The 51,581-nt window shown below is 41.7% G+C and overlaps 1 protein-coding gene across 1 annotated transcript; it reads right to left on the bottom strand.

Annotated features, from left to right (window-relative positions):
• Window positions 1-7,204: 7,204 nt before the first annotated feature.
• Window positions 7,205-27,516, bottom strand: LOC308154240 (inverted formin-2-like; the record flags this gene model as incomplete). The annotated part of the gene is made up of 23 exons (XM_080527408.1): window positions 7,205-7,257; window positions 10,115-10,384; window positions 10,728-10,883; window positions 11,384-11,486; window positions 14,191-14,355; window positions 14,864-14,987; window positions 15,130-15,200; window positions 15,317-15,424; window positions 15,609-15,679; window positions 16,141-16,241; window positions 16,697-16,782; window positions 16,948-17,050; window positions 17,963-18,024; window positions 18,317-18,456; window positions 18,933-19,434; window positions 19,513-19,595; window positions 20,742-20,874; window positions 21,605-21,746; window positions 21,878-21,911; window positions 25,739-25,898; window positions 26,159-26,274; window positions 26,866-27,127; window positions 27,391-27,516. 23 exons carry the CDS (start codon window positions 27,514-27,516, stop codon window positions 7,205-7,207), a joined length of 3,171 nt encoding a protein of 1,056 aa, XP_080383534.1.
• Between the last annotated feature and the right edge of the window lie 24,065 nt (window positions 27,517-51,581).

Below are 51,581 nucleotides of genomic sequence, written 5' to 3'. Positions count from 1 at the left end.
GGTACTCACATGTTTATTTCTTTTGTTTGCATTGGAAAAACAGCAAAACCAGAGGGAAAAAAGGCAAATCTGGTATCATTCCACACAGAACTCCAAAAATGGACTGGACAAAATGATTGTTGTTATAATATACAACAATATAATAGTGTTGTTATTATAATTGGATTTCAATCATGTAATGCTCCTTTAATTATTTGTATTTAAACTCAACTGGGGCAAGTTACAGGTGCTGGCAATAGAAATCACACTTGCAAGCAATTAAAATGGAAGAAAGTTGACTCAACCTTTGTGTTGTGTGTCTGTGTGTGCCACACTGAGCATGGAGAAAAGAAAGAAGAGCAAAGAAGTGTCTAAGGATTTGAGAAACAAAATTGTGGAAAATGTTGGACAATCTCAAGTCCATCTCCAGAGATGTTCCTGTGTCCACTGTGCGCCACGTCATCAAGACGTTTACAGCCCATGTCACTGTAGCTAACCTCCCTGGACGTGAACGGAAGAGAAACATTTATAAAAAGATTGCAACAAAGGATTGTTGGAATGGTGGATAAAAAACTCAACTTCCAAACAAATTCAAGCTGACCTGCAGACACAGGGTACAACAGTGTCAGCTCTCACTATCCGTCACAATCTGAATTAAATGGGACGCTATGGTAGGAGACCCAGGAGGGCCCCACTGTTGACACATGCTAAAACTTACCTGGGGAAGCCAAAATCATCCTGGGAGAACCCAGACAAACAAAAGAACAAAAGCAAACAAAAGAAGAAAACATGTGAATACCAAAGCATTTGTAATTGCAACAATTGGAGCATTATCTGACAGAAGTGCAATATTCCAAGTCCAATATTTTTGGCCATGACTGTACCGTCCTTGCTATGCCCCCGCAGCCTAATGTGCTTACTCATGGTCATGCACCATAACCCGTCTAACTTGAGGTCACCCGCCAGAGGGAGTATTTCCTTACCAAAGTCAATGTCAAGCAGCGCAGCGTTGGCCCCTTCCACCAGGATCTTTTTGGGGGGTCCATGAATAGCCTCGTACATGAAATAGACACCGTCTCGCACCATAGGCCTTATCCGCTCAGCATACTCCTGCAAGGTGACAGAGTATGCGTGGGTGAGATATCAGGGATACTGTATGGATGTAATGATTGACTGTAATGACTCCTCTGGTGCCCCAGCGCTGAACCTTCTTCCATTGGACATCAGACAGGCATGCTCAGTGAAAGTGTTCAAAACCAAGTTGAAGACCCACCTGTTTTCTGTTGTCTATATGGCTTGTGTATTTGTGCTTTGAAATTATGTGTTTTTAAATTGAAATAGTTGTTTTAAATTGTTTTAAATTTGTTGCTTACCTATTGTATTTGTGCTGTGAAATTATGTGTGTTTTTAAATTGAAATAGTTGTTTTAAATTGTTTTAAATTTGTTGCTTACCTATTGTATTTGTGCTGTGAAATTATGTGTGTTTTTAAATTGAAATAGTTGTTTTAAATTGTTTTAAATTGTTTGCTTACCTATTGTAAAGCACTTTGACGTAAAGCGCTATACAAAGAAAGTTATTATTATTATTATTATTATTATTGTTATTAACCTAGACCGAACCCCATAACAGAGGGGGGCTTTGAGGTCATTTGAAGGTCACCATAAAGGGTGACGATGAAGAGTTTGCACATCTTAGGCACTGGACAATGAACAAGGGGTTGCCTCACAGCGAAACCATTGACACGCTGAGCACACACACACACACACACTTCATTTTACTGACCTTTAACTTTTTAAACTGACCATCAACATCTACCTCCAGGGTAGGGAACATGGATTGGTACTGCTGGGCAAGATTCTTGAACCTGCAACCAAACCACTCAGTGAAATACGACTGTACATGACCTCCAATCACACGTTATTGCCCACAGCCCCATTTGGTGTTCTGCTTGTCCTGCTTCTGTAACTATGGTGAATCTCACCTGGCAGAGAACTCTTTAAAGTCAGCTAGTAGCTCACAAATGCGCAGACCTGTACGTGATGCTTTACTTGAGTAGGTGGCAGTGGCGGCTGGCCAATAGAGGGCGCTGGGGCGCCGCCCCCACCTTCACTTCCTAGTTGCGACTTGTAAAAAGTTTTTTTTAAATAAACATTGTTTATTCACAAAATGCGGCTGATATTCTGTCAGCGCCTATCAGCATTCATTAAAAATCCTCCAATACAATAAACATTTTATCTGTGTGTGTGTGTAAAATTCACTGTTAAAATGCATAGGGGAGGAGTCGGGGCGCCGGCCGAATGCAAGTCTACGGCAGGCCAAATACTTTTCGCTTACACGTGAGCTGTAGCAGCGCTCCAATTGGCTGTCTCCTATTTCCCGGCGAAGAAGAGCAAATATAGATGCTAGATTACATCATATCCGGATGGAGGGGGAGGGATCTCCGCCATAGCCAATTGATCGTCCAGATGGAGGAGGGGGAGGCAAAAGACAATTCGGTTCTATATAGAGAGAAAGGATTAGATTACATTCCATCAAAAATCAAAGGTTAGATATCATTCCTAAGAAAGTGATCACTGTTTATGCATTGGTAGTATAATAACTGCACTTCGTGAATTTCGTCTTTAGCTGGGATGTTTTCATCTGCTTCTGTAGACTCTGTCTGGTCAATTCTTTAGCTAATTATTTTGTTGTCTTTTGGATATGAAGCCATGTTGTAATGTGTAATACTGATCGTGCAAAATGACTGCTACCATGATCTTACCTTAACTTTAATCAACATTTTGACTGGTTTGGTTCTCTAAACATAAAGTATATAACACGTAGTATGTACAGGGAACAGGGAACAGGGAACAGGGAACAGGGAACAGGGAACAGGGAACGGGGAACAGGGAACAGGGAACAGGGAACAGGGGGAACAGGGGGAACAGGGAACAGGGAACAGGGAACAGGGAACGCATACGAGACTCAGATAACTTTGACCCCAACACCGTCAGAGAAGCAGGAGCCTTCGCTATGCTACTGGAGAATCAGGATTTTAAGTTCTTTCTGGAACTTTTTCACCACATCATGCCACATGTGGACCTCTATGCCAAGCTGCAGAAGAAGAAGATAGATTCAGTCCATATCCAGCAGTGCATCCAGCAGTTCCAGCAGGACATACAAAAGATCAGGTATGGGTATTCCTAATATGATTATTTTTATTATGATTATTATTAACGTGTGTGTGCATTTTGTTGTCTCAGTACCTGTACTCTGTGCAATGACAAAGTTGAATCTAATCTATTATTATTATTCACTTTCTGTCTTATCTCTGTTTTATTCTTATTTTTAATTCTTTGTCCTCGCAGGAATTCTCTCCATGCCATGGTTGAGCAAAGCAGCGCTGGGTCTCAGCCAAAAAAGAGACGTCGGGCACTCAGTCTAGAGGACCATGAAAGGATTGCAGCAGAGGTGAGATGTTGTAGAATCAGTCACAGTCCATGTTACACCGGAGGCCTTCGTTTCAATAAAATGAAGGCACACAATTTTGAGAAATGTGACTAAAAATAATTTTGATCCTGAGGCATCATTTACAATAAGGAGCTATTAAAAACAGAAAAGTACTATATTTGACATTTTGGAGAGGGAACTGTGCTCAGTATAGTTTTAACATTAAAGGTCCCATATATTATTTTATATATTAATTCACTTCCTGGTCATTGCTATGTTGCAAATACCCTGCGTTATTAAAATATGGAGAAATATGAATTAGGAAATTATGGAAATACTGTAATAGGTACAGATTTCTGATTTTCACAGTGTTGGCATAAGCCCTCTGAGTACAAAAACAATAAACTGTTTTCAAAGGATATGGGACCTTTAACCTTTCAACGCTAGAATGCTAGAACTCCCAAAACACTAGCATGAAAAAAGAACAGGGTACATATTATTATTTATTAATATTATTTTTTAATTCTTCTTCTCTCTGTAGGTCTGTGATACCATACTTGGACACGCCAAGGAGCGCTTCTCCTTCACAAACCACCTGGTCAGTGCCACCTTGCTGCAGGGGGACAGGTTTGAAGAGTACAAGGGGGCCTTTCCGGAGGATGCACTGAACAGCACCTTGAAGGCCTACCCAATGCTCAGTGGAAGCCAGCTGAAGACCGAGCTCAATCTCCTCTACAGCAAGGAGGAATTCAGAGTCGTGGTGCTGTGGACCTCTTCCAGCTTTTTATGGAGAACAATCTTGGAGAAGTGTTTTCAGAGACTGTCACTCTCCTAAAGATCCTCATAACCACACCCATGACCACGGCGGAGGCAGAGAGGTGCTTCTCGACCTTGAAAAGGATCAAAACCTTTCTCCGGAACACCATGACAGAGGACAGGCTGAATGCATTGGCCATGATGTCAATGGAGAAGACACTGGTGATTGAAATGACAGACTTTAACCAGAAAGTCATTGAGAGATTTGCAGGCCTGAAGGAACGAACAGCAAAATTCATGTTCAAGTAGTGTAACTGGGGAGGGACACAGGGTTTGAAAGTAACAAAGAACACATTTATTATCACAATTGCATTGTGTTCCATGTCTTTCTCCATTGAATAAATAATGCCTAGTTGAATGGCTAAACAAGACAACTGTCTGGACAGTACAATCCATTTGAGCTGCTAGAATTATTCACCTTACCGCTGCACAGATAGACAAATGGTTTAAGTCCATTCTGTTAACATTAGGTCTACTCTGCTAACAAAGACTATTCCAGTTGATTTGTCAGTTGTTGTACATTATATTTTGGTTGTGTTTGCAGTTTGCCATTTAATACAAGTTATATATATATATTCTCATGCTAAAATTCAGATTTTAAAGTTGATATTCTTCCCCGTGGAGCATGCCCCCATAACCTGTGCCCCACCCAAAATGTTTATCACCAGCCGCCACTGACCCTAACCATTACATAAAAGCTGAAAATCTATACTATAACCCCCTAGTAATATTGGTTGATTTAAATCCAAACTTTTGTCTAGAAGAAGAAAATGCTTCACTGTCATATTACTTACACAGTGCATTGTTATATTAGCAGACATTTTAACATAACTCAGTTTTAGTTTCTCGAAATTCCTCTTTGATTACATTATCCGCTAGACATGGGTTATCTGAATGGGCATTGTGCTCAAAATTGTAGTATTGGTGACATGAGGACACCGGGTTTTGGTCATGAGGGCAAACACTGATGCTTACTGCCCAATACTCTCAATCAATATAATTGAAGTAAAATCAGACAGGTTTTCTCAACTATTGGACACTTTTTTGGGGGGGGGGGGGGGGGGGGGGGGGGGGGGTCGGGGACGACGACATACTTTGTAAGCAGAATTCTCTTTTGGATGTGTTTGGAGCTTCTTTGTAAGAAACTGGTTGAAAAATATCAATGCAACAAATTGTGATTATTGTCTGAATGCATTCAGTAAAACAGTATCTGGTTGGTTCAGGATGTTTAGTTCCATTCCCATAATCCCATTCCAGTCAATTTAGAAATGTTTACAAATGTTTACTGCAGGCCTATGCATAAAATGTTTTGCATAAAATCTGTAGGCTAGCCTATCTAATTCAGTTCGGAATCCTGTCCATAAATCAGACCCATAGACATGTTCCCCCTCCAATAAATCACCAGTGCACTGTAACCATGGTTACTCGGTTAGGTGCCTGTTGCTCCACCTTGCTACGTGCTGGCATTTATTGGAACAATTAGAGGGGGGGGGGGTTACTATAATAGAACTTGCATACTGTTACGCACATCGACAGAGGACCGGAGCACACAATGGCGCGCAGTTGCACTGCGTGGTGCAGCTGTAAAGTCTCTAGGCTATAAACAAAAGTAAAAGAGATGGATGCAAAAGTTGACTTCGGTCAAATAGACTATTCTTTAACTTGCAACACAGGCCTAGTGTACTCCATAAAGCAACATTGCCCATGCAGCGCTGTTATCTTCCCAATGCTCAGTGCAAACGCGGACAATAGCCTACTGCGAAGGTCAAAACAGAGTAGGCTACATCAACAGTGTATTCGCATATAATATGTAAGCCACGGTCGTTTTTCTTTAGTTACCTGGCATCTGCAAATGATGTACGACTCAGTCGCCAGCAAGTCGACCACCTTTCCCTTTCCTTCATCGCCCCATTGCGTGCCGAGTACAACTGTCACCTTGTTCCCATAGTCGTTTCGGGCTCGCTTCACTCCTGCGCCGGTGTTATAATTCTTATGATCTTTCGCCGCCCAACCTGACATGTTTGTATTGTACAAGGCAAGCACAGCAGGAACGACTACCCGTATGGAATGGGGGAAAAATCTCCTCAAGACACTGAGAAGCACTAGTGCTGTTTCTTCAAATAAGGGTTTACTGTCTGCTGATGTCAGAGGAGACACACGCACAGTTGACAACACTGTTTGTACAATCGCGGTAATGCCAAGTCAGGTGGTCAAGACAAGAGTACCATGCGAGACAGATCTAATGAAAATGTAATTAATTTCAGAAACATAACTATTCTGAACGTTCGTTCTGTGCACACAGAATAAAGAGCTGTGTTCATTTTAGAGACAGAAATGTGAATACTATAATAACATATTAAAAAATAAACAATTAACAAAACAGTTACAACCATGATTAACTTTAAGATTAAGTCTACCCATAAAGTAAAGATTCTAAAATGATGTTCTCTCTCTCTCTCTGCAAAGGTGAGGATGTATAGTGTGCAGCAGATGTATAGAATGTAGCATGCCATTTTATTTCATTTCCATGATTACACAACTTCCTTTCCATCACTTGATTATCATTCTATATCCAATATTACACATTGTGCTTGGTATGAATGTAAATATAAGAAACAATAATCAATACTGTTTTAAAAGGGACTATACAAGAAAATATTACACTGTGTCTCCAGAACCTTGTTCATGGTTAATTGGTCACATGAATAGGCTATTCATTAGACAATTTGTCTGAAAAAAAACAACCTTTTTGCAACATGTTCACAAACAAACAAGTAAACAAACAAGTAAACATTAGCATCATAACTTTTTTCTAAGGAAATATTATTTACATCTGTCCCCATCCAATCAAGATATCCTAAAAGTTAAAAGAAAAGTTTAACATTGTGTCCAATAAAGTGAAGGTCCATCTTTTTATGTATCATGGCATTATCACAATTATCACAAGATTGTTTTCTGGCTGTGTTGGGGTACAGAGCTTAGGCCGAAGTTTGTTTCTTTTTGCCTTTGGTCTTGTCCTTCCTGCGTCCACCTATGAAATAAACACAGAAGACAAGACAGAATAAGAAACAGTACAGTTTCCCACACAACACCTCAGCTATACCATTATATTTACCACCCATAATACACAAGGTGACATTTGTGAAATTTGTAGGAAGCACCCCCCCAAGACTAAATGCAAGGACACATACAGTTGCAAATCTAAATTATTCAACCCCCATTGCATGGCTTATTGGCAAAATGTAAATTCTTTCAGCTGTTTGCAAATAACAAAGTATTAATATTACCATGGTTTTTTATCCAAATCCAACACGAAATGCTACTTTTAATCACTACTGGAGTCTCAAAATTATTCGCAGCAGGCACTGAGGTTTCAGTTTGCACAGTAAGGCACATACTATACACTGAAGGGCTCCATGCCCGGACTCCAAGACGTACACCACTACTGACCCAAAAACAAAAGAAAAGTCGGCTTTTTGGGCCTATGGATCAGCGTTATGTCTGGAGGAAGAAGAATGAAGCATATGCTGAAAAGAACACCCTGCCTACACAGTGAATTATGGCGGTGGCTCAGTGATGCTCTGGGCCTGCTTTGCTGCCTCTGTCACTGTAAACCTGCAGCATGTGGAGGGCACGATGGATTCAGTCAAGTAAGTGAGGATGCTGAAGCTTGGGCGTCATTGGACCTTCCAATAGGACAATGATCCTATTGGATCCACCAAGAGTCCACCAAGTCCACCAAGACGTTTCAGAAGAAGAAATGGAAGAGTCTAGAGTGGCCGTCACAGGCGCCTGACTTGAACCCCATAGAAAATCTCTATTGGGATTTGATGAAGGCAGTTGCAAAATGCAAACCCAAGAATATTACTGAACTGGAGGCTATTGCCCATGAGGAATGGGCTAAGATTCCTCAGGAATGCTGGTTCTGAAGCTGGTGTCTGGCTATGCTTCACGTTTGCAGCAGATCATAACAGCAAAAGGGTGCTCTACTAAGTACTGAAGATGCTTGTCATGAAGGGGTTGAATCATTTTGAGACTGCAGTAGTCATTAAAAGTAGTATTTTGTGTTATATTTGGATAAAAACCCTTGTAATATTAGTTTCATTGAACTTCTTAAACAGTTCTTGTGTAATTTATTTATTGTAAACAGCAGAAAATGTTTATATTTTGCCAATAAACCTAATGTGCAATGGAGGTTGAATAATTTTGATCGCAACGGTAGGTAGGTGAAGCTCGTTGCTGTGATTTGTTTTAGTGAAGCTGTGTACAAAATAAAGAACAGTGATGTTAGGGGAAAGATACTGTAGGACTTCAACATACTAAGGAGTCATACAGATTTACAGTACACTGGCAACAAACTCTCTCTATCAATACACTTCTCAATGTTATTCTCATTAATTGAACATTTTGCCCACTTAAATAACCTACAAAAAAACATTTCATTAAACATTAATCAGACCAAGAGACCAGAAATGACCCACAAAACCACTACCTGTGTAGATCAGTGATTTAGTACATCAATATGCACTCTGTGTGTGTATGTGTCCCCTAATTAATAGACAGTCACATGGGATGCAAGAGCCCCTTTAATTTGACTAGCAAAAGGCCAACTCTCTCTGTAGCCGAGTCAGTCCATGTAATGGTTGTTGGTAGGGAGCACAGGCAGAGTTCGGCAGAGGTCCCATGGTGTTCATTGGGTAGGCATGTGTTTTTCCAGTCGTAAGGAGTATCACATCTCCCTCCATAAGGTCAGGTCGCTGTTCTGGGGGATCCAATGATGGCAAACCTACGAATCTCAGTCACCACGGCAAGCTGACAGACAATACATAACCACCAAAAAAAGAAAAGAAAAAAGGAAAGCACCCCTAAAGCACCAACACAAAGCCAGACTGGCGGCAACACAAACATACAGTACCGGCCACATAAGACATTGTGGAGAGCTGAAGCAGGAACAGTTTCAGCAACAGAACAGCTTTTTTGGAAAGTGTTTGGGAAGGAAGGATTTGCAATACTGACAGGAAATATAGTTGACAGGAATCTAGTACACACTGCAGTATACTGTAAGGACCTGGTTAGATCTATGCAGATGAATTAGTGCATGATTCAGGAGTCAGCTGGTTGGCTAAAAAGTGGACGACCTACCTCACTGTAACACACACTCCTTTTTAGGTTTAGAGTGGTCTTTTCTGTCCCTCGTGTCTGTTTTTAGGGAGTTAAAGAGAAAAAACAAACTGCTTGATTTGGATAATTACCTTGAGGAAAACTGTTGTTTGCTGCACCTTTTCAGTACCTCTGGCTACTTGTTTTTCACATGTTGAAATGTGAGAAATGTGAGAGTAGCTGTTCCTAGTCTCTAGATTTGTAGTTCAAAGTATTGTTAACCCGCACATTTGCAAGTTCCTACGAGGTTAATCAATCAGAAATAAGGAACTTCACAAAAACTATTTGAATTAGTGTAAATTTGAGTGCCATCAACACAAATTCAGCTGCTGAAAAACTATTTGAATTTCGAAGGTATCAGCACACCGAACTCATAACAGCTCACAGGGACAAAATAAATAGTTGGATCACTGTTAACACATACACGCATAATAATTGCCCTTTTATGATTTTTACAGCCCTAGAAACAAGGAAATCTGAATAGGGAATTCTCCCATGGTCTTGGAAAATTGAATTTGTTCGGAAAACATTACCTTCACTACTTTTCTTTGTCTTACTCCTTTGCTGCGTCTTTTCTTTGGACTTTGTGTCTCCGTCAACTGTGGCCAAGGTAGGTGCTGACACTGGACACCCATCCACCACCGTTCCATCAGCCCCTCTCTGATCCATCACCTTTGTTTCTGTGTTTCCTTCCCTAGTAGCATCCCCAGTAGAGGATAGATCGTTACGGTTCACATCCTTAACCTCAACCCCGGATTCAGTAGCCATGCCCTCATCTCTCTCTGAAGATCCCTCCTTGAGCAGGGGATCCAATCCAGGATTGAGGGGGGCGATGGTCTCTGATGAATCCAGTTTGAGTCCTGTTGGAAGGCCTGATGTGGACTCCCCCGTGTGTGGCAGTCTGTCCTGCGATCCTTGCTGAATGGTTGATGCCACCTTGTCCACTTCTATGCCATCTTGGGTATCTACAGCTGATGATCGCTCAAGCTTGGCATGTTCTAGGGTAGAGGAGAGGGAAACAATGAACTACAGATGTTGTTATATATGGGGCCTATATGTTCTATATGTAGAAAATATACACTCTCAGAAAGAGATTCTACTGAACTAAAAAGTGGGGTAGTGGTGGTCTAGTGGATAGTGAGTTGGACTTGTGATCGGAAGGTTGTGAGTTCAAATCCCGCCTGAAACACCACCACCACTAGTGTGCCCTTGAGTAAGGCACTTAGCCCTCAGTTACTCCAGGGGGAATGTCCCTGTAATTCGTAATTGTAAGTCGCTTTGGATTAAAAGCGTCTGCTAAATGGCAAAATTAAAATTTATTAAAATTAAAAAGGGGCTCACCAGGCTGGGTGCTATCCCTTTTCTTGTCATTAGAGGGCAGGCTGCCCCTGTCTGCCTGGGCCCTGGTGGTCTTCCTCAGTGCATAGCCCTTCTTGATGTCAGCCAACAGGTGGTCTATGATGCAGCCCTCCTCCTGGACTGGGGGGGCTTTACGAACTTGAGGGGTGAGAGACAGAGGGTACATTTTAATGTAGTTAACTCCTGATACATATACTGATATTATATGCAATAGGTTTTCGGACTTCTAATGAGTGAACCACAATTATGCAGAAATCAGGAGTTAGTCAAACGAAAGTGCAATGCACTTCAAAGTGTTGTACCTTTACAGTGTGCATTTACAGTGTCATCCTTCCCTCATAACCTTTACTTCATTATTAAATTAAATATACAGGTCTATAAAGGTCTTATCAATCAGGGTAGACCAAAGGGGAGGAGGAACACCACTTCACTATTGAGACAGAGCAAGGTAGAATTCCTTTCAGAAGCAAGGCCTCGTCTGTCTGATGTTGGTAACGGGTAGGGTTATTCCCGACCATATCATTTACTTGACCAGGAAAAGCTCCAGGCCCTAGTAATAGAATACAGACTAATGGGAAGCAGACTATGATGACATGGGCGGATGAGAGTCATTAAGTATTTGGCATGGTTACACGCACTTATTTTTCCGTTCTCCCCCCTCGGTCTCTTGGCGTCATCCTCCTCTTGCTGTTTCTTCCTCTTCTCTGCCTTGATGGCCTGCTCTCTCCAGGTCTGGTTGTCCTGGGGTGAAAAAGGGAGGATAGAAAAGAGGAGAGGAGAAACAAGGTGCAACAGGTTTCCATAATGAACATGTGAAACCATATCATTGTGCCTCAGTTCAGCATTCATACATTTTATCACTAAAACTAATTCTGGAATGCGTTTTTTTCAAACCGCTAACTGCTAGATTTTGGGGGATAATTACGCTACGACATACGAAATGTTAAAGAGGTTTCCTTTGTAGTATGAAATGTTAATGGTGTACGCTACACTTCCAAAGGAACTTGATAACAGTAGGTACTGTATTTTAGTAGGGATTCTTAAGGGGAAAAACTAGTTTTAGAAGAGCATGGGAGGTGGGTGATTTCGTTTATACAATAGGAGCAAAGTGTCATCAGGCAGGAGTGAATGATTGGAACTGTATAGGCCCATCTGTTACAACTGAAATCAGTCTTGCTCTGCTCTCTCAACTGTCCCAGACACACAAACACACCACACGTGAAAGGAGCTCGCTGTGTCGATTGTGTAACTACACAATACAATTGTGAATTTGAATAGCCGTACAAGATAAAATTGTCACAAGCTGCTTAAAAGTTGCAAGTGTCTTCTTTATAGATTCACATTTACATTTTTGGCATTTAGCAGACGCCTTATTTCAAAGCGACTTACAATCAATACATTTGACTAAGCAAGTGAATCATCAATCCACCATTCGTAGCAGGAAGAGTAATCTAGCTCAGGCCCGGGGCCATTGGCAGTCTCCGTGATAGAAGGAAAAACGTATTTATTTTTTTGGACACTGGAGAGACAGAGAAACAGTACAAGGGGGGCAGTAAAAGTCGTAGGGGACACAGTAAAGGAGAAAAGCGGGTGTCTCAGGAGACGCAGTGCTGGGGGGTAGTAGATGTCTCAGGAGACGCAGTGCTGGGGGGTAGTAGATGTCTCAGGAGGAGCATCACTGAGTGAAGGTGTAACCTGAAGAGATGGGTCTTCAGTCTCCGACGGAAGATGGGTATGAATTGCAGAATGTAAACAAACTGGAGATCATACTACAGACGGGATTAGAAAGCCCAGCTGTGGAAATGTAAATAGGCTTGTTCTGACTTGAAGCACCGGGCTTTGAGCTCTGGCTGTCATTGGCACGCACTGGCATCGCTGTGGAAACCTGATATTGCCTAAACGACTACCGCCCGGTGGCACTCACACCAATCATCATGAAGTGCTTCGAGAAACTAGTCCGGGCGCACATACTCACACGCCTCCCGCCCAACCTGGATCCATACCAGTTCGCCTACAGAGCCCACAGGTCCACAGAGGACGCCATCGCGACGACTCTCCACGCCACTCTATCCCACCTGGAGAGGGGAAACAGCTACGCGAGACTGCTCTTCGTGGACTTCAGCTCCGCCTTCAACACCATCCTTCCAGACAGGCTAGTGACCAAACTACTAGACCTGGGTCTATCACACTCTATATGTGCGTGGATCAAGGACTTCCTGACCGACCGCCCCCAGAGGGTGCGGGTGGGCCCCCACACCTCCACAGCCCTCAGACTCAGCACTGGGTCCCCCCAGGGCTGCGTGCTAAGCCCCATCCTCTACAACCTCTACACCTACGACTTCACCCCCGTCCACCCCAGCAACTCCATCGTAAAGTTTGCAGACGACACCACCGTGGTGGGATGCATCTCGGGGGGGGACGAGGCGGCGTACAGGGATGAGGTAGAGCAACTGAGCAAGCTGTGCAATGTTAACAACCTGCTGCTGAACAAGTCAAAGACCCAGGAAATCATCGTAGACTTCAGGAGGAAAAAGTCAGAGATCCAGCCCCTGCTCATCGACGGAGAGAGCGTGGAGAGAGTCTCAACCCTCCGATTCCTGGGGATGCACATGCGGGATGACCTGACCTGGAAGGACAACACAAAAGGCACCATCAAGAGGGCACAACAGCGGCTATACACCCTGAGAGTCCTCAGGAAGGAACACAGCAAGCAGGAGATACTGGTGACCTTCTACCGCGGCGCAGTGGAGAGCATCCTCACCTACGGCATCTGCAACTGGTTCTCCAGCTGCACAACAGCGGAGAGAAATGCGCTACAGAGAGTCGTGAGAACAGCACAGAAGATCACCGGCGCCCCCCTCCCCTCTCTGGAAGAGCTGTACAACACACGCTGTCTCAGGAAGGCCTCCAAGATCTCCAGGGACCCGACCCACCCTGGGTACGAACACTTTACCAGGCTGCCCTCGAAAAGGCGGTTCAGGACCCTGGCCGCAAGGACAAACAGACTGAAGAACAGCTTCTACCACAGGGCTGTCCAGGCCCTGAACACAGCAAAGACCTAAGTTCTGGGCCCTGGACAGTCTGGACGGATTGATGGCAGCTGCTGGACTGAAAAAATCAGGTGTAGTGCTGGGGCACAAACATGTACATTTCAAGCCTGTAAACTGTGACACTTTAAATAAATGTGAAATAATACTATTGTGCAATATGACAACCCTAGTCGTCTATCTGTACAGTATAGTACAGTGGATAGTGTACATAGCCTTTATTTATGTAAACCAGCTCCTTCCCTTCTTGTGATTTGTTATAAAAGTTTTTTTTTTTTTTTTTCCTTTCCTAACACCAGGGGAGCCACCCCTCCTTAATTTCGTTGTTTGGTACCTGTACTGTAGCAATGACAATAAAGTCCATTCATTCATATTGTTGAGTTAGTCGCATCTCTCACCTTGATTGCTTTAAGGAAGAGTCCTCTGAACTTCTTGATGGTGTTGAACAGCTCCTCTAGTGAGAGGCGGGACGTGTCCTCACACAGATACTCTGCTAGCTCTTCCTTCTTCTTTTCGATGGAGGCAAAGAGCTCCTGCAGCTCCTCACAGGCCTCCAGGTTCCCCTACAAAGCCATTTCACTGGGATGTTTATTTATGATCTAGCAATCCAATGATCTCTGACGATTAAAGTAGAGCTGGTTTGAAACAACCACAAAGTCATCTGGTGGCGAGGAGAGTTCTAGCAGCCAGAATGATTCTCATGAGGTCTTAGACACACAAAAATATTGTCTTAGTTTTGCCACAATACATACAAAAAAGGGTAGTGGTTTAAATCTTCCCCAATGAAATGGGACAACACTTCAACACCCTGATACTTCATCAGTAGTTACATTTCAGGCGTCATATGCCATCAAAGGGGGGAAATGTGACATGGAAACATGTCAAAATGCAGGACTGTTATGCACAAATCAGCCTTAAGTGAATGTGCAAAATGGAGGGGTAGGCTAAATTGTAGGGGGTGTATTGGGATTGGGCCAGAGTGTGTATGGAGTATGTAATATCTACCAGAGCTTGAGAGAGAGAGGGAGATAGATAGATATAATTAAATAACTACAAAAAGGAGCTCCCAACCTTCATAGCAGTGAGATACTGCTGCTTGATATCCTCCTGAGAAGAAGAGGACACTTTTTTCTCAGAACCCTTCAACCGTTTGACCAGTGAGCTCGACTCCGCCTGAATAGAATCCACATTTATTCTGCGGAAAATAACACAAGGAACCTTTCCTCATTTCAGTTGACCTTATCAATAATGTGACACAGTAATAAGCACACAGTATTCTAGAAAGCAATGTTAATGAACTGCTTAAAGTAACGGATTCCTCCCCCTCCCCCCATTACCCAGCAGCCTTTTCACAGATCTCTAGATCATCCGGAAGGTTCAGCAAGTCAGCATGGGTTTTCTCCGCCTCCTAGAAAAGAGTAAAACAAATTGAAGCAGAATTGACCCAAACCCTTATTATCACATTCTTTTTTTGGTAAACAATCATGTACAGTACGGAAAGTAAGAAAGAAATAACCTAATTACCTCCAGGATGTGATGGAGCAATGTGATACGGGACTTGTTGGCTTTGGTTTCTGTGAGCTTCAGCAAGGTGCTGATCTTGAAGCCATCTGCATTGCCTGTGTGACTCCCCTATGGGCAAAATAACGAATTCAGTGCTTAAATCTCTTTCCAAGTTGTGAAAACATGAATTCATACAGTTTGTGGTAGTGTTTGTATTTGTGTGTGTGTGTGTGTGTGTGTGTGTGTGTGTGTGTGTGTGTGTGTGTGTGTGTGCGTGCGCGCATGTGCGTGCAGAGTGTTGTCAGGCCCTTACATAGTTGAGGAAGTTTCCAATGTCAAGTATGAGCTTGCAGAAACTTGGAAGGCGAGTGCTCTCCGTCAAACCTGAAGATGGAAATATCCTATCATCATATTCACAGAGCTAGCGAAAACATTACTGTGTACAGTATGTACTCTGTAATTAGGGAGGATGGGGGTGGGCACTTGGCAGCTAATAACATGAGCATAGAAAGATTATATGCAAATCCTAAAAAAAATTGGTGAACAGGTATTTGTTCAAAAAGAATCCAGACACAGAAAGAACACTCTCACTTGGTAAACATATGCTCCCATCTGCACCACAAACAATGTTTCAACTTCAACAGACAACAGACTTCTTACAATTGGTTTACCTGAGTAGTTTTATTGCGTTTATACGAATGTCTGGACTAAATTTCATGTGAATAGCTGCAATGGAAATAATATAATATGGTGAATTTAAAAAGTGTTGATGTGCTGTATTTCCCCTACTGTATTTACTGTGTGCGGGCCTCTTCTTTCTTAATGGGCAGGTAATCAGAACTTACTCTCACAGGCTGCGTCCACCAGCTCAGCTTTGGGTTGCAGCATCTTTAACACAGAAGCGGTCTCCTCACAGAGAAGCATGCACTCGATCCTCATGGTGTAGCTAAGGTAAAACACACAACCAGGGTAAATATGCACAATACAGTTGCAGGTGGGTTAATTTAGCCAGCAGTGATGTTTTTTCGTAATAATAATAAAAAATAATACAAGAAATCTAATTCCTTGATTGTGATTAAAGGTGCAGATGATGTGGTAAGAAAGTTAAACTAAGCTCATTAATCAGTGGCTACAGTTGAAGTCAGAAGTTTACATACAATTAGGTTGAAGTCATTAGAACTCATTTTAACCACTCCAAAGATTTCATGTTAAACATGTTTGGCAAGTCGGTGTTCCAGTGGTCTAGCACCATGGCCTTCAGCATGGGTCAGCATGGGTTTGAATCTGGCCCATGCCCTGTTGACATACCTCCTTACTTTCCTGTCTTTCTTCACTCTCTCTATCTAATATAAAATATAAAGAGTGGGACTGGCCCACAAAAAATGGAGCATCACAGTATACCATGAAACTGATAGGAGCTCGAGGTAGAACCGATCCACACCGGCCAGCTTCTCTATCTCCCCTTGGTATGACTTGAGGTTCTCAATCTGAGAGGTGGAAAAGTAGTTTAAGAGTTTAGCAGTAAACACTGGAATGGCAATTCTATCCCAAGCTTACATGCAAATGATTACTAGAAATACACATTTAAAAAATAGTGTGGCCACTTGGGCTAAACCAATTGAACCTGGCAGGGGTTGCTGTGTGATCCACACCTCATGTTTCTCCGGCAGTAACTTCTGCATCTGTTTCAGCACCTCGACGTCAAACTTGGAACGGTCCCCATTTTGGATCATAGCTACAAAGTCTTTATGTGAGCTGGGAGGGAAACAGGAGAAGTAGGCAATGAATTTCTTAGTTTGACACTGATATCTTGAGGTTGTTAGGATATATATTTTTCAAAGGTCCTATTCTCTAGCACCAGCTGCTTAGTCATGATGTTACATATCTTATCAGTTTTCCTGTTTTAATATGCACATTATCAGTATTGTATCCTAAGAACACATACGACCCATTGTAAGTTACTGTCTGGGAACTGGGATCTGATGGCCATGAATCTAGGTGTTGTAAGAACGATAAGAAACTCTCACGTCTAACACAAGACAACACTCAATTCATAGTTTTAGAACATTCTAATCTTCAGCTCTTACATCATAGTGGCCAAAAGGGGAAGGACTCTGAGTTTCATGAAAATATATATGTAATGATTTGAACACTTGGAGAGACCTTTCCTCTGAGATCGCCTCAGGGTTGGGTCCAGCTGCTGCAGCACTGCTTTGTACTCTACGTGTAATCTTCAATAAACGTCCACTTGTGCAACAGAAAACATCTCTCCTCTTCCTTGGAGCAGTCAATCAAAAGAACCGATTCTGATTTTGATTATAACAAGGTGCATCTCAGTAGTCTAAAGTGGCTTCTTTGACAGTCTCCTGTTTACTGTGCTGAAAATGCAACTTCATATCTCTTCCCCTTGACTCCTCACGTCTTCTATCCTAGCATCCTCTCCTCTGACCTTCACACCCAATGTCTTGAGAAGGAGGTGAGTCATCAAGTAAAGCCATTTGAGGGATGGTAGAATGCAATGTGGATACCTTCAAAGAATATGCTTTCAGATGTCCAGTTCAGTTTCAACTCAGTGCAGATCCAGGAAAGGGTACAAGGATACAAAGCTACTTTAGACCAAGATATACCCTTCGGCCTGGAGTTGGAAAAACACAAACCAAAACTCACCATCTGAACTGCTTCAAGAATATGTTCAAATTTAGATTTTTCTTGGCATCAATGAAGGATATCTGTGGAGAGGAAAAGACAAGGGATGACCAAGATTATCACTTTCTGGATATTTAAGAGATGATAAAAACCCTAGTGGGTGTTACACAATAGTGGTGGATCGGGTGAATCTATGAATTAATTTAATGTCATTCATTCTGTTAAATGTGAGTTGTAGAGCCCAATTTCTTCTTGCCAAAAAAATGACAAACTCTCAGCTAGGTGAGAAAAATACCACTTTAAACCACATAGATCAATTAATTTTGCTTAAAACTAAAAACTAGTAAGTTGGCGTAACACAGGATGACTATTCACCTCTTTGGGCTCTCGTTTGACCGTAGTGTTGGTACTTTTGGCCTTTGAGTCAGTCACTGGCAGACAGAAGAGCTCCTCAATGCTGGAGTAGTCAGGTTCCAGGGAATCAGACTGCACTGACGACCACATGGATTGGCTTTCTGTGTGTGTGTGTGTGTGTGTGTGTGTGTGTGTGTGTGTGTATGTGTGTGTGTGTGTGTGTGTGTGTGTGTGTGTGTGTGTGTGTGTGTGTGTGTGTGTGTGTGTGTGTGGGTGGGTGGGTGTGTGAGTGCGTGAGTGTGTGAGAGAGAGAGAGAGAGAGAGAGATTTGTAAAAGGGGGGAGATGGGGACCAGGAAAAAAGTAGTAAATACACTGCAAACACAAATACACATAACAGGAGAAATATTCTAAATATCCTTCAGTTTTTAAAAAAACATCACAAACACGCACATTTTCAATTTATATAAACTAGGAGAAATCAAAGCTTAAACTCAGAAATCAAAGCTTAAACTGTCCCAACTCATACTGCAACTGCATTCCCTAAAATGCTTCCATCACTGAATCAACATTGAGGGTTCTAAAATGTATTATTAAGTATTTGCAGAATGAATTCAAAGGCGGATGGCTCCTATTACCAGACACCACTCTGGAGGGCAGCTTCTGCCAGTTGAGCTTCTTCATGCGCAGTGTGGGACAGCGGCTGGCCTTGGGGAGAGGAGCGTTGTAGGATGCCCCCAAGAACTGCACGTTCTGGGGCACAATAATACCTCCTCCAATACCTGGGGGAGGGGGTGGTGGGGGAGGGGGGCCCATACCAGGCAGGGGAGGGGGAGGTGGGGGGCCCATACCAGGCAGGGGAGGGGGAGGTGGGGGGCCCATACCAGGCAGGGGAGGGGGAGGTGGGGGGCCCATACCAGGCAGGGGAGGGGGAGGAGGTGGACCTCCCTGCCCCATCCCTGGTAGAGGTGGTGGTGGAGGAGGAGGTGGCATCCCAGGTAAAGGAGGAGGTGGTGGGGGTGCACCAGGGGTGGCGCACCAAAGGTGTGCCAGAAGTGGTGCACCATAAGTGGTGCCTGGCAGGGGTGGGGGTGGGGGAGGAGGAGGGTTTGGGGTAGCAGCAGGAAGTGGAGGGGGAGGAGGGGGAGTTACGGAAGCCATGTCTGATTGGTTGGTTGTGCTGCCGAGCAAGTCTGTCTGGATTGCCCTGTTGGTGGTCTTGGTCTTGGGACTGGCTGAGATCTGTTGTCTCTTGGAAGAGAGCAGGCGCTCCATCAAACGTTCAGCGGAGTCCATTTGTGCTGCAGGACACACACGCAAAGACACACACACACACACACACACACACACACACACACACACTAAAAGTCAATCAATTGACCTTATTAGGGCTGAATTTCCATCTCTAACACTAACACCTTGTAAGAGATTAACTTTGCAATCTTATTGTGATGTGTGTGTGTGTGTGTGTGTGTGTGTGTGTGTGTGTGTGTGTGTGTGTGTGTGTGTGTGTGTGTGTGTGTGTGTGATTTACCAGGTGCCATCAATGAACCAATCACTGAAACACAGATCTCTCCTGGAGTGAGATCTCAATATCTGAATCCTAGACCTCTCCTGGGCCAGCCCTTTTCCTTTAAAAATCATCACTTCTTTTGTTTGTAAAAAAAATATGAATGTACTGAAACCCCCAGACTGTTTGTAATAGCTCTGATGCACACACATACCCCACCAGACATGCCACCAGTGGTAACTACACAATTCCAAAACAAATTCGAAACAATGTGCAGTGCTGTATAAAGCTACAGTTGTATGGAACTCTCTTCCAGGTCATATCTATAAAACCCAGAATAAAGCTAGTTTGAAAAAACAAGTGAAGCAACACCTAATGTTCGTTCACATTAGATCTTAATGCGCATTGCTGACTCATTATTTTATTATTAAACATATAATATTTTTTATATTTTATATTAAAATATAACAAATGTTTTATTTTTGTTATTTGTTCTTTTGTGTGTTGATGGTTTCTTCTTTTTTGTATAAGGTTTTGTGTGGACCGCAAGAAGAGTAGCTGATGTTTTTGCATCAGCTAATGGGGATCCTAATAAAATCAAATTCTTCCCCCTGGTGGAGACTCTTTCTTTCTTTCTTAATTCTTTTTATTGATTTTCTAGACATGAACATAGACAATACACATTACCGATTGAAGTGATCGGGTGAGCTGGTTCAGATTAGACATGAATAACAGCATTACAACAAAAAAATTATAATAATATATAAACAGTAACAAAAACGTAGAGAATAGGGAGCCAAAACGCGAATCTCCATCAGCTCCTACACAGCTTGATATACCCACAGGTGTTTCCCACCCACAGTCCATCATTGATAACGAGAAATAATACGTAATGGTAATATCCCTGAGAGAAAAGTAATCCCTGGTGGAGACTCACAGTCGTGGGCCAGCAGAGTGGCACGGTCAGCCAGGGCCTCCAGGGTCAGCCACACGTCTCCCCGTCCTGGAGCCACCAGCAGCAGAGCCTGCAGGATGGACAGCAGCTGGACAGAGGCTGGGGAGCTGCTCACCTGATAAGGGACAGAGGGAGGTATTCCGCCTTACTAGTGAGGTTAATATGTGCAACATTTTAGGGTAATCGTTCACTTTTTCATAAAAGCACGAAACTTGGTACACTTGTAAAACTTGAAAATGTAATATGCATATTCTCAGATATTGCGATTTCATTTTAAATCATTCTCAGAACGTCACTGATTTCACCATTAACTATTCACCAGAACACTTTATGATGTTGTATATGGTACCATTATAATCCTTGACCTTCAAAACATAGTGGTAGACATCATCTGTTCGGTGTTATCATGTTTGGAAGCAAAATACTAAATTCGGCTATGGAGGAAAGGATATTTTTTTGCGAGGGCTCCACGTCTGAAAATGTTCAGGACCCCAAACTGTACAAGTGTACCAAGTTTCATGCTTTTATGAAAAAATGTAATGATTTTTTTCACATATTACCCAGACTAAGGGAGGCAGAGGACAAGACAAAGGAAGAGGTGGAGGAAGTGGGTAGTTAGATATCCTAATGACAAGCTTATATTGACCGCCTGGAAAAGTGATTTAATGATTATAGTTTTGTAAAGTACTCCTTTAATCCTAAGAGATGAATTCTAAGAGTTACAGAGATTGTACAAGGCTGCAGAAAGTTGCATATAGATAAATATATTGAAAAGAATTACACTTCTTCAATCAATTTGAACTGTTGCACATCAACTGGTCTATCAGTTCTACCCCAGTGCTTACTTTGGTGAGGAGGGAGGTGAAGACCTCCTGGTGACTGCTCATGTCGATGCCTCCGTACACCCTCTCCATCTCCTCCTCATCCTCGGCCATGGAATCCTCAAAGGCCTCACACTGGATGTTCAGGTCCAGGTCCTCAGTCTCCCTGTTACATAAACACACATGCACATGCACATAACACAACATAGGTATTGATGTTTGGGAAATCTTACAGAAAGTGACTGTGACTGTTGTTCCACCAAAATTTGATTAGCATTTAATGCATCGCACACCTACCTCAGCGTTGGCAGTATATCCAATAACTGTAACCCTACAAGGAAAATACATAATTAAGATGAATCCCAGTACTTTCAATATCTCAATATCTCTATATTATCTCAATACCGCTATGGCCAATGCACACAGCGTTTTTGTCGCACTTTTGTCGCACTGTCAAATGTTGCAAAATTTTTAAAAGTTTGTGGTGCGACGGATTATTGCATCACAATGGGACAATTGGGAAAACTTCAACTGGTCTATCTAAATTAATTGAGTCACTCATAACGGGGAGAGAGACTGGAGCATACATTTTTGACTGTCTCCTTTTTTTCTGAAAGAAATTCTGCAGTCTCACAATGAAAGGAGAGTTCAACTTGGTCAACAGTTGAGGCTGTCGTGTACAGGAGGACCGCTCCAGACAACTTACTTCAGGTTGAACAGACAGGAGTTTGACGTGGATCTGGGAGAGATTGGAGGCGGAGCGGAGACATTTCGGAGCTAGCACCAAAACACTAGTCTATTAGGGTCATGGGCGTCACCACCATATATTTGGGGGGGACGTGTCCCCCCCACCTTTGAAACAAGGTCGTTTGGACCCCCCCACATTTGCCATCAAAAATATGTTGCATGACTGGTCAGCGTTATTTTCATTGCTTCACAATCAAATCCGTTCCACTTTATGAGTAGGGGATTGCCCATATCCAGAAGTCCACTCCGCGTTTTACTTCTGTTTTTAACACGGCAGCAGCAGCATCCGACACGCACGCAGATTCAAAACATTCAGACTGAGGCAAGACGATATTTAGATCATCCACCAAGATGGATATAAGGAAAACATTTTCTAAGAAGATAAAAGTAAGTCAAAGTCATCCAAGTTTTCCCGTGAGTGGCCAAACAGCAACATTGCGTTCTCCCAAGGTCAAACACAGCCAGCTTTTCTGATAAGAATGTTAGCACCTTATGAGACATTCTCTGTATTAGCAATATAATTAGCATAGCCTACTAGCAACCAAATACGAGCTAGATCAGCTATATGGCACTAGCAGTTTTGTTAGGCATTACTAGTGCGGTTAGACATGTTTAAATGCAGAACAGACACAGGCGAAATGTCATCAAAAGCACAGAATGGCGACAAACACCTCACAGTGCTTACCTGTCCTGTCATTATTGCATCTCCTGCCCGTGTTCCTTGCCCTGAGCATTTGCACTATTTAATTTGGCCATTGCACCCACCCAAAGAATCAATTTTGCATCTGATTGCTTGAGCTAGGGTTAAAAAATAAGAAGAAAACACCTGTTCCATTTATTTTTCTATTTCTAAAATGCTTGTGATTGTATTTTTTGTATTGATGATTGTATTTTTTGTATTGATGATTGTATTTCTATGTCAAATGTTCTATTAGAGAAAAACAATATGAACAAGTGCTCAATGCATCCCCATTTCTCCTGATATAGGTGGTTGAGAGTGAGAGTGAGTCAGAGGCAGGGGCAGCAGGCAGGGGCAGTGGAGACAGCTCTAATTCACTCTTTGATTTTGTTTGTTTGTTATAGTTGTATGTTCTGCAATGCACTGAAGAGGGCTAAGTTTGATTGTAATAGGCTCTGAGTATTACCTCATTCTTTTCTAATTCACTCTTTGATTCTTTTTGAATCTTCATATTTAATAAAGTACCTAAAAAGTGCCACGTGTCAGTGTCAGGCCTCTGTGAGTTAAACCAAAACATAATAGTAGTCAGTAATTGCAGACCATGCCAGCTCCAAGGAAAAACAAAGAAAGAGGGAGATTATTTTGGGTGTAAAACGCACCAGAATGCAGGAAATTGAATCTACTATTTAAAAAATGTCGGGGGGGGGGGGACCCCCAGACCCCCCGAAAAATAAGTGTCCCCCCCACATTCAAAAAGCTGCTGACGCCCATGATTAGGGTACTGTACTGTTATAAACTGTTTAATAACAGCTTCCAATACAAACGGAACCAAATTAATTGTAACAGTTGTTTGTTTCTACCTGGCTGGCCCTGGCTCACAAACAAAGAGGTGGCTAGCTGGCTAGCTAACATTTCGGAGCTAGCATCAAAACACTAGTCTATTACGTTACTGTACTCTTATAAACTGTTTAATAACAGTTTCTAATACAAACGGAACCAAATGAATTGTAACAGTAGTTTGAAAAACATTAGTGTAACATACATGCAATTTCAAAGTACAAATATAGTGTTGTCAGGGCTTGACATTAAGCTTTTTCAGTGAATTTATCTATAACTTTGCATACCTGCATTCTTATGAATATGTTGTTTTTGTTTTTGATGAAATACGTGCTTTAGGGAGGGTATTACGTTATTTAACATGATGGCATATTTTACATGTGAATAAAATATTACTAAAAAAGTATTATCATTGTTGTTATTTGTATTTTGTACTGTGCAGCCAAAAAGGCTATCGTAAATCTTTGAGCAAGTAACGTTATTTATACTTATAATATATACTATATATATTATATTAGTTTACTCAAAGATCTACGATATCGTTTTTGGCTGCACGGGGTTGCCAGATTTCTAATCTAGCACGACTGAATGACCAGCCAAATTGTACACACGTTGTATATCCACGGTCCACTGTCCATCTGGCAACCCAAAATTAATATTTACTCTACTGTACGTGTATGTAATTTACCGGTAACCTGAATGGATGAAATGGATGACGAAAAGCTCATAACTTGTCAACCAGTCAACCTGACATCTTCAATTGTGGATGGAGCAATCATCTATTTTAACGGTTTGACAGTCAAGGGCAATAATATATGAACATCACCATCAGCCAGCCACTACACCTAGCCCACAGCTGCCACTATACACATTACTAGATCTACGAATTACTGCATGCATGATTTATTCCTGTGTCATGCCACATAGCTACACGGCCCATCTCACATACAAGACGCCTATATTACATAATAATAACAATCGAGCATGTAGGCACAATATTGTAGCGCGAACGCAGGAACATTCGCTGCCGTGTAGTGGTGAGCACCCGGTCTTGCTGACCGCCCCTTGTAGTGGAGTTGTGTGGTGTCCTATGGCCTCGTGTCGGCCCGTATGGTTATGCTGTGGCTCGATATGAGCGTGCTTCTATGTGTGGCTTTATGAGCGTGCTGTGGCTCCAATAGAGCGTGCCTTTTTTGTACACTGTTTGTAATGGTAATTAGGGAAACCAGCTCTAACTTATTGAACTATGCCGTCCTCCGAATCTATGTCCGGCTGATCATCGCCCATAATAATAAAGTGGCTTTTATAATACACCTTTCTGGCTGTGTGTTTTGTGCGCTCCCTCTCCTGACATTTTACCAATACCCCTAAATCAGGGGACCCACATATTTTATCACAATATGTCCAGTTGTATCTTGTAGTAATTGTGGAAGCAAGGCAAGCAATATTGGTAGAGCCTATTGTAATCAGCCTGCCTGGTCCGACTACGTAACAATAAAGTAACAATTGAGAATGGAATGTTGGGGTGCAACAAAATTGCATCGCACGCCGTGTGCATTGGGATGCGATTTTTTATGATTTTCTCATAGACTTCAATGGTGTGAGTTGAAAATGGAATTTTGCGGTGCAACAAAATCGCATCGCACACCGTGTGCATTGCAATCGAATGTTGTGGTGCAACAAAAATTGCACGCCGTGTGCATTGGCCTTTATCTCTATAATATATGGTTAGTTTTTTAATATCTCATATCTCTTATAACTTTTTCTTACTACATTTTACAGAAGGATTTAAAAGCCCAGGATTGGTCTAGGCATTTCTACCAATCCATTCCCCATCTACAGTAAATGTCTTTAGAAAAAGGGTGGAGGATAAGGACACAGCAGTATTGTCATACCAATGAACTCCTTGCGTAGCTTGTCCCTCTTCCTGAAGTCCTCCACTCCGAAGATCAGCACATTGACCACACTCATCAGGGTGACCAAGTACGGAACGTTGTCCGTGGCGTGCAGCTCGTTCATGATGACGCTGAAGCGGTACTGCTGCAACTTTACATTCTGGTGAAGATAGTAAAGTTGTATAGTATTTTGTATAGTTTATTTGACCATTTTAAAACAAAAACACACATATTACAAAAATGTACATGTATATATGAATTAAATCATCAAGGATATTACACAGTTGAGTTGTATTTCCGGACCTAACTGTATATGAGGATCCTCTCTGAATTCTGAGAATTCTCTCTGAGGGGTCTCTTAGCCATTTAGTCCATGAGGCTGAGGAGAGGTCAAAGTTCAGGGTGTAAAGGCAGTCTTACCTTGTAGTGCTCCAGGGCATCCAGAGCTAGGTGGTGACCCTGGGGGTTGAATAGGCTAAGGGCAGCCAGCAGCTCAAACACCTGCATCTTCACCATGGTGTTGGATGTGTCCAGGGCTGTCAATCAAAGACAAAACCATGTCACACACACACTTTATTAGACAAACTACCACTCAGTTTCATGGTTATTTGGCAGATGTTATGTTATGTTGTTCTACTCAGAGCTACTTAGTTAACACATACATCCAGTGTCCATTAACTATGTTTAAGCTCATTAAACAATTGAGTCATTGGAACCATACACTTAAATATCAGTCCATAAACAGGCATCCCAACTACTTGCAAACACTTTTTCCTCATGCACTAAAACACAACTTTAGTCTACGCTCCATGTTGCCGCCTGTTTTCTAATGTCTTAGCCACCTTGCTAGTCCCCTTTCTCGCTTCCCTCTTAGCTCCCTGGCCATGTGGCGAGTCCACTTCCTCACCGACTTACTACTATCCCACTAACAAACCCCTTCACTTCCTCATCCCCTTACTACTATCCCACTAACAAACCCCTTCACTTGCCTCCTTACTAGCCCCACTGCCAACCCACTTCCTCACCCCCTTACTACTATCCCACTAACAAACCCCTTCACTTGCCTCCTTACTAGCCCCACTGCCAACCCACTTCCTAGTCCCCTTGCAAACTCACTAGGATCTCACCTTGTGACAGGATCCTTACATATCCCTCATTGTCCAGGATGAAGTGCAGCCCGGCTGAGGAATTCATCACCGCCTTGACACAGGCCACACAGGTGAGCTGCAGCAGGGCATCAGCGATGCGGGCACACCCGCGGCCAGACAGCCTCTCCAGGGCCTCCATCAGCAGGTCCAGCCCGTTGAGCTCCAGGAACTGAACCATCCATTCTTGGTCAATGCCCTCCAATCGCCTACGGAGGCCAGAGTAGTTGACAACCGTAGGTACCTGTTAGGGATTCATTTGATTCAGATATATATATCTTGTATGTTTTGTCGGTCTGTTTTTACATGTTTATGCCATTTTCTATTTTATTTAACTGATGTTTATGTTTATTATGTGAGAATGACGTTTACTTATCTCGTCTCCAGTGAAGCGTGCTGTATACTGTTAAGTATTCACATTTATTGCTGAGATTCTCTAAAATGTGTGCATGCTGATAGTAAGGAAGAGTAGAGTGAAAGGGTAGGGTTGGAGTAGTAGTAGAGTACCTGTAAGAGGCGGATGCATAGTTCCGGGTCTGCGTTCTGCAGGTTGGCCTCTAGGTGGGCATCTGGGTCTGGAGGGTTGCTGGTCAGGTGCTTTTTAAGGGCCCCCCACTTCCCCTTGGCCTCCATGGTGACGGGGTTAGGGGAAACTAGAAGATAGGGATAAAGAAAACATCTTTGGTGAACAGTTTAATTGTCAAAGTGAAATAATTTGTCTTAATTTCATATCAATTTAGTTTTTTTGTGACACACAACAGTGACATTCAAATATAACAGGAACTGTTGCCTATCTACTGACATTATGAGGAACAAAAATCATCAAAAAGCAGGGATATATGGAACTCTAAAGTCGAAGGTTCTCCTTTATCAAGCATTGAAACCTGGCTGATGAGGAACTTTCCTGACCCTCGAGGTTAGGGGGACAAAATTAAAATCCTCCCCCAACAGGTACCCTTGAGGGGCGGTTTGATCCCCACCATGGATGACGCCACAGTTTGGCTGACTCTGTGCTCTAACTCCTCCTCGTCTTAAAAAATAACATATACATTCCTAACGATCTCTGATTGTCAGAGATCGGCACGGAAAACAGTAGCATTCATTGAGCCTTAAAGGGATAGTCCACCAAAATATCATAATTTACTAATCTTACATGAGAAGACTATTATTCTTACTTTGGAAGTAATCTATTTACCAGTAGGGATTTCACTACTTCGCAACACCCACAATATGCTAACATTACCATTGATCGTTCCAAAACAATGTGGTACAGTGTCATTAAGCTTTGTCTTAAATGCTAACATTAGCCTGTGGTGGCAGTAGCATAGTTCTGAAAGCCTAATTATAGTTGTAGCCACTCCCGGCTCTTTGTCCCGGAACAATTTTAATCATAAAAAAGAGAGATTAACAACATTTAACGTTGGTAAACGGTTCTATAAATTGAATGGGGGCCGTCTGGACTTTTCCCCAACAGAGGGCACCCAACCAGTGTGCCCTTTCTCAGACAGCAAGCTCAGATATCAGTCACTATCTCTTTGTCTCCTTGCTGAGGTTGTCAGATCTGACACCGGGTGATGAAACTGGAGAGAGATGCAGCATTGGCACAGGGGCACCCCGGCTCACCAGAAGAGAGGATGTGCTAAGATTCAACGGAAGAACGCTAGAGGAGAAATGTATTAATAGATAGTGATGTCTTCCTCTTTTGACATTGCTTGAGAAAAAACAGAGTCTTCGAGGAATTACTTTACTGACTATGTTTAATTGGAAAACGTACAGTACGTTGAACCATTTTTTTACAGCCATTATCCATTATAATGCATGAAATCCTAACTTAAGATACAGTGGATAGTGTATGCAAAACTAATTTTTGTGTAGATGCATCGATGTCGGTGAGAGATTTGCATGACCGTTTCAGGTAGTTTTTTGCAACGTTTGGCATCAACTTTGTCCCCTATTACACAATATTTGCTCTTGGTTTCCCTCTTGCTTAAAATAACACTACTCTGCAACACGGCATGTGGTATCCAGTGTATGTCTGTATGTCGGCACCAGAGGTAAGTGAGTGGCAGTTAGGGCCACAGAGTTAATCCCCTGCCTTGTGAGTAGAGGGAGGATCCCAGTCAGCTATCCAGGCCTGTTAGTACAACCACATCTTTCCCAGTGAGGCCAATAAAAACACTCCCATGACTCTCTCTTACTAACCTGAAATACATTTGCAACAAGCTAAATTGCATTTGAATGTGTTTGCTAAAACACTTGGTGAAAATGGGTTTGAATTACACATTGTAATACAATGCAGACAATATGGATGAGCAATGAGTGGTTTAGTGAATGTGTGGTTTAGGGTCGGGCATTATGGTTAGGCATATAAACCACGGTTTTTGAAAATAGCAACGGTATTTGTCAATACCATCATAAAACCGTCATAAATTGCTTTATATAATAAGAGTGTTTGTACCATTGTCTAGACCATCGTTTCTCAACGGGGGCGTTCAGACAACATCGGGGGGCGCTGGAAGAAATATTTTTTAAAGGGGGGCGTTGAGGTGTTCTTGGGGGGCGTTCACGCATAAAGTATTTTTCTCATGAAAAACAGCTGTCAGCAGTGTTATTACGGGTACGTTCGTAAATGCACGAACGGTCAGTTCGCTCGGACAAACCGTCTTTTCAGTCAGAGCACCCATCTCTGAGCGCTCCCAGAGCGCAGTCTTCTGAACTTGGCCGGGCTCGGTGACGCAGACACACGTAGCGCAGCGCCCCAAAAAATTAAAGTGAGAGTGTCATCAAGAACATGAAGCTAAAAACTCAGCTAGCAAAGGCAGAGCTTTTGATAGTTTCCAATGTGTCTGGGTAAGCTGCATTGTAGAAGAATCTTGACAGTTCATGTACAGTGCAGAAATTGCAATACTATGCTAGTCTACGATAGAAAGAACCCCGGTTCATCCCATCTGTAATGTCATGTTGACCATGGATGCACCATAGCTAATGCTAGCACAAGCCAACTTTCAACCTTTGCCATCCTTTTCTTGCATAGCACCCGCAAATGAACACAGAGTGGAATAGGCTATATAACTGTAAATAGTTGATTGTCTTTGGATTTAGCCAGTTGGCGAAGATTTATGAGGAATAGGCTATTTAATTTGTGTTGCTCATCTAACAGCGATACGGTGTTGTTCAATTTACGGTCTTGTTTAATTTCTATGAGTGTTTTCCTTGTAGGCTATGCTTGAGTGACATGTGTTTCAGTTTGTAGGCTCATTGTAATTGTTGGCTATAAGCGAGAGAGAATATTTCTTATGTTAGTTTTGATACTCAGTCCATGTCCCCGCCGGTGACGTAAGCCTGTCGTGCCAATTACTCCCTCCCCGCGTATACACACTACCCTCTGCGCTTATGCGTTCGCTTCGTTCGCTTCCTTTCAATACAGCTTATTTAATTTAGTTAAAATGAGTGCTAATACCATACCACCATACCAGAACATCACAGCAGGAACAACCTATCTCAAAAAAGCGATCGTATTGTAATAAACCAGTCAGGAAAGTTCTCTGTCGCTTAGCCTACCAATAATCTAACCTGGAGAAATCAGCTACGAATGTCCCCTCCCCTCGCAGGTTCATCACAGTATATTACATAAATGTATTACTGTTAAGTGTTGTTGTGGATGTTTTCCATAGTGCCATTCTGAGGTTAGCATTGCGATGTGTTCGTCTTAACGTTTACAAACTAAAATATACGATCGCTTTTTAGTGATATGTTGCTCCTCATGTGATGCCCTGGAAACGAACACATAAGCACTCCGAACAGCTGTCAACGTCTTTTGTTGCTATAGGAAACCACTACTCTGTCTGCTTGCGATTGATCAGCTGTCAGCAGTGTTATTACAGGTACGTTCGTAAATGCACGAACGGTCAGTTCGCTCGGGCAAACCGTCTTTTCAGTCAGAGCACCCATCTCTGAGCGGTCCCAGAGCGCAGTGCTCTGAACTTTGGAACTTTGTTAACAAAGTCTAATCAAAAATTAATAAATATTAGCATCATAAAACAGTCTGTTTGTATTCTCTGATGTTGTCTGAGTTTGTTTAACACTCATAAACAGCATTTTTATTCACATTCACATGGCTTTTCTGCTCTCTGGTAAACTAATGATAATGATATTCCAACTGCCCAGTTAAATCAAATCTATTATTTGGCATTCAGTGACATGCTTTTTAAATGATATAACACAGAATATTAGTCAACATTAATATTCAGGGAAGAAAAAAAACAAACTTTTTTTGATGGGGGGCGGTAAGAGACCTGGATAATGGACAGGGGGCGCTGGCCCAAAAAAGGTTGAAAACCACTGGTCTAGACGCTATGAAAGTGATGACAGAACTTTTTGTAAACAATGTAATTTATCAAATAAATTATGTGTCCCTCCTTCCCTCCACTTCTTCTTCCATTCACACGTGACTTCCGCTCAGACCGTATTGTGCGTGCCTGTTTACAGCTGTCAGCAAACGTTTCGAACTTAACGTTCTAGCTATGTTCTGTGAGAATGGGCTTAATCCTGGCTATGGTCCGTAGCTGGAAAAAAACACCCCTTCACCACCGAGTTCACCTGCCTATCAAAGTGAAATTCAGGGTCGAAGAATACGCCCAGGTTTTTAACAAAGGGCTGAACTAGGACAGACAGGTTAGGTTACAGAGGCTGCTGGTGATCACACTGGTTTGGTTTGGGGGGCCGAAAAGGAGGATTTCACATTTGTGTAATAAATAAAGTAAAGGATACACACTTGTGTAATGTGACGTAACAATAAACTTGAACTTGGACCGGTGAACTACACCACGATGTGACTATAAGGTGCTTGAGCTGATGGAACAGCAGAAAATGTTCTATAAAGAACTATTGGAACAACAGGAGAGCAGCTATGAGAACTTTCGAACAATAATGACCGAGGCAAACAACAAGAGACTTTACCGTGCACGCCCAGACCACTACGTGCCCTGCTAAAGCCTGAAAAAGTAAACATGCTTGTTTTTCTGACGAAAAACCTAGAATAGGCCTAACGTTGTAGGATACGCTTGTATGCCCATTTTCGTTACTGCCATTCTTGTTATTTTGCTATTATTTCATAGGCCGACTAGATGCTATAGGCTGTGCTTTTAATTTTATTTATTTGTACTGGATTGTAGGTCATAGATTTGTTGTTAATTTAATTCTGTTTGGTTTAATGTCATGTCCTTGCACACATTTTTTACCCGCTGTATTTGCACTCAAGCTTTATATGTTGTTAATGATGTTAACATTTGCTATTGTTTCTGATGTTGTTCAGAGAATAAAACTTGAACATGCATCACATTTTTGTCATTGTGTGAAAATAATCATGATACAGTCCTGTCCAGATACCGTAAACCGCGGTTACATTTGAGGAGAGCACCATGGCGAAACAGTGAAATAAATCTCCTAAAGAGAACATATAGGAAAGCTGAGCGCAGATGGAGAAAGAGCAAATTACAGATTGATCAGAATATTTTTAAAGAACATCTATCTGCCTTTAACTTGGCAATGCGAAATGCTAGAAAAAATCACTTCTCAAATATAATATCTACAAACAAGAATAACCCCAGGGTCTTGTTCTCGACAATTGATTGCCTTGTAAACCCTGCTCCTAGAACTCTAGACGGCGCAGCCTCTGTCACCAAATGCGAGGAATTTGCAGCCCACTTCAGGGATAAGATAACACATATTAGAATGTGTATTACTCAGGAAAGACTAGGTTTGTGTAACACTACAGATCCGCCACCACAGAACATGACTATGAGCATGTTCACCATGATTAGTACGGAAACATTAGGTAAAATTGTGTCACAGCTTAAACCGTCTACGTGTCCTCTTGACCCTATTCCTACCACCTTTTTTAAGGACATTTTTGAATCTGTGTCTGATGACATACTAGGTATTGTAAATCATTCCCTACTTAAAGGGATATTTCCAGCGGCGCTTAAAACTGCCCTGGTTAGACCCACCCTGAAGAAAAGTAACCTAGATCCTTCTGATCCAAAAAACTGTAGACCAATATCCAATCTCACTTTTCTAAGCAAAATTTTAGAAAAGGCAGCGTATAGACAGCTTCATGAATTTTTAGTCTTAAATAATAGGTATGACCCACTTCAGTCAGGTTTCCGATCATACCACAGCACAGAAACCGCTTTGCTTAAGGTAACTAATGACCTTAGGATAAATGCAGACTCGAAAAAACTCTCGATTCTTGTACTCTTAAGGGCTCTGCACACAGTGTGCGATTTCTGTTGCGCGTCAACATTCCATAATTTCCATTGTTGTTATGAATGGAATCGAATTTTCGCCGTGCGGGGCTGTGTGCATTGCGATGCGATGTTCTCATAGACTTCCATTCAAACTTCAAAATGGAACGTTGACGCGCAACAGAAATCGCACGCTGTGTGCAGAGCCCTTTAGACTTAAGTGCAGCCTTTGATACGGTAGACCATTCCATACTTATTGAGAGACTTGAAAACTGGGTTGGCCTCTCAGGTTCGGTCTTAAACTGGTTCAGGACTTACCTGGCTGACCGAGACTACTTTGTAGCCCTTGGTGACCATAAGTCAAAAGATTATAGCACAACCTGTGGAGTTCCCCAGGGGTCCATTTTAGGACCGTTGCTTTTTAGCCTATACATGCTACCCCTCAGTTCTGTTATCAAGAAGCATAGCGTTAACTACCACAGCTATGCTGACGACACTCAGCTTTATATCTCAGTAACTCCCAACGATTACAAGATGATCGACCACCTGATAGATTGTATTGCCGATATTAATATTTGGATGACACAAAACTTTCTCCAACTCAATCAAGAAAAAACAGAGGTATTGATCATTGGCGAGAAAACTGGGAGAGAGAAATTATCTGCACACTTGAAAACACTAGCTCTTAACACTAAGTGTCAGGCTAGGAAGCCTTGTCTGTGAAACCGGCCCTTGGTGTCATAATTGACCCAGATCTAAATTTTGAAACTCATATTAATAATACTATTAAAACATCCTTCTACCATCTAAGAAACATCACTAAGGTACAATCATTTCTCTCCCAGGCAGACACTGAAAAATTAATGCATGTGTTTGTTACTAGTAGGCTAGATTACTGTAATGCTCTCCTGACAGGTCTCCCCCAAAAAATGATTAATAGACTACAAATGTTTCAAAATGCTGCTGCTCGTGTCCTTACTAGGACCAAACAAAGAGCGCACATCACACCTGTCTTGAGATCACTACACTGGCTCCCTGTCAGTCATAGAATAGACTTTAAGATCCTTTTACTAGTCTATAAATCACTCCACTGTGATGCACCCAATTACATGGTGGACATGCTCATAAGATACACACCAGCTAGACCCCAACGGTCTAGTGGCACAGAACTTTTAATAGTGCCAGAGGCTAGGACAAAGAGATTTGGAGGATCAGCTTTTAGCATATATGCTCCTAGATTGTGGAACACCCTACCTGAGGGCCTGAGGTTGTCTAAAACTCAGGACATTTTTAAGCGTGACCTCAAAACCTACTTATTCAATGTCGCCGTTTGATACTAAGGGAGACATTGGACATTATAGAACTAGGATCACTAGGCCATTACACCATACTCGTGTTTTGAGATTTGTGTTGACAGGAAAATGGACCCGGGTGCTGATGAGGCACTGTCAGCTCCCAATAGCACCTAGAGCAGTATTGGAACCGGTACAAGGGTGTACCAGGACCACCATCAGGTTGTATTGCTGTCATCTTTATTGTCTTTATTGTGTTGTTGCATCATAACTGTGCTTAAGATTCTCTTTTGGCAGGACCTGTGACCATGCTGGATGCAGAACGATGCAGATATAACACTACATTTATGGACAGTGTGTACGCCGATAATATGCAAGGAATTTTTCCTGGATACATGGTGTACAGGTTTTTGCCCTTGCTTGCTTGCTTTGTGCCGGTGGTCCTTGGCCTCCCCTTGGGGCCCCCCGGCTTCCCCGTGTGCTTGGTCTGTTCCGCCGCCGGGCACCTGCTTGGCCGTCCTTGTGCGGGGCCCCTTGGGTCTGTGCTTGCTTGGCTGGGCCGGGTGTGTTGGTGGTGGGGCGGGCTGGGTGCGTGGGGCGGCGGGGGCTCCCTGGGGGGGGGGTGGGGGCCCACCGCTGGGTACTGGTAGGCAAACTGGCTAGTAGTCGCTCTATTTGTAGAGGGCTGCAAGGGAATTTTTCCAGGCTACATAGTGTACAGGTTTTTACTTTTGCCTGCTCGCGGCTCTGTCAGTATTGATTGATTGATTGACTGATTGACTGAACATTTTCATTGTGTGAAGCGCATTGAGTTGCATCTTGTAAGAAATGCGCTATACAAATACAATTTGATTTGATTTGATTTGGGGACGGTTTAACACCGGTTTTAAAAATGTGATACCGCCCAATCCTAGTGTTCGTTTTTTGTTGATGGCAAGTGTTCTGAAGTTTAATTACCACCTCATGTCTGTAGAGACCACTCTCTCTTCTCTCTACCTCCCTGTCACTCCTAAGTTCTCTTTCTCCGTCACGCTCAGTCCCTCTATCTCTGTCTGGAATGTTTGACCCTACTGTTGACCCGGATATTTGCAAGCTAGATGAGCATTTGACCAAGGCATAGCAATGAAGGTGACAGGCTGAGGCTATGACTAAAACTAAGCTCCAACAGGCAGCGATAACACTAGATAAAGCAGTATTTCCAAATACGAAATATGTATTCCCAATTCAGGAGATATCATTCTCTGAATGATACTTTGACCTGAAATGGATCTCTCTCCACAAGTGTTAAGTGTCCAGTAAAATGCATGTATTTATCAATTTACTAACACAAAAGCAAGTCTCAGGTTTATATATATGGCTTCTCTCTAATTGAGCTACAGTGATTGTGTCATGTCACTATTGGTTGCCAGACATATTCTCATTCCTGAGATATCACAGGTATGTGTAAGAATTAAACCAAACCACAAGTCTCAAAGGAGGCTGATAAGTTAGTAGGCGTGAACCCTGTTGTCATGCAACATGGGTCGCCCTAAAACGACATAACTACGGTATCCTAAAACAATGTGGTGAACCCATGTGTCACCCTTCCCTGTAAGATGGGAACAAAACAGAATTTTTTACTCAGTTTCATAGTGCAAGCCTACCCAGGTCTAGTATATAGACTTAAGCTTTAAAATAGTGTGTGGCCATAATAAAAAGACCATAATCAGGGAATGAGATTACATGATGAAGAAGGATCAGTAAAGAGAGCTGTTTTGGTCCAAACAAAGCGTTTTCTAAAATCTGATGTCGAGTTCAAGCCCTGGCCTTTACGTACCTATTTTACTGTAGTCTGTTTACAACGACATGCACATATTTGCTGCTATTAAGAAACTTAGTATATTTACATTATCAAATGTTTAGTATGGCCAAAGACAGCAGCAAAGTGCAAAACTACATGCATCACCTTTAACAAAACTACATGCATCAACTTTACAACTACATTTCCATTTATGGCATTTAAAGTTAATGTTAATGTTAATTTTATTTATAATGCGCCCCCCATCCAACTTTTACATCGGCCCGGGGCGCAGCCCGGGTAAAGGAACAGATAAAGACAAGGACAAGGAACACAGAAAGCAAACAGACACAGACTACTTAAACGAACATCTCAAGGGATACAATTTACAACAAATAGGGAGTAGACTTGATGGCGGAAGGGAGCGCGTTCCACAGGGTCGGTGCCATCACCGCAAAGGCACGGTCACCCTTCCTCTTGAGGTTGGTGCGGGGGACCCTCAGGCTGAGTTGGGCGTCGGACCTGAGCCTGGGCCTTGAGGTGGAAGACAGGTCCAGGAGGTCCTTGATGTAGGGTGGGGCGAGACTGTTGAGAGCTTTGTAGACAAAGGTGCAGATCTTGAACTTCACTCTCTTCTTTACTGGGAGCCAGTGAAGGGAGATGAGGACAGGGGAGATGTGGTCCCTCATTTTAGTGCCTGACACCAGCCTGGCAGCGGCATTTTGGACTAGCTGCAGGCGGTAGATGGTCTTATCAGGAAGTCCAGCATAGAGTGAGTTGCAGTAGTCGAGCCTAGATGAAATTAGCATGAGGACGACCCTCCTCAGGTCACTGGGGGTGAGGAAGGACTTGATCTTGGCTATGATACGTAGTTGGTAGAAACATGACTTCACGACGGAGCTCACTTGTCGGTTAAGGTTGAGCTCGGAGTCAAAGATGACACATTTAGCAGACGCCTTATTCCAAAGCAACTTACAATTGATACATTTGACTAAGCAAGTAAATCATCAATTCACCAGTTGTAGCAGGAATAGTAATCTAGCTCATGCCAGGGGCCATTGGCAGTCTCCTGTGTTTAACATTTTTTTAAACACAGGAGAAACAGTACTGGGGGGTAGTAGATGACTCAAGAGGAGCAGTTAAGGTGTAACCTGAAGAGTAGGGATGCACCGAATGAAAAATTCTTAGCCAAAGCCGAATTTAAGGAAACATTTGGCCAAATACCGAATAGGGATGCAAAAGTTTTTCATTTACTTTTGTACCATTGCATAAATTAAATAACGGTGAACGGTGAATGGTGATCACTTTTATTGAACTTTCCAGCAGACATTAGGCTATACCAACAAAGCACAATAACTGAAAATAAATAAATAAGAACAGCTAAGTTTGATCGCGTCATCAAAAAACGTCTACTCAGGGTTTTTCCTGGCACAAAATGAGGTCTTATGACAGAGAAAGTTATTGTTGACTGTCATCGAGACATCCATCTCGTCTAAGAAGTGACTGAGCTGGGGTGATAGATGGGAGGCGATAGATGGGGGCGATAGATGACAACAATGTGAAGTTTGACAGGGGAGGAGACAGAAACAGCATGGAATTCGAAGGAGGGTATTGACAGGTGTGACAGGGGAAGGACAGTATGTGTCGACTTGAAGAGTCCTGTGCACATTGTGATATTAGTCAGTAGAGGGGTAGAGGGTTAATGGACAAATAAGTAGGAGTAGCTAAGTGCACTCAAAGTAGACAAAGAGTAGACAAGAGAGACAAGAGACTTCCGCGCATGTGGGTCTGTTCAGGGCCGTGGAATGTTCACACGGGAGTCAAGGTAGGTCAAATATAGGTCACATTTTAAGGATTCTTAATAGGACTGGTTGTTAAAATCCCTAAATATTCAGCACAACAATTGAGTGGAGTTGGAGATGTTCGTTCTGCCGTGTGAACGAAGCCCTAGTGGCCGAGAGTGCCTTGGCGAAGAAGGAAGAAGTACAATATGAGACAAGCAGATGGGTGGGGTCAACATCCTCAAAGTAAAGAATGCCTTTGCAGCTACAGGATATAGAAATTCAACTTACAAAAACATGACTCACACTGACATGACTCATATCCTTCTACTGCAGGAAGGGCCATCAGAACACTGAACAATAGACATAAGACATAAGACAGACATAAATGTTCATCTTCAGGTGAAAAAAGTGCAATAGAAATGTGCAATAATTCTATTCTAAGTGCCTATTTATACATTTATATCTTTTTACAGTATTATTACAGTATTATAACACCACTGACCTGATGTCTTTTAGCTTGTTTTTATTTTCTTAAGATTGTTGTCTTTATTTGCACTTATGACACCACATACCTCATTGTCTCATAGCATTTTCGCTTTTTAATTTGTCTAGTGTGTAATATTTGTCGTTTTTCCGTTTTTGCACCTTCAGAAGAACCACTACAATTTCATTGTATAGGCAACTGTACAAGGACAATAAAGTATATTCTATTCTATTCAGGAGAGGAAGCTGCATGTAAACTCTCAGAATACTATAGCTGGCTGGAGGCATGGGTGAATCACTGCTTTTAAAACACTGGAAGGCATAGTCCTACTTGAAATATCCTGCTAAAGGAAAATGTGATTACGGTACATCGACTCATAAAACACTTTCCTTTTGATGAATGGATGAAATAATGGTTGGATATAGTCAATCAGTAAAATGTAGTTTTGCAGCATCAACAATCTACTAGACAAACATTTATAATCACACCAAGGAAGTTCACAAAGCTCAATGTAGGCTACAACTTCACTGAACTCCCATAATGCATTGCCTACGTGTTTATTGAATTGTACTCTAGGAGTCTAGGCTCTCTAAACTAGACATCAAGTTGATTAACCATACTAATATAATATATAAATCCCAGAAAATATGTTTGATCCTTTCCCACACTAGACATCTTATAATGAAGAAACAGCTGTCTGGGTCAAGAGTTTCCAACAGAGGCTACTGTGAGGTCAAGAGGGTTCATGTACAACATCATCATGTGATGTGTGGCTTCAGCTTCTAGATTTTAATGAAAATCTTTCCAGTGATGCTAGAGTAGAGAAGCTAAGCTTCACACACACTACACACACACACTACACACACACTACACACACTACACACTACACACACACACACACAATTTGCGAGAGGTGATGCCTTTTTTCCTTTAGCACATGCCTATGGGCCTGACTACCGAGTCACACAGTGTCGCATGATGGACAAATAGTTTCATTCAAACAAGTGGCCTCTATAAACGTCTGACTTCAGCAACAAGTTGCGGAATTTTGCACCATCTTGAGTGTTTCCATGGACACAGGAAACCCATGGGGAATCCCAAGGGTACATTATTATTGTTATTATCAAGACTTGTTTCTGTGATGGGAGGGAGAGGCCTGAGGCAACATTACCAGGAGCTTGGCATAAAGAAGCATAAAGAGTCTCCTTCCCTGCAACATGGTAAGAAACAGTCTAAACATACTTTAGAATGCAATAATATTATAAAATAATGTATTTATTTTTGTATTCAACCAAATGTATTAAATCCAATTGCTTATCACAAACTGACTGACTGAATTATTAAACCCCTATTGCATATTAGGCTTATTGGCCAAATGTAAAATGTTTCAGCTGTTTTTAAAAAACGTTATTTTTATTTTATTTAACCTTTATTTAACCAGGTGACCTCATTGAGATAAGGAATCTCTTTTGCAATAAACAAAGTAGACAAGAACAGTTCAAATAGTTGAAGATTGGACCTTCCAAGAGGACAATGATCCCAAGCATGCCTCACAGTCCACCAAGGCTTGGTTTCATTTAATTTTCATTTTATTTTTATTCAGGGACAACGCACATTAATCAACATTAATATCTCAATCAATGTAAATGTGCCAGGGTTAGCTATAAGGGCTAAATTGCACCTGCAGTCCCTGAGCAGGAGCATACTTAAAAGTTACATTAAAACAGATTATACAGGATACACAATATCAAATAAACAATAACAAATTACAAAAAAACAACGTTATCATATTGCTACTATACACGTAATCAGTTAGTAATGTGTACAGATTTGTTGAGATTGTATGTGATGTTGCAGTTTAATTTTAAATGTATGATAATTACTATGGTTCCTAATACTAGTAGGGAGTGTATTCCACATTTTTGCGGCTCTTACGGAAAATGTCAAATTTCCAAAAGCACTGTGTCTGTATGGAACAGCGCAGTCTCATCTGGTTGCTGACCGTGACTCCTTAACAGTGACGTATGCACCTAAAGGAGGGGGAGCTAATCCATTAAGTATAATATAGACATGTATGTATGAGACACATGTATGTATATTGTTTAAAGTTCTCCATACTGAACAGATTATACTTGAGGATAATGTGACAATGATGATAACTATTAGGCTTTTTATCCAAGATTTTCAGTGTTTGTTTGTAGAGTGATTCAATTGGTTTTAGAATAGTGACTCCGGTTTGAGACCAGCTGGTCAGGCAGTAGTTCAAATGAGAGAATATCATTCCATGCGTGTATAATTTGGCTGCCTGCACCGAGATATAAGGTCTTATAGTCCGGAAATTATATAATCCATATTTAAGAGTTTTAACGATTTTGGTCACATTTTTTTAAAGGTTAAATGGGTGTCCAAAATTATGCCAAGATACTTAACATTATCTACAATTGTCACATTCTCCCCATTTATCGTCACACCAGAGTGTATACGACTGTTAGTTTTTTGGGGAAAATATATGCAGACGGTTTTACTGGTGTTCAAGTGTAGACATGAATCAGCCACTTAGAGACACTGGTCATTGCTTCTGTTAGTTTCTGATCGATTTCTAACCTGTTTTTCCCATGGATGTACAGAACTGTATCATCTGCATACATTTGAGTATCAACTTGAGGGCAAATAAGTGGCAGATCATTAATATAAACACTGAACAGAAGAGGTGGAACAGAAGAGGACATGGAAGATTCTAGAGTATATATATACTGTATGTTACGGTACATGTGGGAATACGGTACATGTGGGAAAACTAGGGTTGGGGTTAGGTGCTAGGGTGCTACGGTTAGGGTTAGGGGTACGGTTAGGGTTAGACATGCCAGCATGTAGCAAGTCGACGTAGCACCTAACCCTAACCTAGTTTTCCCACATGTACCGTAACATATACAGTAATTCTTACATCTTCTAGCATTATGACTGCAAATGGCCACTGGCTCTTGCATAGATAATGTTTTCTTGCGATGACTGATGAATAGATGACTCGCTTACTTGGAGAAATGTATTTGTTGTAAGTCGCTTTGGATAAACGCGTCCGCTAAATGACAAAAATGTAATATGTAATATAATCAGCACTCAATGAAACCAGACCAATATAACCCTGAAGGAGAAGATCTTCCAGAAGTCGTAAGAAAAAAAGAACCAGTCTCTGGGTGTAGTCCCATCCAGGCAAAAGCTTAGAGAACAACAGTGCAGTTTGTGACACGGAATCACAAGATATAAATGTGACTGACATCAACATGAGGACTTGTTGTTACCATAGTAAACTGAACCATAACACACCACTAGGCTTATCTCATATGGAATATACTATAGGAGGGCTATCACAGTATCACAATACACTATATATATATATATATATATATATATATATATATATATATATATATATATATATCTTAGTATCACAATACACTTTGAAGTTCTATAGAGAAAGTGCAATTCATCATTCTAAAATAAATATTCTAGTTTATAATGCATTTCATAAGATCTTTGGAATTTTTACCAAACATTTGGGATACCGGTCCGGAATGTTTTACTTCAAAAGTTACACAACAGGGGGATTCAAGACCTCTAGCCTACTTTTTTACGTGTATATCACTTTTTACAAAGAGTTATCTCAGAGTTTTAAAACAACAATAGTAAACAATAAATACAGCACAAACAATATGATCCAACACCAAACTATAAAGCAGGTCAATGGAAAACACTCCAGAGAGGAGAAAAACGTAGGTCATGTTCTCACATGAAAGTTCGAATCGAGACCCGGAGCAAGTGGATTATGGAAGCATATAGTAGACTCAATTCAAATGCTAAGCAATATGAGATTGCAATTGCATGTTCCACTTTTGCATGCATTCTTTCAGACAATATTCAAATTCAAATGCAATTCTAATGATTTGCATTTTCATTTTCATGTACCTGATGTGCACATTCACTGTCAATATAAAAATTATAATGCAAAGCCATTTGACATTTAATTTTCAAAGTCATGCGCTGCTTTGCAGCTGACAAAATTCAAAAGTTCATTCTAATGTGCAAATGACTATGCAATCCCAAAATAGCATATTCATTTGCCACTTTTGCCTGCGTTATTTGAGTCAATATTCAAATTGTAATGCAATAATGTAATACGCAATTGCATTTACATGTTCTAGGAAACACATCCGCTTTACAGCTGACAAAATTCAAACTCTCTATGCAATTCAAACGCATCCGGGTACTTTGCTCTCCCGTCATGTCCAAGCCCCTTTTTGGGTGATAGAAGTGGAGAAGTGGAGAAGTGGAGAAGTTTGACTGGCGGTCAATGGACATTTCTGGTCTTTGCTACTTTAATCCGATAAACTAAGAAAACCGTAGTGCTTTTTAGATATTAGGAGCTCAAATCCGATGGCCAGTTAGGCAAACTATTATATAGTGTCGTTGCCGATCAATGATCGACGTCGTTATATAGAGAAAATTAATGAAATAGGGGTTGATTCATCAGAGCAGTCATACGTCATCTCCCTGTCATCAGGGATTTGTAGTTCTTCATTTGATTTGCCGTGTAAATCCCCAGATGAGAGTGTTACATTAGTTTTCTTAAGATAGGATAATGAATAAATCTGTTCAATGGGCATTTGCCTACTGTTAATCAGTGCCTACTGTTAATCAGTAGCCTGTATGGTGTATATGAAGATGTTATAGCTAGCTAGCTACGATTTATCATGAAAATAATGAACAGCAAGCTAGATCCAAAACTAGGGCCGGTGGAGGAGGGCAAGTGTCACATTGGACAGACTACCAAAACAGAAAAATAAAGTATCTTAACGACAGCAAAAGTGATGGATGTCAGAAATAGCCTACATTACCTGGAGATTCAATAAGGTACTTTTATATGACAGGATATGGGTTAGGGTTATATGAGACCTTTAGCGAGATAGATAGATAGAGCCAAAAGTAAAAAGTCGCTGAGAGACGCCAGCAGGGTCTGGGCTGGTAATTGTATGACGCGCCAAACAATCCGCTGAGATGAAAAGTACGTTTTAGAGCATGTATTGAATAGAACAATCAAACTTGGCGACGTACAAAAATAATCCATAAGCGATCAAAACCAGAAAAATAACAAACAATGCGTATAGAATATGCGTATATTGCGGTCAACAAAAATACATCGCTCCCCTCTCTCTCCACTACCGCCATGCAAGATGCGCAGGTGCTTAAATTACCTTGCAATATCACCCCCCATAACCATATGACTTCTCAATACGGTGATCAAGGCAATAAACAAACAATCAAAGTAGGATTACAGACTTTCAGACTGTCTGCCTCCATCCATGTGGATGAACCACCCAAAGGCCTGAGGTGTTGTAGGAGGCATGAATATGATTTAGGGGGTATTTAGTATAACAGGCTGGGTTTATTGTGAGTTTACTTGTTTGTTTATTGCCTTGATCACCGTATTGAGAAGTCATGGTTATGGTCACCCAAAAAGGGGCTTGGACATGACGGGAGAGCAAAGTACCCAGATGCGTTTGAATTGCATAGAGTTTGAATGTTGTCAGCTGTAAAGCGGATGTGTTTCCTAGAACATGTAAATGCAATTGCGTATCACATTATTGCATTACAATTTGAATATTGACTCAAATAACGCAGGCAAAAGTTGCAAATGAATATGCTATTTTGGGATTGCATAGTCATTTGCACATTAGAATGAACTTTTGAATTTTGTCAGCTACAAAGCAGCGCATGACTGGCAAATGGCTTTGCATTATAATTCTAATATTGGCAGCGAATGTGCACATCAGGTACATGAAAATGAAAATGCAAATCATTAGAATTGCATTTGAATTTGAATATTGTCTGAAAGAATGCATGCAAAAGTGGAACATGCAATTGCAATCTCATATTGCATTAGCATTTGAATTTGGTCTACTATATGCTTCCATAGTGGACACGTTCGCAACATTGTTGCATAAATTATTTCTCTGATTTGCGTTCTCACAGCCCTTCATGTAAACGAAGTAACATACGCAATCGAAGCAACAGACGTGGTAGTTGATTGGTCAGAAACATTTAGAATTTCCCGTTGTCCCTCTCTTACCCAGATCAACACGCGTGCGCTGTTGTTTTCCTATGGACTGCCTCGAGCAGCGTTCTCACCAAAAGCTAACCGAAGCGAAACCACCCTTTTCAAGCGGAGCATCCGACGGGTATTTGCTCTGGGAGTTACTTCGAATGCACGTTCTCACAGCTCCAAACGATGCAGAGCAAAGCAAACTTTATCCTAAACTCCGTTTCAAGCAAATGTTCTAGTGAGAACACCCCCATAGACACAGGAAAGGAAAGGAATGGAGAGGAACCAGACTCCACAGACTGGCTGATCAGGTGCTGAATAGTAAGACTAATGTGGAATTGTTTTAATTACTCCCTTCTGGACAGTGGTACAGGGCCACCAGGTCAAAAACATCACGCCACTTGAACAGTTTCTTCCACAAAGCCATAGCCCTCCTCAATAACTCCTGATCGTTGCACCTTGCACTTTACATGTTCTTGCACTAAGTTGTACAGTATATTTATTCACTCATATTGGTACTGTATATTTGGTCTTGAGTATTGTTGTGTTGTCGTATTGCTGTTGTATGTACTGTAGCTTGTTCAGCATGGTAGAATACCAAGTCATGTTCCTAGTGCACTGCACATTGTAAGGTTCTATCTCCGTTTAGGGTAGTTCAGAGATATTGAGCGTCAAAGTTTTTACATTCCATTATGTTTTGTGAGATGGAACCTTTGTATTTTATTAATTACTAACTCCAAAATGTCAACATTTTAAAAAATAACACCACACAGGCATTAATAAACACCTAATGGATCAGATTATGTAAAAAAAATAGAACCTTATAATTCTAAGCTCACGACATGGCGAATAAAGTTGAATTGAATTGAATGTGGATTAGTGTAGTCTTAAGAGGGGGGGTCCGTAGTGAAGAGCACACTCCTGAGTGGAACCTGACAAACTTTGATTTTAGGGTGAACTATTCCTTTAATTATCCTGCCATTGATCAGCATGAACAATTCCATTAGCAGTTCATACTTCCTCAATCTAATGCAGTCATTAGTTAGTCTGCATTGCTTCGACTATCCCAAAAGAACACACCCATCAAAGTTGAACTCCCAATAACGTAAACAATTATTCAGGAGATCTCAAACATTCAAAATTAAAATGTAAATGTATTGATCATTCTATCACGTTGTCAACCAACACCTGAAAATAAGTTTAGTGTAGGGGTGGACTGACCTTTTAATCAGTTGGTGTCTTTGATCAACATTGACAATCAATCAATCAATCAATCAATCCAATGCAGAGTTGGCTGGAATGCTGATGTCAATTAGAATGTCCTCATACGTACTTGCCTTACATACACTGTACAGTATCAACAATACATGACTAAAGGCACAACTTAATGCCTGTAGGGTTATCTGGTTAATTACATAACTTTATTAGACACTAGGAATGAGAGGAATGATGCCATTCGTCATTCCGTCCCATTGTCTGCAACGAGCCGTCCTCCCATTCCTACCTCCACTGATGGACACATCACATCCACAAACTGGCAGTGAATCAGTTCTCCGGGGACGTGTAGGCCTACATACAGTAATACCTACCAAAGAGTTGTAACTTCTGATCTACGGTTGACGGGAATGCCCTGTGCTACAATAGAAGACACAATAGGAGACATTTCGATGTGCACCACTGACATGCACGCAACTACGTACGCGGCCGCGTCTGGCACCAAATGATACCGTCGTTGATAACCACATTTGACCACTGTAACCCGTACTGATTTATACGGCAGAGGGTTAAATCAAAATGATAATGTAAGTTCAATTAAAAAGTTAATTGACTATATTTAATAAATATGCGTCTTTAAGGAGGGATAGGCATATCGCAAATAGCGCAAATATTTTTCCAAAATGCGTGGACTAGGACCACAGGACTACATTTATGTCAAGTTCATCAAGTTAGAGATGTTTTGTTCCAGCGAGTTTTGCAATAACAATTGCGAGTCCTCCGTCCTCATTTATAGATATTAAAGTACATTATTCTTACCGAAATGACTCATCGAAGACGAATGGAAAGCTGCGGTTGACTTTAACTCCAGTATGTGTGCAGTTTGGGACGAAACCACCAACTGTGCACTCCAGTACGACTATTCTCTGTCTTCCAATCCCTGCCTTTGCCTCAAAGTCTAGTCTGAAGGACTGGGCGTGGCGAATGTTGTGACGATAATGACTTACAGCTGCATGGTAACTCTTCCCTTCGCTCTAACATCTAGGGCCCAATCCCGATTCTCTTTTCTACCACTTCGGCTCGTTTTGGAGTCACTCGCTTTGGAGCCACAAGCCATAGTGGTACCCCGGGGGAAATGGGACAACCCTTCACGACGTCATCCGTAGTGTAATGAATGGGTTAATTCATAGTCAGTATTATATGTATTAATACTGTACCTATACTGTATAGGTAAAATATGAAAATGTGGTTAAAATGATACATGTCCACCTGAAAATGTTAATGTGGCAGGCTACACATCGTCATCCTAAAAAAAGTGTCAACTGTCTTCAAGGATAACTCTACATGTTTGTAGCCCGTTCTCTACCTAGGACGAATATGGAGGGAGTAATACATTTAGATAATATTGTGTCGTATTATAGGCTATGACATAGGAGAGAAAAGGATAGTAAAATCCAAGCTCTCTTCATTTTTGTGAGACACACCCAGAATGAAACCTATGCAGAGCATTTCAAAACAAGCTCTTATCACAACTTTTCTTGCAGACTGTTTTCCATTCCTGACATGCCGAGCACATTGCCCAATGCATTTGTGGTATTCATATAAATGAAGCATTTGTTCTTGCCATGTTTATAAAATGATTAATTTCAATACTTAATAGGTTGGCCTCCGTTTATCATTTTAAAAGTTAATTAACCTTGGGTGTGTGTGGACATACTGGCTCATTATTTTCCAATACATCTGTCTCTTATGACGTTGATTGCCCTAGGTAGGCTATTCATCAAAATGTGGTTGTATTTGTATTGGTTTGGCTCAATGTCGTCATTCACACGATGGAGTGTTTTGAGCTTTGAAACAATGTTGCAATCATGGCTTGTCCTAACTGATACTACCACATCTGTTACTCCACCCTCTCCTTCAAGTCCCACATAAAATCCATCACCAAATCCGCCTTTTTCCACCTAAGAAACATCGCCAGATTACGACCTTCCCACACTGGCTCCGTTGCCGAAACCCTCATCCACGCCTTCATCACCTCCCGTCTGGACTATTGCAAAGGAGTCCTGTTCGGGGTTCCCAACAAAGCCCTGGACAGGCTCCAGTATGTGCAGAACTCAGCTGCCAGGGTCCTCACCCACACCAAGCCCTGGCAGCACATCACCCCCACCCTCATTCACCTCCACTGGCTCCCGGTCAAGTCCCGCATCACATACAAAATCCTCCTCCTCACCTACAAATCCCTCCACGCCTGCGCCCCCCAGTATAACTGACCTCCTCTCCCAACATACCCCTTCCCGGAGCCTGCTGTCCACCCCCCGCACCAACCTACGGACCTTTGGGGACAGAGCCTTCAGCGTGGCCGCACCTACTCTCTGGAACTCCCTCCCCATAGTGATCCACAACGCCCCCACCACTCCTTCAAATCAGCCCTTAAAAACCCATCTGTTCACCAGGGCTTGGCCCCTAGTCAATGTTTCAGTTTTGCTTTGTTTGTTTCTGTTTTGTCTGTCTGACAATTTCCCTTAGAATTGTAAAGCGTCCTTGGGTTTTTTGAAAGGCGCTATAGAAATTAAAGTTATTATTATTATTATTATTATTATTATTATTATGTTGCAATCATGGCTTGTCCTAACTGGTAGTAACACATCACTACCACATCATCTAATACGTTTGTTTCATCATAAATCAGGGGTACACAACAAAGGGCCTTGAGTTTCACAGTCCTGTTGGTTTACAGTTATCTAGGATCAAAATAACTCTTAATTATTGGTACTACAGATGGTTCTCCCCTGATCCACAATTGGTCCATTTATGATTGGTCAGAGAGAGAAGAATTATTGGTGGTTGAAGGTTAGCCAAGTATCAATATATTTCTAATTAGAAGGCAAGGACAAAAAACGCCATTCTCTGAAACTATCAATGACTGGAACTACGCACTGTTGTAGATACAGTATGTCTGGGGTGGAGAGGGGCCCTTCTTATTTTCCCTTTTTCATATGTGATGCCATTTTATGTGATGCATTTAATGCCATTATTCTCAACACCCTACCTCATTGCCATTGTAACATTTAAGTCAATTTATTTTGAATGGAAATTACTTTCTGCACTTAAACTAGCTGCCTGTACGGCGGTGCTTTTCACACCTAGGCCTTCAGTGATGTCCTACACAGTCCTACCTGAATTATTCCACCTCTTAATACCATCCAAATTGGCGCTTTTCCATTGAGCGGCTCGGCTCGGCACGGCTCGCTTCTCCACTATACAGGAACGACCCGGGACTGTAGGAGGAGTTACGTGTCATAAGATTCCCCCCGCTATACAGATCAGCGGGGGGAAATGCGATAAGAATTATGTCAAAATGCAGCACTATCGTGCACAGATCAGCCTTACAACATGTAATGTTAAGTGCCTGTTACTTGCCGCTTTCAGTTCTAGTAGACTAGTTTAGATCTCGCAACCAGGGAAATGCCGACATGTGTTAAAGCCCCGATTCTATTTTTATTTCTCCTGACACATTGAGCACTGTGCTTTTTGTTGTTGGTGAACTACCGTAATAAGCCTAAAAAATGTCAACTGTTCAAAAAGTGCAACTTCTCTGCTTTCAGAAACTGTTTGAATTTTTTAGATTGGGCATATAGTTCATGAATTACGATAGTTTGAAAGAACGCTGTAAAATCCTCTCTGCGCCGACAGCTCCGGTTTCGGAGCAAGACGCGAATCTATCGGCATTAGTCAAATACATGCTCACATCCAGTCATCCGCTCACTGCTCTCCATCAGAAATGGCACATCCATCAATAATGTTACATAATAACAACTGCTCTGAATAGATTGCTTAGATTGCTTAATACATCAACTGGGGGAAAAGCGAGATGAACTCGCGAGTATCATGCTTCCTCCATTGAACGGAAAGTCCTATCTTTTCCATTCAAAGTGTTTTAGCCTGCCCCCTTTCCACTGGTAATAAGGAATTGGCAAGAATAGATATAAATAGATCAACATAATGCAGCACTATCATGCACAGATCAGCCTTAAAACATGTAACGTTAGATATATAACGGAGCAATGTATTTCTACGGAAAGGCTGACTGACGCAGGGCTCATACAATCTCCGCGTTTGTTATAGATACGAGTGCTCCGGTGTCTTGCTGGTAGTCAAATATATGTATTTATATATACAGCATATGGATGTTACGTGCCTGTTACCTGCCGCTTTTAGTTCTAGTAGTTTAGATCTCGCAACCAGGGAAACGCCGACATGTGTTAAAGGGAGCAAGACGCGAATCTACCGGCATTTGACTGCCGCTGGACTGAGGAACAGCATAGGCACAGGACATCGACATAATAGCGATTTTTTTGTTATGCTTGTTGTAAATAACAGTTCTATGATGCATTGAAATGACATTAAACTAAGATAATACGATGGTTATCATAATTTTTCTAATCTTTATTAATAAGTTATTACAGAAACAGTAAGTGACATTTTCCGAGAACGAAATCTGTTGTGGTATTTAAAGATGGCGGTTAGCGAAGAAATCTATGAACATGGGATGACGATTTCCATTGACCAATCAACGGTGTGCAGCGTCACACGTCACACGCAGCCTGGCAAAAAAGTACCTTTGGTACCTTTCGCTACCCATCCCGAACAAGAACTAAAACCGGCACGGGTAGCAGAAATGGCACAGGTACTTTTGGCAGTGGAGAAAGGCTAAAGACCAGGGCCGACCCGGGTCGACCCGGGTCAGCCCTGTAGTGGAAAAGCGCCAATTATGACACGCCATGGCTCTAGTTGTGGAAGACCATTGTTATGTCCAGAAAACCTAATTCAACACCATCAGTTAGGACACACTGCGTTCGGTCCAATCCATGATTAATCCAATCCTTTGCTTTCAAATCTATGTAGAGAAGTGCACCAGTGCACATTAGGAAAAGGGTGGAGAATTGGGGCACAGAAATCCGTTCAGCTGGTGAAGCAGACTGAGGAGACTACACAAGGGAGACCTGTCAGGAACAGCTGTTGGGTTTGGCGTTTTCAATTAGTCAGCAGTAGGAGGGAAACCTCGTCTGACACTGTGTATCAGCCTCGGACAATAAGCTGATTCATGTTATCTCACAGACACATGCATTCCACAATCAAGGGCTCAGTTGTGTCTCAGTCCTATTGTTGTGGTTGCATGAATCCAAACACTACAGATTGTACACAATGGAGGACAGAATACAGAGAAAAAATACACTAAAGGTAGACTATTCAATCATAATGTCATAGTTTATAAAATTATGAATCAAAATTGTTTTGTAAAGAGAGAACCGATATGACAAATAGTCATGTGTGAAAAGAGTGTTCAGTACAAATCAAATCAAAATCTAATCAAATCAAATTGTATTTGTCACGTACATCGCGTACGTGAAATACTCTGGCATCTTGCTCCTTGCTCAACAACAGTCAGTAACAATTAACATGTCAACAATAGTAATTAAAAAATGACAGTAGAAAAAAAGTAGTACTAGTACACTATTTCATTCTTTCATGAGTACATGTGATTTTCAATTGAATGATCACTGTCACCTGTCTCTATTAAACTTGAGATTTGAAAAGGTATGATGTGCGACACCTTCTTGTAAAAGACTGTAAAACTATAGACTCTATACTGACATATAGTGGTTTATAATCCCTACTGCATAGCGAAAATGCCTCATAGACTACAAAACACCATAACCAATAACTGGAATGAATAGTCATTAAAACAAACAACTCTCTTTAATGTTTTATTTCAGATTACATAACTTGGAGCTTAGTCTTCA

Source organism: Nansenia antarctica (assembly GCF_963989245.1).
Source record: "Nansenia antarctica genome assembly, chromosome: 3".
Classification (NCBI taxonomy): domain Eukaryota; kingdom Metazoa; phylum Chordata; class Actinopteri; order Argentiniformes; family Microstomatidae; genus Nansenia; species Nansenia antarctica.
Note: the sequence above shows the minus strand (reverse complement) of the source record. Positions and strands in the feature narration are given on the sequence as shown.